General features: G+C 38.5%; 1 protein-coding gene and 1 pseudogene across 1 annotated transcript; one reads left to right on the plus strand and one right to left on the minus strand.

Annotated features, from left to right (window-relative positions):
- The first annotated feature begins 39,462 nt into the window (after nt 1–39,462).
- Nucleotides 39,463–41,976, plus strand: LOC121443665 (annotated as a pseudogene).
- Nucleotides 41,977–52,998: 11,022 nt separating this feature from the next.
- Nucleotides 52,999–53,685, minus strand: LOC121443666 (BCL2/adenovirus E1B 19 kDa protein-interacting protein 3-like). Its single transcript, XM_041645477.1, has one exon. It carries the CDS (start codon nt 53,683–53,685, stop codon nt 52,999–53,001), a length of 687 nt encoding a protein of 228 aa, XP_041501411.1.
- Between the last annotated feature and the right edge of the window lie 18,404 nt (nt 53,686–72,089).

Raw genomic sequence — 72,089 nt, forward strand, 5'->3', positions numbered from 1 at the left:
AGGCCCCAGCTCTTCATCTCCCAGATTTAACTCGTCCTTTCTCTCTCTATGTAACAGAGAAGGAGGGATATGCCCTTGGGGTCCTAATACACCAGCTGGGACCTTCCTTTGCACCTGTAGCATACCTGTCAAAGAATATGGACCTCACCACTCAGAGCTGAGCACCCTGCATATGTGCCTTAGCGGCCACTGAGCTTCTTATTCATGAGTCAAAGAAATTAACTTTTGGGTCACCCACCACAGTCTTCTCCCACCACAATCTGTCTCATCTCTTTACTTACAAAAGCTTACAAACATTACCCCCTTCACAAGTTCTTTCCCTCCAGGTGGCACTAGTAGAAGATGTCACATTCACTTTCCAATGCTGCCCACCCCTTAATATCTCAAATCTCCTACCTCAACCTACTCCCCATCTCACTCCTGCATAGAGATCTTAGAGGATCTACTGCCCCACCCTTCACATATACAGGAGGGCAAACTGTCCCAGGCCACTTATACCTAGTACACAGATGGTAGCTTCTTTTTGTGTGATGGGACCCATAGATGAGGGTATGCCATAGTCTTGGATACTGGGGTAGTGGAGGCACAGACACTCCCTGCCCATACCACTAATCAGCAGGCTGAGTTGATAGCTCTTACCAGTGCCTTCCAGTTAGCAAAGGGACAGTCTTTAAATGTTTACACAGGCTCCAAATATGCCTTTCATATTCTCCTGTCCCACGCAGCTATCTGGAAGGAGCGTGGGCTTTTTACAATGAAAGGAGGCTCCATAACTAACTCAGGTTACATTATGGACCTGTTAAAAAAACCTCCCATCTCCCCAAAGTTATAGGAATTATTCACTGTCAGTCTCATCAGACTGACAGTTCCATTATTTCCAAGGGAAATAACCAGGCTGACCAAGCAGCTAGAACAGCAGCATTCCAGAGCCCAAACCTACCTCAATCACCTCAGGGGGTTCATACAGTACAGCCCACATTCTCACAGAAACCTCCTACAGTGTAGTTCATACATTCCCACAGACATCCCCTGATACCCAGCAAGTTCTGTTCTACCTACATCAGCTCTTTCATCTTAATAGTAAATCTCTGTTTCATTTTGTCAAGGCTCACCTCCAACCCACCCCTGAGGACTAAGAGTTCTTAAAAGCTATCACTGCCTCTTGTCAAATTTGTTAAAAGTCAGATCCCAAGACCAAATACCGTAGCTTCCCTTTCCCCACCCATCATGTCAGGGGCTCCCTTCCAGGAACTAACTGGAAGCTGGATTTTACTCATATGCCCACTGTCAGAAGATCTAAATATCTCCTGGTCATGATGGACACAATGTCTGGGTGGATTGAGGCATTTCCCACCACTAATAAGAGGGCCCAGACAGTTTCCAATGTTCTTCTCTAAGAAATCATCCCCCGGTTTGGAATCACAACCTCTCTTCAGTCGGATAATGGCCCAGAGTTCACTTTCCAGATTTCCCAAAATTTGTCCAAGGCTCTTAACATCCCCTGGCATTTTCACATCCCACACCACCCTCAGTCTTCAGGGAAGGTAGAATGAACTATGCTCTTTAAAAAATGTTCTTGTTACAATGTTACAGGAGCTTCACTTTGACTGGGTAAAACTTTTGCCTCTGGCCCTACTAAGTCTTAGGGCTCTCCACAAAAGTCCCCTTTTCAGCTTGCCCTTTGAACTCATGTATGGGTGACCAATTTTAACCCCTGACCTCTCACCTAAAACCTCTCTCCTTCCTGATCACCTGCTTACTCCACTGTTATCCCATCTACACTCCCTATTATGGGATTTCATGGGCCACTCATTACCTCAACCATGTGTTAATTCATGCCCACTGCCAATTAAAATAGGGGATCAGGTATTATTTTCTCCCCGAGACCAATGTCCCTCACTCCTTTCTCCTAAATGGCGGGGCCCCTTTAAAGTGATTCTTGTAACTCCCACAGATGCCAAGCTCGAGGGACTTCCTCATTGGATTCACCTGTCACATCTTAAACCTTTTACTCTTCCAGCTCAAGACACTCCCCCATATACAGTAACTCAAACAGGTCTCTGTTCCCTTAAGTTCCAGAGGACACCAAGATCAGCCACTCTCTCTCCACTTCCAGTAAAATAAAAGCCTCATCCTTACTCAACTCTTCTGTGCCAAAACTGAATATACTCTACCTCTTCCTCTTTCTCCTATCTGCTTCACCAACTTCTCCATATCTTCAATATCATGCTTAAATTTCCAGTTAACCACTCAGCTGTTATTACAGGGACCATCATTAAACATAGAGCCAGAGGTACAAGGACTGTCAAAAGCCCAGGTGGTAAGAAACAATAATGAGTTTGTAGCCGCAAACTCCAAAAACTTACCAAACAGACTTTAACATAACAGCTTTATCACTGACTGCAGCAGTTTTTCCTGGATGTTAAGGTAATACCATGATGCAAAAGGAAAACCAGTGGCTTAGGATTTACTACAGGTAAAACATTAAAGGGTCTAATCATTATCCTTTTCAATAATTTCCTCCTTCTCCCCCCTCCCACAATCTTCCATTCTATTGTCGTAATCATAAATTTTTAATACGTCTAAACTTTATTTCTTTTCAAACATTTTTAAAATAAGCTCCAGGGAGTCAACTGGACCTACCTAAACAGACCAGACTCACCCAGAATAAGTATCATTTAATTATTCCCTTATCTTTCCTGGTCTCAGGAACCCCTGGGAAATTCCCTCACCCACCCCCAAAAAAGACACCAAGATCAGTCACTCTATCTTACATCTTGGGACTCTCCTCTCTTAATCACTAGGATCTAAATTTTTTTCCAGACATAATTTTCTGCCTTTCCAGCATCTTGCGAGGTCCAAGCTGTCAGCCAGCCAGTTCCTCAGAACCCGGAAAATACAACAGCAATCAGCCACCCCAAGACATGGTCAAGCATCTCAACTCCTCAACGCCTACAAAGTCAGCGTGAAGCAATCATGAGGGACCTTATGACGCCCCATTTCCATCCATTAAGAACCCCCAAACCTCCAAAATCTTTATTATAAACAAAAGGGTGGAATGTAATTATTCAGCTACAGCTAAGACTGCACTTCTGTGTTCTAAAGGCAGACAGACATGTGCAGTCAGGCCCTCAGGCACAAAAGGCCCTGTGTGACCCACGTGCGTGCATGCATGGTTACATCCACATATGACTCAGCTGAACCCTTGTGAGTTGCCCGTCATTCGGGCCCCAAGTGATGCCACGTGTGCACATGTGTGGTTACATCCATGTATGTCTCAGCTAAACCCTTGCATGCATGCTTGAATCACCCATCATCTATGTCACCAGTGTGACATAATCACGCCAACTCCCTGTGCACATGTGTGGGGCAGCCTTTAAAAGCTGGACGCACCATCTTTTGCTCTCTCTCTCTCTCTCTCTCTCTCTCTCTCTCTCTCTCTCTCTCTCCACCTCGATCTTCAGGCCTATATGTAGCCCCCTCTAATAAACTCCTAAGTGGGTTTGTTGGTGTTCCATGTCTCCTTCTCACTCGCGCCAGGTAATTTCACTCAAGCGTCCATGGTGACCTAAGCCCTCACATTTACGTGCCATCTATCCTGGCCAGTGGGATACAAATGGGGGTCCCTGATAAACCTGGAGGAGAGGAATGGAAGGGCAAGAAACACAAGAAATGACAGCAGGATAGGATTTCTGAGCAAGCCGTGTTTTATTATTTCTCAGAAGCTGTTATATATAGCAAAATGGGCAAGTGGGAGGGGAAGGTGTCAGGTCCACTGGAATTCAGGTCCTGAGACATCCCTAGCTGATAAGGAGATACTGAGGGTCTGTGATTGTTGACTAACAAAGGAAAGGAGATAAGATACCAGGTTGATTTCCTAGGCCCGGATTTTACCCTTCAGAGGGGATAGAGGTGAATATTTTACTTAACTTGTGAGCTTAAGATGGCTGTAAACAAAATATAGATCTCAAAATACAGGTCTTTGCTCCCAGCAAGAAACCATGAGAAAACGATCAGGAACCACAAATGCAAACATAAAGAGCTGAATATGAGAGATGGAAGACAGAATCTCAAACACAGGAGATACAATAGAGGAAATAAATTCATCACTCAATGAAAACATTAAATCTAACAAAAGCTCAACACAAAATATCCAGGAAGTATGGGACACCAAGAAAAGACCAAACCTAAGAAAAATAGGTATAGAAGAAGGAGAAGGAGTTCAACTTAAAAGCACAGAAAATATATTTAACAAAATGACAGAAGAACACTTTCCCAACCTAAAGAAAGACAAGCCTATGAAGATAAAAGAAGCTTACAGAACACCAAACCGACTGGATTAAAAAAAAGCCTTTTTTGCCACATAATAATCAAAGTGCTAAACATACAGAATAAAGACAGAATATTAAAAGCTGCAAAGGAAAAAGGCCAAGTAACATATAAAGGTAGACCTATTAGAATTACATCTGACTTCTCATTGAGGACAATGAAAGCCAGAAGGTCGTGGTCATATGTTATGCAGACATTAAGAGACCATGGATGCCAGCCTAGACTATTATACCCAGTAAAACTTTCAGTCACCATAGAAGGACAAAACAAGATATTCCATGACAAAACCAGATTTAACCAAGCCTATTGACAAACCCAGCCCTACACAAAGTACTAGAAGGAAAACTCCAACCCAAGGAAGTTGGTTACATCAACAAAAACACTGTCAATTGATGATCGCACAGCAGCAAATACCAAAGAAGGGGAAAACACACAAATTAACATCACCAGCAATGAAAACGAAATTAATAGGCAATAGCAATCACTGGTCATTAATATCCCTTAATATAAATGGACTCAACTCACCTATAAAAGAAACAGACTAACAGATTGGGTATAAAAACAGAATCCATTCTTTTTCTGCATACAAGAAACACACCTCAACCTCAAAGACAGACATCTCATCAGAAGAAAGGGTTGGGAAAAAAATTCCAATCAAATGAACCTAAGAAACAAGCTTGTGTAGCTATCCTAATATCTAACAAAATAGACTTCTGACTAATATCAACCAAAAGGACAAAGAACTAAGAAAGATATTTCATATTAGTCACAGGAAAGATCCATCAAATGGAAATCTCAATACTGAACATATTTATGCCCCAAATACAAGTGCAACCTTATATGTTAAAAAAAAACACTTCTAAAGCTTAAATCACACATTAAACCCTACACACTAACAGTGGGAGACTTCAACATTCAACACTCCATTGTCACCATTGGACAGGACAGGCAGACAAAAAATGAACAGAGAAATAAGGGAACTAAGAGATGTTATGACTCAAATGGACTTAACAGATATTTATAGAATATTCTGTCCAAACAGAAAAGAATATACCTTTTTCTCAGCTCCTCATGGAACCTTCTCAAAAACTGACCACATACTCAGTAACAAAACAAACCGCAGCAGATACAAAAAAAAATTGGAATAACCCTATGTATCTTATCAGTTCACCACGGCTTAAAACTAGAGCTCAACATCAACACTAATTCCAGAAAGCCCACAAACACTTGGAAATTAAACAATGCTCACCTGAATCATCAATGGGTCAAGGAAGAAATATAGGGAGAAATTAAAGACTTCCTAAAATTCAATGAAATGAAAATGCCAACACAACATACCCAAATTTATGGGACACAATGAAAGCAGTGTTAAGAGGAAAGTTCATAGCACTAAATGCCTACATAAAGAAGCTGGAAATATCCCACAGTAGTGAATTTACAGAACATTTGAAAACTTTTGAACAAAAAGAAGCAAGCTCACCCAAGAGAACTAGATGGTAGGAAATGATCAAATTGAGAGCTGAAATTAACAAAATAGAAACAAAGAAAACTACAAAGAATCAATGAGACAAAGAGTTGGTTCTTCAAGAAAAATCAACAAAATAAACCTTTATCTAAACTAACCAAAAGGCAGAGAGAGAATATCCAAATTAACAACATCAGAAATGAAAAAGGGGATATAAGAATAGACATGAAGAAAATGCAGAGAATTATTAGGTCATATTTCAAAAAACTGTACTCCACAAAATTGAAATACTTAAAGGAAATGGATAACTTTCTGAATAAATATTACTTACCAAAATTAAATCAAGACCAGAGAAGCAAATTAAACAGACCTAAAACTGTTGAAGATATTAGACAGTCATCAAAAGTCTCCCAATCAAAATAAGCCAGGACCAGATGGTTTGAGCACAGAATTCTACACTATTTTTAAAGAACTAATACCAACACTCCTCAAATTGTTCCACACAATAGAAACAGAAGGAAAATCGCCAAACTCTTTTTATGAGGCTACAATTACCCTGATACCCAAACAACATAAAGACATTACTAAGAAAGAAAACTACAGAGCAATCTCACTCATGAACACTGATGCAAAAATACTAAATAAAATACTGGCAAATTGAATACAAGAACACATCAGAACCCCCCATGATCAAGTCAGATTCGTTTTAGAGATTCAAGGATGGTTCAACATATAAAAATAAGACAATGTAATCCACCATACAAATAAACTGAAAAATAAAAACCACAGCATCATCTCATTAGATGCTGAAAAAGCTTTTAACAAAATACCACATCCCCTCATGATAAAGGTCTTGGAGAGAGCAGGATACTAGGAACATACCTAAATATAATAAAGGCAATATACAGCAAGCCAACAGTCAACATCAAACTAAATGGAGAGAAACTCACAGTGATCCCACTGAAATAAGGAACAAGACAAGGTTGTCCACTCTTTCCATATCTATTCAATATAGTTCTTGAGGTCCTATCTGGAGCAATAAGACAACAAAAGGAGATAGAGGGGATATAAATATCAGAAAAGAAGAAGTCAAACTTTCACTATTTGTTGATGAAATGATAGTTTACATAAGCAATCCCCAAAATTCTACCAAGGAACTTCTACAACTCACAAGCACTTTCAGTAATGTAGCAGGATAGAAGATTAACTCAAAAGAATCAGTAGCTCTCCTATATGCGGATAATAAATGGGCTGAGAAAGATACCCAAGAAATATCACCCTTCAAAACAGCCACAAATACCATAAAATATCTTGGAGTAACTCTAACCAAACAAGTGAAAGATTTGTATGACAAGAACTTCAAATCTTTGAAGAAAGAAATTGAAGAAGACATCAGAAAGTAGAAAGATCTCCCATTCTCTTGGGTAGGTATTATTAACATAGTAAAAATGGCAATCTTACCAAAAGCAATATACGGTTTTCATGCAATGTCCATCAAAATCCCAGTAAAATTCTTCACAGACCATGAAAGAATAGTATTGAACTTCATATAGAAAAGCAAAAAAAAAACAAACAAACAAAAAACAAAACAACATCAACAACAACAGGATAGCCAAAACAATCCTATACAATAAAAGAACTTCAGGAGGCATCCCTTACTTCAAACTCTACTACAGAGCTATAGTACTGAAAGTAGTCTGTTATTTGCATAAAAACAGAGAGAAGAACCAAGGGAACAAAATTGAAGACCCAGATATTAATCCACACACCTTCAAACACCTGATTTTTGACAGAAAAGCAAATAGTATCAAATAGAAAAAGAAAGCATATTTAACAAATGGTTCTGGTATTTGTAGATATCAACATGTAGAAGAATGAAAATAGATCCATATCTATTACCAAGCACAAAATTCAAGTCCAAATGGATCAAAGACCTCAACATAACGTCAGCCATACTGAACCTCATAGAAGAGAAAGTGGGAAGTATACTTGAATGTATTGGCACAGATCACTTTCTAAATATAACACCAGCAGCACAGACACTGAGAGAAATAATTAATAAATGGGACCTCCTGAAACTGAAAAGCTTCTGTAAAGCAAAGGACATGGTCAACAAGACAAAACAACAGCCTACAACATGGAAAAGATCTTCATTAACCCCACATCAGACAGAGGTCTGATCTCCAAAATATACAAAGAACTCAAGAAACTAGTCATTAAAAATACAAATAATCCAATAAAAATGGAGTACAGACCTAAACAGAGAACTTTCAACAGAGGAATCTAAAATGACTGAAAGACACTTAAGGAAATGCTTTACATCCTTAATCATCAGAAAAATGCAAATCAAAATGGCTCAGAAATTCCATCTTATACCTCTAAGAATGGCCAAGATCAAAAACATTGATGACAAAATTCAAGAAGTCCTTGTTTTTTACTGCTGAGTAATACTCTAATATGTATATATTCCATACTTTCTTCATCCATTCTTCCGTTGAAGGGCATCTAGGTTGTTTCCAGGTTCTGGCTATTACAAACAATGCTGCTATGAACATAGTTGAGCATATACTTTTGTTGTATGATAGGGCCTCTCTTGGGTATATTTTGCATACAAATGGATGGAAATAGAAAACACTATCCTGAGTGAGGTAAGCCAGACCCAAAAAGAGGAACATGGGATGTACTCACTCATATTTGGTTTCTAGCCATAAATAAAGGACATTGAGCTTTTAATTCATGTTCCTAGAGAAGCTAAATAAGAAGGTGAATCCAAAGACAAACACATAGGCATCCTCCTGAATATTAACCTTCATCAGGCGATGAAAGGAGACAAAGACAGAGACCCACATTGGAGCACTGGACAGAAATCTCAAGGTCCAAATCAGGAGCATAAAGAGAGGGAGCACGAGCAAGGAACTCAGGACCATGAGGGGTGCACCCACAAACTGAGACAATGGGGATGTTCTATCTGGAACTCACCAAGGCCAGCTGACCTGGGTCTGAAAAAGCATGGGATAAATTCGGACTAGCTGAACATAGCGGATAATGAGGAATACTGAGAACTCAAGAACAATGGCAGTGGGTTTTTGATCCTACTGCACATACTGGCTTCGTGGGAGCCTAGGCAGTTTGGATGCTCACCTTACTAGACCTGGATAGAGGTGGGTGGTCATTGGACTTCCCACAGATCAGGGAACCCTGATTGCTCTTTGAGCAGATGAGGGAGGGGGACTTGATCGGCGGAGGGAGAGGGAAATGGGAGGCGGTGGTGGGGAGGAGGCAGAAATCCTTAATAAATAAATAAATTAAAAAAAAACATTGATGACAACTTATGCTGTAGAGGTTGTGGGGAAAAGAGAACACTCCTACATTGCTGGTGAGAATGTAAGCTGGTACAACCCCTATGGATGTCAGTGTGGCGATTTCTCAGAAAATTAGGAAACAACCTTTCTCAAGACCCAGTAATACCACTTTTGGATATATATTCAAAGGATGCTCAATTGTGCCATAAGGACATGCGCTCAACTATGTTCATAGCAGCATTGTTTGTCGTAGCCAGAACCTGTAAACAACATAAATGCCCCCCGATCGAAGAATGAATAAGAAAAATGTGGTACATTTACACAATGGAGTACTACACAACAGAAAAAAATAATGGCATCTTGAATTTTGCAGGAAAATGGATGGAACTAGAAAACATCATTTTGAGTGATTTAATCCAGAAAGACAATTATTATACGTACTCACTCATAAGTTGTTAAATATAAAGCAAAGAAATCCAACTTACAAACGACAATCCCAGAGAACTTTGACAACAATAGGGACACTAAGAGAGACTAACATAGATCTAATCTACATGGGAGGAGAAAATGACAAGATCTCCTGAGTAAAATGGGAACATGGGGACCTTGGGAGAGGGTTGAAGGTGGGGGGAGATACAGTGCAGGGTACAAAGAAAAATGTAGAGCTCAATAAAAGTCAATAAAATAAAAAACAAAACTCTAAATTCCTTTGTGGTTTGTGTAATCTTCTCTTTTACGTGAAATAAGACTGCCTTTTTGTTTTTGTTTTGTTTTGTTTTAAATCAAATAACCTTCCAGCTATCATTGAAGGAAAAATCATGATATATTATTCTCTCAAGTCTTCTGTTTTATAAATAAGTTTCTGACCTTTTACTGATTCAGTATTTACAGACTAATTATTGTATCATTTTTACCTCCCAGAATCCAATATATAACACTGCAAAAATAGGCCTGTAGTAGGAAAGCAAAAATCTACTTAACCATAAAATAAGATTCTAAACAGAAAATTCATTCTTTTATTTTATGGGAAAATACTTTTGAAAATGTTGTTATAAAACCAAATAATACAGATCTAAAATATAGCAATAAAATAACTCATAGTGACATCCTACAATATTCATAAAACAGCCTTGTTCAGCCATCATCAGAGAAGCTTCCTCCTGCAGCAAATGGGAAAGGATACAGAGACCCACAGCTAGACAATTGTGGAGAGAAAGAGACCTTGAAACAATCAGCTCTGAAAGGAAAGTCTCCAGGGAATCTCTCCCCTCAGGGCTCTAGGAATCCTGTGGAAGGGGAGATGGAAAAAGTATAAGAGCTAGAGGGGACTGAGGACACTAGGAGAACATGACAGTCTAAATCAACATTATCAAAGCTCATATGAACTCATAGACACTGAGGCACCAGCACAGGGCCTACACAGGTCTGCACCAGGTCATTTGCATGTTATGGCCTCCAGTATAGTATTTTTACGGGTTTCCCAAGTGTCCAAATAAAGGGGTCTCTGATTCTTGTGCCTTCTCTCATGCTTTTTTTTTTTACCCCATCTCTTTGTCTTGTTTAATTCTGATGTGGTAGTTTTTGTTTGATCTTATCTTATTTTATTTTTATTTTTATACCATAGAATCATGTTTTTTTTTTTCTAATGAGAGAGAGGTAAAGCAAAACAAAACAAAAAACTGTCATGAGTCCCACATTGAGGCCATCTGTCGTGGTCCAGCCTCAATGGGTTCATACATTCCAGGGTAGGGGCATGTGGATTAGAAATGTTAGGCAGAAACAAAGCAGAGATACAAAAGAAAAGACAGAGACACAGGATAGAGTTGGGAGGGCAACCCAGTGAATACTGAATCTGTCCCTGTTTATTTCTCATGATCTTTAAATACTTGAATCAAAAAGAAGGAAGAAGGCAAGACTTCTTTACCATGATACAAAGAACAAAGTAATTAACATCTTAATACCCAAAACACCAAGTAAGGGCACTGTGGGTAGCCTCACCTTATGTCACACTTCCACCTTATGTCAAACCTCACCTTATCTCAAACAAAACAAAACAAAAACAGATCTGTATTGGAGAGGATATGGGGAGAAAACTAGGAGGAGTAGGGGGAAGGAAAATCATAATCAGGATACATTATGTGACAGAAAAAATATTAATTTTCAATAAAAAGGAAATATTAATAATTATAAGAAAGTATAGCTATATTTTAAGAGGAAAATTCAATAAATTTAAAACTAATTTTATCATTGCTAACATCATGTGAAAGATAATTCTCAGATTTCCTGGGATCTCTGCTTGACTTTCAAAATGATAAACTTTATTATTGTCTAATTGTATTCCTGTATATCTTTCTGTGCATGTAAATAAAAATGATACTTCAAAAACAAGCTTGATATTTAGAATCAGAAGAAATAACAAAGGGGAGGTTTCTTTAAGAGTATTCTAGTGATAGTTGGTAGAGAAAATAGTTAATCTTGTCAACTTGACTATAGTTATAGTAATTAGAGAAAGAAACAGATGAGTTTGTCGATGAGGGTATTTCCAGAAAGATTTAATTGAGGTAGGGAGACCCATTCTGCTTGTGGATTTTGTCATCTCATAGACTGGGACCTTGAGCTGAGTAAAAAACAGAAAGGGATCTGAGTCCCGGCATTACTCTCTCTGTTTCATAATTGTGATACAATTTGATCAGTTGCTTTTAGCTCTTGCTATTATGCCTTCCTTAGCACAAGGTGTACTCTCAAACTATCACCCTAAATAAATCTTTTCTTAAAAACAACAGAATTATAATTTCAAAGGTGATATTCCTTTAAGGTGACATGCATTTTGTTATTATAATAATTATGATGGATATTTTCCTCAGAAAAAAATGGACATATTATCATAATACATATGTTAGCTCATGAGTACAGTATGGTAACAATCTATTAAAACTGGAATCTTTGAGTTGATACACTGATTTATACTCTTTTGTTTGTTTTATATATTTTAAATTTAAAATATAATTACATCGTTTCCCCCTTCACCTTTCTTCTTCCAAACATTTGTTCCTGAATATAAAAATGAAACCTGCTCAGTCCCTACAATTATAATGTTTATTTGTATCTCTGTGTGTGTGTGTGTGTGTGTGTGTGTGTGTGTGTGTGTGTGTGAGAGAGAGAGAGAGAGAGAGAGAGAGAGAGAGAGAGAGAGAGAGAGAGAGATCAGAGATGATCACTTGGTATTCGATAACCAGTAATTGTCTTAAGGATATTTCAAACTACTTTTCAAGTATGCTAATTTGATATAATATTTTAGGCAGACCAGTAATATTATAAACAGCTGAGATTAATGAAGCAAGTATTAAATGTGGGGTCAAGAACATGACAAAAACCCACAGAGACAACTGACCTGAGCTCCTAAAACCTCATGGACTCTGGACCAATAGCTGAGGAGCCTATATGCGACCCACCTGGGCCCTCTGAATGTGAGTGACAGTTGTGTGGCTTTTGGTTGGGAGGATGGCAGTGAGAACAAGATTTTTCCATGGTATATGAACTGGCTTTTTGGAGTCCATTCCCTATGGTAGGATATAGACAGTGTTTCTGTCCACCAGGTCCCACAGCTGTTCAGTACCAAATAAACACACAGAGGCTTATATTAAGTATAAATTCTTTGGCCTTTTTCTCAGACTTATTCTTAACTAGCTCTTACAACTTAAATTAACCCATAATTCTTATCTATGTTTAGCCACATGGCTTGGTAACTTTTCTCAGTAAGGTATCCTCACCTTGCTTTCCCTGCATCTCACTGGCAACTACATCTCTTCCTTTTCTCTTCCCAGAATTCTCCTAGTCTTGTAATCCTGCCTATACTACCTGCCTGACCATTCAGTTTTATTAAACCAATACAAGTGACAAATATTTACAGTGTACACAAGCATTCCTCCATAGCATTTTTACTTTTTTTGTTTTTATAACAAAAACCTAAAACTAATCTCCTTTGTTTAGGTTTTTTACTAACCACTATTCATAGCAACTTGTAAACAACATTCTAAACAAAGACAAACATCCATAATCCAATTTTAGGGAAGATGGGTGTAGTTTTCTAGACTGATTTCTGTAGATTGGGAGTGCTTTTGGAGACTTTGTAGATTGGTAATCTTTTGGAGACACTGAGAAAATTTGGAATTATGGTCAAGTCTTGACTGGAGTGTTCTGTAAGACTGGATTACCTCAACCAGTGGCCCTGAAGATGTTTTGGATGTAGAACTCAGAGGAAACTGCAACAGAGGCATTCTAAGACATTGGATCATCTGGGCCATACAGTCCTATTGGAGATTTTTTTCAGGGGTTATTCATCAGTCAAACCTCTTTTTTCTTAATCCACAATAAATCCACAGCCTCTCATTCCTGTGGAAATAAATGCAGAAACTCTTTCTAAAAGTAATATGCCTTTTGACTTAAATTTTTAAGTCAAGATATTTTTAAAATATATAGGTTGGTTTAATCTAGCAGCATTTATAATCAAATGTCTTTTAGTAGCTGTTACTCTGTCCTCAGTAGTCAAACAATTCCAAAACAATACAATAACATACAGTATCCAGATTCTCTGGAATTTTCCATGTTTACATGCTTTTTTATTACTCTATTTTTAAAGAACTATATCCTTTTTCATTTATCTCCCATGCCTACATACATTTTTAACACACTATAAGCCATTTAGAGGTTTTTCTATATGAATCTCTCTTTACTGTATATTTTTATCATTTTTCGGTTCACATGAGTCTTCAATCTGCTAAGGAGCATTGCTAGGATTAAAGTGGTGGCTTCAGTGACTGGCTTCACCCCATTTCTTGACATCCCGAAATTCTAGCTTCATGGCTGATGTACTGGCAGGATCCACATTTATTGCCACAACTCTGCAGTTTCTAGGTCCATGCCATCACCAAGAGGCATACTACCAGCTGCTCATGAATGTCATTTAAGTGTTTGGTAGCAGGGCCTCTTAAAAGAGCTGTGAGGTTTTGGCTGTTAATGCTGAGTCAGGAAGTCTCTCTTAAAAGGGCCTTACCTCTTCCTGCCTCTAGCAAGCAGAGCCCACCCATGAAAATGCCACTACCAAGAAGCTGCACTTAACTCTGTTCTTTTGTGTCTAGAATCCCTTCCCAAGCATTCTCAGGTTTAATGTGTATGTAGTTGCCTCACGTTGGGTACCACATGTTGCACGAGATCTAATTGAGCTTAATATAAAAACCTGGAACCAGATATCAGGGAAAATGCTGAAAGATCTGAGAAAGGAGCAAGCCACAGACAACTCTTACCTTAACTCTTAAGTCAAAAAGGGCCGAGCTACTGTCTCCTCCTACCATAATTGTATTCCTCTTTCTGCACAGCCATATCACGTTCTGTCTGTCTGTACAGATCTCCAGACCTTTATGGTTAATCTGTGGCTATCTCTGACCTCTGATCTTGAGGCAATCCTTATTTATTAGAGTACAAACAAAATATTACCACAGTGGATGCCTTGCTCAGTCTTGATGCAGAGGAAGGGACTTGGTCCTGCCTCAACCTAATGTTGCTTGCTTTCCTGATTCCCTCTAGCAAGTCTTACCCTTCCTGAAGTGTGGATAGGGGTAGGGTTGGAGGTTCTGAAGAGAGTGGGAAGAGGTGAGGAAAGGAAATTGTGGTTGGTCTATAAAATTAAAAAAATAAAAAGGAAAAATGACAAAAATTCAAGTATTAAATGTATACTTTCTCCATTATTTTATTTTGTTTACTAGTTATCTTTACCAAGTAATTCTCATATTAGTTATAAATTTACTACACACCACTATAAGCCTTTAAGACATAAGAGTATAGTCACATATTACATAACAATAAAGTAGAAAGTGTTTCTTATCTCAAGATAAAGGTGGCTCATGTGATTTCTCTCATTAGATTTAGAAAGCAAAGGAGTAGAAAATTCAGGCATAGATACATAGCAACTTTTAGTGAGCTTTTTTTACTTTATAGAAAAAAATATTTTTATCTGGGAGTATGTAACCATTGGCAATATCATCAAATCAAGGTCTTTCTAAAATATACACCATTAAACCTAGAATACACGAAACATAAATTATTTTAGTTTATTTGTCCTTAAATTGGGAAAATTTCAATATATAACCAAGTAGGTAAATAACTCATATAGGAAAAAGTGATAATGAAAATTACTTTCTATCTCAGTTTTACTATCTAAAGTCATATTTCTGTAATTTCTTAAGAAATTCTCTGAGTATTATAGCTTTGAAACTAATGCACTTCTCTGGATTATTAAGGTCACATATTTGTGCAATGTACTGTTGAAACTGAGATTTATGCCTAATTTTGTCAATCACAATTTACAGATATATACTTATATACAAAAATGTGTGTGTGTCAGATCTAGAATACTAAAAGAAAACCACCAAAATGAGAAAATAATGCAATGGAATTCATTAAATTTTTGTTTATGATTGGTCCAGATATACCATTTCAAAAATGATTGTCATTTCAAGATCATTTGTTCATCTGACCAGTAATAGTAAATGACCCTTTAATATTCACCAAACACATATGTATTTCTAAAATTTCAACAATATTACTATTGCCTAATGTATCATTTTTCATGATTTTTTTTCATTTTCATTTCCAAAGAAGGAAAAGCAAAATAGGAAGGAGAAAATATTAGAAAAAAACAGTTTTGATAAGATAAGGCAATAATTTATTTTTTCAATCTTCGTACACCCAACTTCACATATGCTCTACATTCTAATGTACTATAGTCCATTCTGAATGTTATCATATAGGTTTACATGTTATTATGTAGGTTTACTTTACCAAAATAGTTCTGGTACTCTAAATGATGCTGAGGGAAATGGAGGTGTGGGAACTTACCAACGTATAATGCTGGTAGAAATTCACTTGGTTTTCATATCCCACTCGACCTTTTTAAGCAAAGTATTAATACTGTCTCATACAATGAAGGTTCTACATATTTACAGAGTTCTGTGGACAGGTACATATCTTTGCTTATACCTGTCTAGATCAGCTGGAAGTAAAAACTAAATATATAATGTTGAAAGATGATATTTGCTTTTGATGTGATTATTCAGTCTTTTTCTGAAATTTCTCTGTAGTAAGTGGTGGATCATGATCTGCTTGGCATATACCCAAAGGACACTCTATCCTACCACAATGATACTCATAGCATCTTTATTTGTGATAGCTGTAACCTGGAAACAACCTATATGTTACTCAACCAAAAAATTAAGAAACTGTGTTACATTTACACAATGGAATATTACATAGATGCTAAAAATAAAATCAGGAAATTTGCAGAAAATTTAACTAGAAAAAAATCATCCTGAGTGAGATGGCACAGACCCAGAAAGACAAACATAGTATGCACTCATTTATAAGCGGATATTAGCTGTAAAGTAAAGGATAACCAGGCTACAATCCACACACCTGGGGAGGCTAGGTAACAAGGAGGGCTCAAAAAGGAATACAAGGACCTTCATGGGAAGGGGAAACAGAATAGTTTTCATGAGTGCATTGGAGGATGCTGGGGATAGGAACAGGAGGGATTAGGTGGAGAGGTGATCAAGGAGAGTCTACTAGGAGAGACAACTGTAATTGGGAACATTTGGGGGATGAGGTAGAAACCTAATGCAATGGATCCTCACAGGAATTTAGAAGGGTGATCCTAGCACAAACTTCTAATAATGGGGAATATAGATTCTAATCTGGCCATTTTTTGTATACAGGTGACTTCCAGTGGAGGAATTGGGATATCACCCAGCCATAAAACCTTTGTTCTACAATTGGTCTTGAATGCAAGATGCGCTGGGATAAAGTTGGCACAGAACTTGTGGGAGTGACCAACCAATGAATATCTCAAATTGAGACCCATACCATGAAAGGGAGTCTACCTCTAAAAATGCCTAGAGGGCCAGGACCCAGAGACTGGTAACTCAGAGACGTAGGATAGAATCTAACATGACTGACCAAAAATAAAATAATAATAATAAAAAAGATTCCTAATGATATTCTGCTATACTCACAGATTGTTGCCTAGCCAAATCGTCATCAGAGAGGCTTCATCTAGCAACTGATGGAAACAGATTAAGAGACCCACAACCAAACATTAGGTGGATCTCGGGAATCCTGAAGAAGATGTGGACAAAGGATTGTAGGGAGCCAGAGGGTTTGAGGACACCACAGAATCAACTAACCTCAGTTCATAGAGACTCACATAGACTGAACAATCGCTGTATTGGTCTAATCTAGGTCCTCTGCATATAAGTCTGTATATCTTGGTGCTTCTGTGGGACTTCTAATAGTGGGGGTGGGGGCTGTCTTTGGTTCTTTTGGAACCCTTTTCCTCTTATTGGGTTGCCTGGTCCAACCTTAATATGAGAGGAGTTGCCTAGTCTTATGGTAACTTGATATGCCTCTGAGGCCTGCCCTTTTCTGAAGGGCAGGGAGGGGGAGTGTCTCTGGAGGAGAGGGTATGTGGAGGCCAGGGACTGGGAGCAGAGGAGGGAGGGAAACCTTCAGTCATGATGTAATGTGTGAGAGAAGAAAGGAATGAAGGACAGAAAACCTATACAGCCATGAATAATTAGTAAGCAGATTTTAGAGAGTAAATTTTATGAAGTTAAGGTCATTTTAAAATCTCTTTAAGAATATTTCCTGAAGTATTCCCTTTACATTGCAGATTCATACTCCAAGATAGGACAAAAAGAGCCAGCTTCTTAATGGGCTTGAAGGAAAGGGTGTTTAAGATAAAAAGTGGAAGGATTTGTAGAAATTATCAAATATTAGTCATTTCTATCAAATATTATAAAACAAGGAATTAAAATAATTTTGTCTCCCATGTCTTATAAGACCTGTAAATATTTTATCCTCCCTACCCAGGAAAATCTTCGTTTACTCAGAGGGCTACTGTTCTATACTGGGAATTTGATGGCCTGGATCGGTTACAATTTTCTTCTTGGAGCACACTTCTTTCCCCACACTTTTTTATTTCTTTTGTCCTAGTTCTTTTTTTTTTTTTTTTTTTTTTTTTTTTTTTGGTTTTTCGAGACAGGGTTTCTCTGTAGCTTTGGTGCCTGTCTTGGAACTAGCTCTTGTAGACCAGGCTGGTCTCGAACTCCCAGAGATCCGCCTGCCTCTGCCTCCCGAGTGCTGGGATTAAAGGCGAGCGCCAACACCGCCCAGCTGTCCTAGTTCTTATTAAGTAATCCAGCTGAATAAGATTGAGAGGTTGGACCCCAGCCAATGTGAACAAGATAGAGTCACAAACATTTTTTAGTATAGAAACCAAATGCAAAAAGCAATTACCTTGATATTCAAAGTATTAATAAAGGAAAACTTTGTCAGAGGTGAGCTTTATATCAGCTTCATTATAATGTAAATTATTCTACTCTTGTTTCTTAAAATAAATGCATTTAATTATCATTTACCTGCAATTTTCTTAAATCATAACTAAAATTTTATAAATATTCCATTTATAATAAATTATGTACTTCTCAATTAATTCTACTTTTTGTATCTTTCAATGAGAAATGAAGAACTTTCTTTTGTATTCCACAATTTTGAAATAATCTAACTATTGCTTATTTGTAATGAATAATACATTTTCATGCAATTTGAGCAGAATGACTGAATTTTTAATTTACTGTTCTCTTAATCTTCAAGTATCACAATTTTAATATTTAGTCTCATAGCTCTTGTTCTATTTAAAGTACAGTAAATTCAAAAGCATTAAGTCTTTATGTATAAGCATACAGATATCATATTATGGTAGATTTTGTTGAAAGTAAAGTAGAAAGAATACTGCGGACATGTAACTCATAAGAGAAAAATTAATGTTGAATGATATACTTCATTTGTCTCCCTAGGTTATTGGCAGATGTTTAGTTTTGTTTTTAAAAAAATTATACTGATCCAGGCAGTGGTGGCACATACCTTTAGTCCAGCAGTGGGGAGGCAGAGATAGGCAGATCTCTTTGAGTTTGGGGCTAGCCTGATCTGCAGAGGAAGTTCCAGGACAACCAGAGTTGCACAAAGAAACCCTGTCTCAAAAACAAGTTTATACTTGAGTATAAGAAATATATATTGTAGAAATGACAGTAATGAAATATTGAGATCAAAAGACCATTTATCAGAGAACAACCATATAAATAGAAGAGTGAAAGACATTTTTATAGCTATTACAGGGAAATACTTTTCATTCAATATAAATAATAAATAATTACAAAATCAATGGAGACGCAGTATTTCTTGATAAACTATTTGATCATATAAAATCATTTTGTTATAATAGTAATATCAAAGAAATAAGGTATATTCAATTGTTATGTCATATATTTTCCTCACTTAGCTGAACATGCATGTGTTTAAAATTAAGATTATCTGGAGCTAGAGAGATGGTTCAGGAGTTAAGAGCCCTGGCTGCTCTTGCAGATGACTTGAGTTCAGTTCCCAGCATTGATATAGTGACTCACAACCAGCTACAGTGTATCTTATGCCCTTTTCTGGTCATTATAAGTACTGCAAGAACATGGGACACAGACATATTCTGACAAAACACTCATACACATAAAATAAATATTTTTTAATTTAGGTTATCATCAAGGTAGGATCTCATTCCTATCCTTAAATAGGCTTGTCAATTATCCATAACTGCAATGGAACTAAATAAGCAACAAAAGAGTGCGAAAATTAATTCAGAACAGACATACTAGCCTGATACTTGTTTTCTTTAATGTTTATGTGCATAAAAATATTAAGTAGGTACAATATGAAATTATATAATGATATGTTTGAATTTGTTCTAGGTTTGTGCCTTGCCTTTAATTTGTAAAATGTCTTCATTAAAAATATTTATTTTTTTCTTGACTAGAGTCAAGCATTTTAATAAAAGCATCATTACCTTGCATAGTCTCCAACTCCCACAGACACTGAAAATATATAATGAAAAAATAAATCCTATGCCTATGAAACAAGTAGCTTAATTGAAATACATTTATTTTGCTCTGCCTTCAGAAGGAAATGTTATTTCAGTTAACAGATGGATAAAATTCTGGAGGTCTTAATCTTAATACTAGCCAATAAACTTAACATAAGGCTCTTATTACTCTAACATAAAGCAACTTAATGCAAATGAGGATACACAGTAAATATTACTTAGCACATTATAAAGCATTAAATCCATCATCACAGTATGTGGGTCAAGACCTAGAATTTTCATCTACTCAAGTAACATAACATGAACGCACGTGTATTCCCTAAGAATCTAAAGTATATTTCACTTATTAAAACTGGTCATTTCTAAGTACTCTGTAACTAGATAAAATTAGTTAAGCTTTCTTTCTTTAAAAATGCATATTTTCTTATGCCTTAGTACTATGACTAAAAGACTAGATTAATATTTTGGCCATCAATAAAAAGGAGAATAAAATATATGAAATACATTTATGTCTCTAATTTTTATCTATCTTCATTCTTTTTTGCTGTCAACCTATTGAACCTTTATATATTCCATTTCAAAATGGAAGATATGTTTATAAATATTTCCAAATATATTTATTGATCAATGATCAAAATCAAGAAATATGATTTTAAAGTTAATTCTTACAAAAACATTTAGGTAATTAATGTTATAATACTGACATTTATTATTTGAAAATTACTTAATTTGATATCAATGTATAAATAAGTAAGAGAGGCAATTAATCATTTGAAACAAGTTTATCTTACTCCAACAAGTATAAAATGACAAAACCAAGCACAAAGTAAAGTATTTCTTTACCTAACCTGTACATCAAAAAGAAACAATTTTAAATGAATTTATTCATATATATCATGCATTGTGTATAAATAAATACACACTCACACACACATATACATACATACATACACCTATGAGTATACACATATATCATCTCCAGAAGCTTAACTTAGTAAGAGTTTTCCTTAGAGTTCAATACAGTTCTTCTTTCCTTGTATAAGAGACATTAGCCATATTTTCATAAAATTTGTGAAAAATGAAATTAGGCCTGCTTCATTTGTAACTTTATAGGAAAGAATGTTGTGATAATGAAAGAGCCAAGTAACATTTCTATCAATCACTCATTACAGTTAGAAGATATTCAAGATAGAAATATTTCTTGAGTTTGATGGACTTCATATCTTTCTGCATTTTTGGGCTATGGACTTGACAATTTTTATGATTCAATTATTGATATATAAGTATATTCCTATAGGGAATCCCATTAGATGTTAAATAGTGCTATGATTCTTCCTAGGCATAAAAATTATGTACCTAAGTTTTGGTTCTTTTTCTTAAGTAAGTCTTTATAAAATAAATTCTAATCACAGTTTCTCCTCCACCATCTCTTCCAGATCATCCCCACCTCCCCACTTATCCAACTTCATGCCTTTCTCTCTCTCTTTAGAAAACAAGCATGCAAATAAAGAACAAACTAAAATAAAAATAAAACAAAAAAGAATAAAAAGCATCAAAAACACACTTAAAAATAACACATGTATATATACACACATATACACACACACAAGCTACAGAAACAAAAAATCAGAAACCATGATGCTTAAGCAAAAGACTAGTAAGGTTTTTAAAAAGCCCTAATAAATCATTTAGAGACAAAACAAAACAAACAAACAAACAAAATACCATTACGTTTGTTTTGCATTGGCAGTCCACTGCTGGGCATGCCATTCATTGTGGTTTTTAGGCTCGGGGAAAATTTATTGCATAAAATTAATTTTTCTTTTGAGAATGGTTGACACTTGGAATAGCTTCTTGTTTTGAGGTAGAACCCTAACCAAGTGAGAACTTGTTTCTACTTCCATTCTCTGTGCTGGAATTACATCTGCCTTAGACCTGTGCAGGCTCTGTATATGCTGCCACATCCTCTTTGAGTTCATATGCATGCCAGTCCTGTTCTGGAAGGCACACTTTCTTTGGTGTTGTTTATTCCTATTGGTTTTTACAATCTTTTTACCTCCTCTTCCACACAGCTTCCAGAACCCAAAGGGGAGGTTTTTTTTTTTTTAATTGTGCAATGGGTTTCTTTTTTTTTTTATTTTATTGATTTTTATTGAGCTCTACAAAATGTAGAGAAAAATGGGAAGGAGTTTTATAAAGACATCCCATTTAGTGAGTCTTCCAAGGTCTCTCAATTTCTGTACATTGTACAGCTGTTGGTCTCTGTATTAGTTCCCATTTCCTGCAGGAGGAAGCTTTGCTAATGCTGGCTGACAAAGACACTGATCTATATATATATAGCAGAATGTCATTAGGAGTCATTTTATTGCTGTGCTCCCTTAGCAGAACAATAGCAATTGGTTTTTCCCTTAGGTCGATGTGCCTGCTAGTCTCAGGAGCTTTTCTTTTCTTTCCTTTTATTTTAATTTTTTAAAACATAATACTTTATTTGTTCTTGGGAAATTTCACATCATGTAACTCAGTCCCACTTCCCAGTCACTCCATATCTGCCCCTCAACCTGTAGCATTCTTCCCAAAAGAACACCCTCAAATTAATTAAAAACAAAACAAAAGAGAACAAAAAACAAACACATAAAAACCATCTTGCCCCTCTGTCTTTCTGATTTCTTCATTTATCCAAGTGGTATTGGGAGCTTTGGTGTGTCAAGTAGTATACCTCTTGTCCAATACACCCAATCCACAAAAAAAAAAAAAAAATCATTTCAGTGAGTCACTGGTCTGGTGCAAGGCCTCTGGTATACAGTCCATATTCAACCCTTACCAAAACTCCTCTCAGATAAGCACCTATTGTCACAATCATGGAGATCTTCTAGTTATCATTCTACAGGACCAGTCCCTTCATGCTCTTCAGCAGGTCATATATGAGTTAGATTTGGGGGTAGGACAATCCAAGGGCCAGGATGTGGGTCTGGGTGGTAGGTAGCTCAGCTGATCAGATCAGAACACTGGGACTGGCGAGCTCAGGCGAGGGCCAGAACTAGCTCTCCTAGGCTGTGGTAAGGGATGCGACCTTCTCTTTTAAGTGCAGAGGCCACCTATATCAGGACCAGTGAAGGGTGTAACTGGCTCAGTACAGTCCTTGGATTTCAACATGTATATTTTCTATGACCTCTTGTGGAAACACAGGCCATGGACATCATCAAAGGCACCCAGCTATAGCAGAATCATGGACCCAAATATAGCCCTCAGCAGCAGCTCAGGCCAGGATGTCAACATTGCCCAGGTGGCAGTACAGGCCTCCCAGATCACTGTGGCCCTGGTGGCAGCCAGGCCTGCAGACACCATCATGGTCTCAGGTGACTATCCAGACCCTGGGCATCTGCACAGCCAGTGGTGGCAACTGGAGCCATGGATATCTGTTGTGGGAGGTCCTTCTGCTCCTCCAGCCAATAGCCGCTGAGATACCAGCCCATTGGGGTGTGGTCTCTCTCCCTCTAAAAAAGCGGCTACTTCCCTTCTTGCTCTCTTTTGCTTCTTGCTCCGGTTCCGGCGACTAGACTTCTTCCTGATTGCACAGAGGGCTGTTGTCTGGGACGGTGATCTGTAAGTTTTTATCCCTTTAAATAAATACCACCCTATTAATCATAATTCCAAACTGGTGTGGGATTGTTTATGACTTACGCCTTCATCTGGTACCCAACGTTTGGTTTTAGGACCACCTCCTTCCCCCGCTAGGCTGCCTGCCCTGAGTTCGGCTTGGCGCGAGCCCTCCGTTCCTCAGCCTTGGCCTGTGCCTTGTGGCCTGTGCCTTGTGCGTGGAGTCAGCAGTTTAATATAAATTACCACGCAGTGGCTTTCCTTGCTGTAGTTCTTTATATTTTCCCTTTAGACACCTCAGATTGACTTCAAGTCCCCACGCACCCTATCGTCTTCCTCCCCACGTGGATTTAAACTCCACAGGCCCACGTAGTCTCTGCCCACGTGGTTTGCTCTTTTCTGAGTCATTTTTAAATCTCCCTTGCAAGCACAGCTCTTAAGTGGCGCAAACCAGAGCACGCGGTTGCCGGTTGCCAAAAGCTGCAAATCCTCAGGGCGACTCTGTCACGTGGAGGCGTAAGCGGCTTCCAGGTTGCTCTTCTCTACTCCTGGATTCTGGGTTTCTGGTTCCATCTATGAAATTGATTTAATTACACTTACTTTGTTGAGAAACTCGCATTTTCCAGTTTTTAACTTCTACTAAGGCAGACACTGAAACAGGACCCTGTTTTCATCAAAACTTGGCAACAGCGCCACCTGCTGGATAATAGGTAATATGGCAGTTTTCATTTCTAACGCAAATTTTACTGCTTTGTATTTACTAATACAATGGATTAGTAAATTTGTATTTACTAATACAATGGATTATGTCATACAAGGTTTATGTGATTATGGGGATATCTTAATTTGCTTGTTACTAGGTTTCAGTTTTCTTTTCCATATTCTATCATTAAGGAAGAATATGGCACTCTTAAGAATGATAGAATCTTTACAAACTAATAATGAACGGAAGAATATGGCACTTCTAAGAACAATAGAATCTTTACAAACTAATAATGAACAGAAGAATATGGCACTCCTAAGAATGATAGAACTTTACGAACTAATAATGAACAACTAATTGACAGGATTAAAATTATTGAAAATCAGAGGTTATCTGAACAAGTGGATACTATGACAGACAAAATTGACTCCATATCCAAGGGTACTAGAAAGTTACCTGAAAGGGTTCAGGCTGTTGAATTTGACGTTCAGACTTTATCACAAAGTTTTGATAAGGTAACAGACAGAATGTACCTCCAAGATGGGAATCTACATGATATACAAGAAAAGTTTAAGGAGGACATGTTATCTTTGAAGGAAAAAAATTAAAGCTTTGGAGTCACAGGTGCAGAATGGGGACCAAAAAATTGATACATCTGTGAAATCACTGGAAACATATACAGGTCAGGAAATTCAGGATTTAAGAGAGACAATGATAAAAAGATTTGAAAAGAATGGAGAAATTATTAGAGCTGGTGAACAGAGTAAGGAGGCACAAGGACAGGATACAATGCCTCCACCAGCTATTAGAACTGGCTTACCCAGTGTTTTAGCGACATACCCTATACTTAATTCTGACAAAATGTCAACTTCTAAAGGCTCAAAGGGAGTCAAAGAAGCTAGATGGATGCCAATAGCAATGAATGATCTAAAAGAAATTAAGCAAGCTATTGTTAATTTTGGCTTGCACTCTGCATATGTAAAGGAAATGATAAGGACTTGGACTTCTAATGCTAGAGCTACCCTCCATGATTTCCATCAGTTAGTGTCTGCAGTTTTAGATAATGGACCTTCCTTGATGTTTGGAATTTATTTCAGAGAAGAATCAAAACATATGGAACAGCAAGGAAGAGCAAAAGGAGTCGAGGTTTCCCAAGATCAAATTCTTGGTGCAGGAGAATATGCTGATCCACAGGTCCAAGCTCTTTATGACGATGAAGTACTGTGTCTATGTCACCAAGCAGCTTTAAATGCTTGGAATAGGATACAAGATCCAGAAAAAAGGGTTGAATCATATACCAGAATTAGGCAGGGACAGAGAGAACCCTTTATTGACTTTTTGCAAAGATTAATTAAGGCTCTGGACATAGGGATAACAGACCCAGAAGCTAGACGAATACTTCTTGAATCTCTAGCTTTTGAGAATGCAAACATATAATGCAAAAAGATAGTTGAGCCTTTAAAGTCTATATCAGCACCTATGGATGAATGGATTCAGCATACGATGAATGTTGAGACGTTTATCTATAATCATGAATCTTGAGTAGGAGAAGCGATTTCCAAAGCAATGAGGAGACATCAAACTGCCAGGTGTTTTAATTGTGGTAAATTAGAACATTTGCAAAGGGATTGCAGGCAAAGAATTTCTAGGAATAATATAACTTCTGGGAATGACAAAAATAGGAGACCTCGGCCTTCAGGTATATGTAGGAGATGCCATAAAGGCCGGCATTGGTCCAACGAATGCAGGTCAACAACAGACAGACGGGGCAACCCGATATCATCAGGAAACTCCTTGGGGGACCTCTTGCAGGCCCCCAAGCCAACAGTGGCCCAGTCATTCCCAGTCACAGTGGAGAATGTGCCTCACCAAGAAAATTGAAAGCTCCAATTTCTGCTGTAAAAAGTAATACTGGTCTAAATGATGAATTACCCATGGAGGATGAGTCAAAAAACCCAGTAGGACAGAGTAAATGTATATTTTGGCAGACTTCTATTAACGATCAAAGACCAAAGCTAAGAGTCTGTGTAAATGGCACTTTTTTTGAAGGCTTATTAGGCACAGGTTTGGATGTAAGTATCATTACTCCAGAATCTTGTCATCCGAATTGGCCTCTTCAAGAGGTAGATGTTCAGTTCCTGGGAATTGGAACCCTATCTCGTGTAAAACAAAGCACAAGATGGGTTGAATGCATAGGGCCTGAAGGGCAAATAGGAAGACTAAGGCCATATATAGCCAATATTGCCATCAATTTATGGGGCCGTGACCTGCTACAGCAATGGAATACCCAGATTAACATTCCTGTAGTTCCAGGAACTCATTATTCAGGGAAGGATATGATGAGGTATTATGGAAAAAGGTCACCAGCCATTCAGGCTGTACAAGAACATATAGCAAATACCAAACCTTTAGAGGTACATCAGCCCCACCTTTAAAATGGCTAACTGAGAAGCCAATATGGATCAAACAGTGGCCTCTAGCTGAAGATAAATTACAGGCATTGGAACAGCTGGTACAAGAGCAACTAGATGCTCACCATATTGAAGAATCAACCAGCCCTTGGAATTCTCCTGTGTTTGTTGTAAAAAAGAAATCTGGGAAATGGAGAATGGTGACAGATTTAAGAGCTGTCAACAAGGTAATTCAACCTATGGGCCCACTACGATCTGGAATTCCTTTGCCTTCTCTGTTACCAAAAGGATGGCGTCTTATAGTTATTGATTTGAAAGATTGTTTTTTCACTATACCATTACAAGGAAAGGATAGAGAAAAATTTGCCTTCACAGTGCCTACTTATAATAATTCTCAGCCTAATAGGAGATATCAATGGACTGTCCTCCCACAGGGTATGCTCAATAGTCCTACATTGTGCCAATATTTTGTAAGTAAACCATTGAAAATAATTCGTAAACAATTCCCCAAGTCCATAATTTATCATTACATGGATGACATCTTGTTATCTGATTCAAATAAAGATACTTTAGAATGGATATTTGAAGAAGTTAAGAAAGTCTTGCCTAGGTGGGGATTTCAAATTGCCCCTGAAAAATTCAAAGAGGAAATTCTATTAATGACCTGGGTTACAGAATAGGGTTAGAGAAAATTAAAACGCAAAAGGCACAAATTAGGAGAGGCCGGTTAAAGACTCTTAATGACTTCCAAAGATTGTTAGGAGAGATTTCCAGTCTACGACCAGCTGTTGGGATTACACCTGATTTAATAGTTCATTTAAACAAAACCTTAGATGGTGATAAAGATGTGAATAGTCCAAGAAAACTTACAGCTAAAGCAGAAAAGGAACTGACAATGATTGAGGAAAACTTACAGGAGGCACATGTGGATAGGGTGAACCCAAATCTTAGCTGCATCCTAGTCATTTTGCCTTCCAGAATGTCTCCTACAGGGATTCTAATGCAGAGGGAAGATATTATTTTAGAGTGGATATTTATACCTAATAAACCAAGTAAAAAATTAAAAACTTATGTGGAAAAAGTCTCTGAATTAATTATAAAAGGTAAGCTGAGACTTCGTCAACTAGCAGGTATAGACCCAGCAGAAATTATAGTGCCTTTTACTACTGAAGAAATAAAAAGGTTATGGAAAGACAATGAACCATGGCAAAGAGCTTGTGCTAATTTTTTGGGAGAAATTAATAGGAACTATCCCAAAACTGGTAGACTTAACCTCATGAAGAGAACTTCTTGGATTCTCCCTAGAATTGTACGTGATGCTCCAATAACTAGAGCCCGTATGTTCTATACTGATGCAAATAAATCAGGGAAAGCAGGTTACAAGTCAGATGAATTGAGTAAGGTGGAACAAAGCCCTTATAATTCTGTCCAGAAGGCAGAATTATATGCCATTCTTATGGTGCTAAGGGATTTTAAAGAACCTCTTAATATAGTTACAGATTCACAATATGCAGAAAGAGCTATCTTGCATATTGAAACCGCTGAATTTATACCAGATGACACAGAGTTGACTTCATTGTTTATCCAGGTACAAGACATAATCAGGAATAGGCTTTGTCCGATGTACATAACACACATCCGGTCACATACAGGTCTGCCTGGTACTCTAGCATAAGGTAATGCTGAGATTGATCAATTATTAATTGGAAGTGTGTTGCAGGCCTCAGAATTTCATAAAAAGCATCATGTCAATAGTAAAGGCCTAAAGAAAGAATTTTCCATTACTTGGCAACAAGCTAAGGACATTATAAAGAGATGTCCTACTTGTTCTTTCTATAATCAAACACCGTTGCCTGCAGGGAGTAACCCAAAGGGTACTAAGAGAAATGAAATCTGGCAGATGGATGTGTTGCACTTATATGGAATTTGGTAAATTAAAATATGTACACCACACCATAGACATGTATTTAGGTTTTCAATGGGCTACTGCCCTGAGCTCAAAAAAGGCTGATTCAGTAATCACACATTTATTGGAATTCATGGCCATCATGGGTATACCTGCACAAATAAAGACAGATAATGGTCCAGCATATGTATCTAAGAAAATGAAATGCTTTTTTTGATTATTATATTATAAATCACATTACAGGTATACCAAATAATCCTACAGGTCAGGCAGTTATAGAAAGATCAAATCGTACTGTAAAGGATATGCTGAACAAACAGAAAGTGACAGAAAATTCCCCCAGAAATAGATTACATAATGCTTTATTAACCTTGAATTTTCTTAACGCTAATGAGAAAGGAACTACAGCAGCAGAAAGACATTGGATAATGGAAAAGTCTGCTGAACTAAATCAACCGATTTACTTCAAAGATGTGCTGACCTCTCAATGGAAGCCAGGAGATGTGCTATGTTGGGGAAGGGGTTTTGCTCTTGTTTCCACAGGAGAATAAAAATTGTGGATACCATCAAAATTAATAAAGTTTCGATTTGAAGAGGAGAAACCACTTGGAAAGGAGAAATGACAACTCATCTACAATGATGATATTCATAGAGGTGGTAAGAAAAACATATAGAATAGGGGCAGGGTTGTGTTCTTATCTCCACAGGAAAACACTCATCTTTGAAAAATTCAAGGGACCCTGGATGTTTGGATACTGACAGATGGAAAAATACCTGCCCAATAGGAAATATCAAGAAAACTGAATCGGTTGTGTAAGTAAAATATATTAAACCATATTTCTAAATTTATAGAGCTGGTTTTGAAGTTGGACTCTGGCTCATTCCCTCTCCAATTCCAAGCCTGTTAGTAAGAGAAAAACCCAGAGTTTCTGGAGTTTCTGTCTCATGTCAAGAGCCATGATATGGGACAGAAAGAAATATGAGTTTAGAAAATATCTTTGCTTTTCTTCATATCTATCATACTTTTCATTGAATATATTTATCATGCCTTTCATTGAATGTATATATATGTATGTATGTGTATATATATATATATATATACATATGATTAATGTTTAAGTTTTTCACAATGAACAATGAGTTTTTCCTGAAGTGACATTTGAAGTTTCCAGGAAGAAGATGGGGCCCCATAACAACAACTCCATCTGGTTGATATAATGTCATGATCCTGATAGCGCTACTACAAGACCTGTTTTGGGTTCCAGCTGCACAGATGATCCCAACTTGGTTAGCTGAAATGGTGAACATCTTATACAACATTCTGGCCAGACCTCCACAAAATACTCAGAGACTATTTGCAATTTTAAAAGACATTGATCTTGAAATTTAACCATCATTTTACTTTCACAGGATCCCCCAGAAAAAAGGTCGCCCCCATGCCAGCTGGAAGTAATTCTAGAGGATGACGTCCCCTCTCCCAGTAAAGTTTGCCCTTGGGCTTAGGGACATCATTTAGGGGTTGGGAGGTTGGGGGAGGAATTTTATAAGCTCAGGGATCATTTTGAAAAAAAAAAGAGGGATGATGTGATAATAGATTTGTAATTGTAAGTTACTGTTTTTAGACAAATATATTGGTATCGATTCTTGTATGTTGATACAAAGTTAAATTATATTGACTATTGTATGCATGCATGTTTCTCCATCTGTTTAAAACATTTTTTATGTATTGACATATATTGTTTTGATATATATTGTATATATTTACCATATTGCAGTGTACATTTCTACCTCTGATTAAGATACTTATATATTGTTTCTGTATTGATATATATTTACCATACTGCAACGTATATTTGTACATTGTTTATATTTGGAGGTCATTGTCCTCATTTGTTTCACAGTCGTTTATTTTTTAGTCTTTAAGTTAGATAGATATTGAGAATTATATAGACTAATAGTCATCTAAGTTTGTCATTTATAATTAGACTAATCAGGTCCTTTAGATACATAGAGATTATACTCAGTATAATCTTCAACCTCTTCAAAGAGCTGTAGAAAATGGCCTTTAATCTAACTCAGAGTTTTGTGGTAGTAAGACACAATTGCTCCTGACAATTCCTGAGAGAATGTTGAGCACCAAAGACACTCTACCTGGAGCCTTTCTTTTTGGCAGAACTGAACTTTGGGCAAAGAAATGCCCATACCTCAACCACTGACAGAGATACAGAGCATGCATCAATGGATAAAACAGGACTCTCATATCCTGCCAAGACAGGGTAAGATAGTTTTGAAAAGTTGCTTGCCTTTGAAAATGGTATGTTAGTTATGTTAGGCCTTTGCCAAAGTTGGTGGCTTCAACGCTGCAAACGTGACTTTGGGTGATTGCCCAGGTAGCCAGTTGTCTCTGTGATTTGTTGCATGTTTTGGGAGTTGTTTTACTGAACTTCCTAATTACCCAGGTAACATTATTTCCCTTCTCAGATCTTCGATGGGGTTGAAGACTATATAAATGTAGTTACTTTTTTCTCATGACTTGGCCAAGTTATTTATTATACAAGACCTAAGCTAGTTAGAATAGAATATTTGTACTTATTGTATATAATTTCATAGTGGGTTTAGAACTCTCTTACTTAAGCAAAAGGGGGAGGTGTTGCGGGAGGTCCTTCCGCTCCTCCAGCCAATAGCTGCTGAGATACCAGCCCATTGGAGCATGGTCTCTCTCCCTTTAAAAAAGTAGCTACTTCCCTTCTCGCTCTCTTTTGCTTACTTCTCCGGTTCTGGTGACTAGACTTCTTCCTGATTGCGCAGAGTGCTGTTGTCTGGGACGGTGATCTGTAAGTTTTTACCCCTTTAAATAAATAGCACCCTATTAATCATAATTCCAAACTGGTGTGGGATTGTTTATGACTTACGCCTTCAGATATCAATCCAGAACCTGACTTCTGTTAGGCCACAGACCCATACAAGGTCAATGGTAGAAGTCTGAATCCAGTCACCAATATGGACCCATGTGGAAACACAGGCCATCATAACTGACATCACCCTGATGTCAGCACAGCCCTTAGACACCAACATGGCCACAGGTCATCAACCCTGAATATGCCTGAGGTAGGACCACAGACCCTGACATGGTTTTTGGTAGCAACCCAGGCTTGAATATAACCATGGCACAAGTGGCAGTGCAGGCCACTTATTGGTATGACCCCCATGGCAAAGTAGCCCTCAGAACCAACGTAGATCCATGTGGATGCCCAGACCCCTGACATCAGCATGCCCTTTGATGGTTTCAGGATCTAAAGACATCAACATAGATCCTAGCTGCAGTAGGACCATGAACCCAGACATAGCCCGTAGCAGAAGTCCTGACCTGGATAACACCACGACCCAAGGTAACACCGCAGGCCACTGAGATACTGTGTAGCTCTAGTGGTGGCATGGCCCTTGGATATCAACATGGCCACAGGTTGCTGCCTAGACTCCTAAGAATTTGTGTGGCTTTTGGTCGCACCACGGGCCACAGACATCAACACAAATCCCAGTTGTGCTAGAACCACAGATCCAGACATGGTCCTCACCAGCAGCCCCTACTCAGATGTCACCTTGGCCCCAGGTAGTAGACAGGCTACCACTGATCAGCATGGCTACAGTGACAGCACAGTCCTTAGACACAAATATGGCCCTAGGTGGTTGTCCAAAGCTCTGGTATCAGCATGGCCTTCAGTGGTGTCAGGAACCACAGACAACAACACAGACCCTGGCTACAATAGGACCACAGAACCAGACATGGCCCCACCCTGCATTCTGAGCTCAGATTTTGCTATGGTCCTGGGTGGCAGCCCAAACCATCCAGATTAGCATGGCCCTGAAGGCAACGTGGTCTTCAGACACCGTGGACTCAGGTGTCTGACCAGACCTCTGTCAATTACATGGTCTTCAGTGGTTACTGAAGCTATAAACATCAACACAGATCCTGGCTGCTGAAATGCTACATATCCAGACACGGCCCTAGGCAACAACTCAGGCCCATATGTAATCATGTCCCCTGGTAGCAGTACAGGTCACTCAGATCAAAATGCCCCCCAGGGGCAGCATGAACTTTGGACACCAAAATTATGGTGGCCTAGACAATGGGCATCCCTGTGGCCTTGGTGGCTACATGGGTTATGGATATCAACAAAGACCCCAGCTGCAGTAGAACCACAGACTCAGACATGGTGAAGGCTCTAGCTAGGCACCAGCATAACTTTTCCATGTTCAATGATAAATGTAAATGTTGTCTTAAGCAATAAGGTCTTACAGTTAGTTTTTGGTAAGCAACCGATAATCTTGGCAATTGCTTGAGTTCTTTAGAGGTTTCCATAGCACCCTAAGAAATCAAACTCCTCATGTGTCTGAGATTGTGTTCTAATTCGACAACATAACATCAGAGGCTGAGTAATTTATAAATATAAAAGTTTTATGCTGATTTCTCCCATTCTCTCTCTCTCTCTCTCTCTCTCTCTCTCTCTCTCTCTCTCTCTCTCTCTCTCTCTCTCTCTCTCTCTTTCTCTGTCATCCTACCTATCTATGTTGTAAGAGAGAGAAGTGGGCCTGCTTTTTGTTCTGGTTGCCCAGCTAGCTTACATATGAAATAATTACATAGAAACTGTATTCATTTAAACACTGGCTGGCCCATTATTTCTAGCCTCTTATTGGCTAACTCTCACATCTTGATTTAACACATTTCTAATTATCTGTGTTCGCCACAAGGTCGTGCCTTACCGGGAAAGATTCAGCATGTCTGACCTGGCACCTTCATGGTGGGTAGCTCTTTGACTCTGCTCTTCCTCCCAGCATCCAGTTCTGTCTTCCCCACCTTTGTTGTAATAGGAGTGGGCTACATTCCTGGCACCCGGCTGCCCGCACGGCTAGCTTTATACCCAAAATAATTACAAGGAAACTGTAATCTTTTAAACACTGCCTGGCCCATTAGTTCCAGCCTCTTATTGGCTAGCTCTTACATATTGATCTAACCCATTTCTAATATTCTGTGTAGCACCACGAGCTGGCTTACCAGGAAAGATCTTAACCTGCGTCTGTCTGGAGTAGGAGAATCATGGCAACTGCTTGCCTCGGCTTCTTTCTCCCAGCATTCTGTTCTATCTACTCCACCCACCTAAGGGCTGGCCTATCAAATCGGCCAAGGCAGTTTCTTTATTAACCAATGAAAGTAACTCCTCTGTCATTTCCCCTTTTTCTGTTTAAACAAAAAAGGAAGGCTTTAACTTTAACATAGCAAAATTACATATAAAACAGTTTACAATATTTATATCTATTTTATCTTTTATCATAACTAAGGAAAACTATAACTATCTATTTATTCTTCAGCTCCATCAAAGACTCCAGAAGGATAAAAAACTACCTAAGTAAACAAGAGGTAAGCAACTTCCAAAACTCTAGAAATGACAGAGAAATCTCGCTGCCTAGACAGTCATCCAAAATTCTTTTGTATCGTTGGGGCATCCATTTTTGGCCTTCAGGCCCATAGTATCCAGCAGACATTTCTATGAAGTAGGAAATTTCAAAGACAGTTCAGTCACTATCTGCTTGTCTTGAAGAATGTCTTGCAGACTCTTTCATGAATCAGGAACCCCAAAGAATCATCTCACCTTTAGGCAAGTTCAGCAGTCCTCTCTCTGTGGGTTCTCTGTGTCCATTTTATGCATCAGTCCAGGCAAAAGCAGTTTCTTGCCCAAATGGCTAACCAACTCCATAAGGAGCCTCTTCGATGCCCATCTTCTTCTTGAAGTAGATTGGTGCTGCCAGGAGCAGACGTGTCTCATTGTCATGAAAAGCCCTAAGTTATTAAAACATTTTAAATGCCATATTCTGCAGTCTTTGAAAGATATGAAGAATGCCTATCTGACATATATCTATGCTCATCTACAAAGCCTAACTAACATGACTACAAACGACAATTATCAATGATTATCCATTAACAACCTATATTTCCTAATTATATATTACATTTAAAAAATGAACTACACAATCACAATACCTTAATCAAGATCAGAAATGCATATACATATAACAAAATTGACCTTTTAATCCATACCAATGCAAATTATTCATATCTATACCATATCCCCCTTTAAATGTAAAAGAACATTTATAAACAATATTTGGGAATATTGGCATAGTTATTTCTCTCCAAACTGCTTCCTTCTGTATAGGGGAGCTGTTAATCATATCCTTCATGGGGTAACCTGTGTGCCAGGTTCATCTCAGTTAGCAATTGAGTGAAGTAATTTTTTTGAAGGTGTTTACAGCAACATTTCAGGAGGACGTGGTCTATCATACCATATTGGGATAGAAGCAATCCATAGGGTCTCATCCTCTGTGAAAACAAAAGAAGACCCTCTCCAAAGCATCACATCCTTAGACCCAAATTTTGAAGGCATACCCTCATGATATCCGTTCTGGTTCCATTTGGCAATAATATAATGAAATGTCTCTCTGTACTTAGCTCCTTCACAGTCAAAACTTTTAAAGAAAACACAGTGTATGCAATCCAGACTCTCTGTGAATTTTCCATTTTTATGTGGCTTATTTTTCTTTATTTCTTTTAATCTATAACTATCTGTACTCTCTGTACTCTGTTTCATGAAAGACTTTACCCCCCCCCTTTTTTTCAAGGGCATTAACTTTATTCTCTCTCTATATATATTTTTCTCTCTCTCAAGCCTACGTACACTCATCCAACATTGTGATCCATTTAGTGATCTGAATCTGTCTTATTGTGAATCTGTAATTTTTTTTTTTTTTTTTTTTTACTATCCAGGAGCAATTCCTAAAATGCTAAGTACTTTTTTTTTATTGCGAAAAGAAGAAAAAAAAACATAAACAAAAAACAAGTTTCCACCTCCTCCCAGCCTCCCATTTCCCTTCCCCTTCTCCCACCCTTCTCCCCCTCCTCCCACCCTTCTCCCCCTCCTCCCACCCTTCTCCCCCTCCCCCCTCTCCTCTCCCCTTCCCTCTCCAGTCCACAGAGCAGTCCGGGTTCCCTGCCCTGTGTTAAGTCCTAGGTCCTCTCCTTCCATATCTAGGAAGGTGAACATCCAAACTGGCTAGGCTCCCACAAAGCCAGCACATTAAGTAGGATCAAAACCCCCTGCCATTGTCCTTGGTGTCTCATCAACCCTCATTGTTCGCCATGTTCAGAGAGTCCGGTTTTATCCCATGCTTTTTCGGTCACAGTCCAGCTGGCCTTGGTGAGCTCCCCGTAGATCAGCTCCTCTGTCTCAGTGGGTGGATGCACGCCTCGTGGTCCCGAATTCTTTGCTCATGTTCTCCCTCCTTCTGCTCCTCCTTGGGACCTTGGGAGCTCAGTCCAGTGCTCCTGTGTGGGTCACTGTCTCAATCTCTATCCATCACCAGATGAAGATTCTATGATGATATGCAAGATATTCGTCAGTATTGCTCTAGGATAGGGTCATTTCAGGTTCCCAATCCTCAGCTGCCCAAGGAACTAATTGGGAACCTCATCTTGGGCACTAGGGAGCCCCTCTAGGGTCAAGTCGCTTGCCCACCCTAAAGTGGCTCCCTTAACTAAGAATTGTGGTTCCGTGCTCCCCTATCCACCTTTCCTTTATCCCAATTCTCCCGTTTCCCAGGTCCCCCCTCCTTCCCTTCTACCTTTTCTTAAAAACTTAAGTTGCACCATGTAGGGGTAATTTGGTACTGCCTGTTTACTGCCAGTCTAAACCTTAACTGGGCTGTTGTTATGGTAATTACGATCCTTCCTGCCTGAGGTCAGCTCAGCACAGTTCAGCGTGGAGCAGCTGCTCCTGCATCAGATCAATTTGGTGCCCCTGAGCTGCGCACAGTTCCAGGCACATAGCAAGTTCACACTGGAGCCATAGTCAGCAGTTTAATTCTGAGACTGAACATGCAGCACAGAAACTCTCATCCAAGTTACAGCCAAATTTGACACGCAGAGCACTGTGCAGTCTGAAAAAAAACCTCTCTGTATGGCAGCGGGAATCCGCCATGCTCTCCTGCCATCCTAAGCCTGATCCCACAGTCTGCCCAGGCTGGGAGCGCAGGCATGGTCTCAGAGTACTCTTTGTGATCCCAAGCTGGAACACAAACATCCAGGCCCACAAATGTACCATAGCCGGATTTCGTATCGGCGATAGGGCCCAGGAAGCCGCGTTTGAAAACCAAACGGGGCTTTTATTTTATTTTATTTAGGCTGCCGAGTCAGGAAATTCTCTCTGTAGCATGCCACCAACAAACAGCAAAACTCTGTGTTAAACTCTCTCTCCCTTATTTTTAAGCCTTCTCAGGTTTTTAAGTGGATTTAGTTACCATGTTGGGTGCCACTCTGTAGTGATAGGAGTGGAGGGTTACGTTTCTGGCACCCGGCTGCCCGCACGGCTAGCTTTATACCCAAAATAATTACAAGGAAACTGTATTCTTTTAAACACTGCCTGGCCCATTAGTTCCAGCCTCTTATTGGCTAGCTCTTACATATTGATCTAACCCATTTCTATTATTCTGTGTAGCACCATAAGCTGGCTTACCAGGAAAGATCTTAACCTGTGTCTGTCTGGAGTGGGAGAATCATGGCAACTGTCTGCCTCGGCTGCTTTCTCCCAGCATTCTGTTCTGTCTACTCCACCCACCTACGGACTGGCCTATCAAATGGGCCAAGGCAGTTTCTGTATTAACCAATGAAAGTATCTCCTCCGTCACACCTTCCTAAGTTTCTGCCCTATCAAAAGACCAAGGCAGTCTCTTTATTCAACCAATAAAAGCAACATATTCTATACTATTTCCCCTTTTCTGTTTAAACAAAAAGGAAGACTTTAACATTGTAAAACTACATATAACAGGTATCAAGCAAGAATTACAATTACAATATTTAGATCTATTTTATCTTTTATCATAACAAAGGAAAACTATAACTATCCATTCTTCAACTCCATCAAAGATTTCAGAAGGATATAATATTACCTAAGTAAACAGGAAGTGCATTATAAGCAACTTCCAAAACTCTAGAAATGACAAAGACATCTAGCTTCCTGGACAGTCACCCAAAGTTTTTCTGTAATGTTGGGTTACATCTTCAGCCTACAGGTCCATAGTATCCAGCAGACATTTCCATGACGCAGGAAATTTCAAAGACAGTTCAGTCACTTTCTTCTGTATCCTGCAGAATGTCTCACATACTCTTTCGTAAATCAGGAACCCCAAAGTATCATATTACCTCTAGGCAAGTTCAACAGTCCTCTTTCTATGGGTTCTTCCTGTCCAGTTTACGCAACAGTCCAAGCAAGAACAGTTTCTTGCCCAAATGGCTAGCAAACTTTATAAGGAGCCTCTTTGATGCCCATCTTCCTCCTGAAGTATATTGGTGCTACCAGGAGCAGACATGTCTCATTGTCATGAAAAGCCCTACATTATTAAAACATTAAATGCCATATTCTGTGGTCTTTGAAAGATATGAAGAATGCCTAACTGAAATATATCTATAGACATCTAGAAAATCTAACTAACATGACTCCAAGCTTGACTATTATCAATGATTATCCATTAACAACCTATATTTCCTAATTATACATTACAATTTTAAATGTACTACACAATCACAATACCTTAAACAAGATTAGAAATATGCATATAACAAAATTGACCTTAAAATAGTAAACCAAGATTCATATCAATGCAAATTATTCATATATATATCATCTCCCCCTTTAAATGTTTAAACAATATTTGGGAATATGGGTGCAGTGTTTTCTCTACAAACTGCTTCCTGCTGTATGGGGGCACTGTTAATCTGTTTTTTTTTTGTGGTGTATCCTGTGTTATAGGTTTATCTCAGTCAGCAGTTGAGCAAAGTAAGTTTTTGAGGGTGTTTACAGCAACCTTTCAGGAGGATGTGGTCTATCATGCCATATCGGTCTAGAAGCAACCCACAGGGTCTCATCTTCTGTGAAAACAAACGAAGAACCTCTTTTCCAAAGCATCATATTCTTAGACCCAAATTTTGAAGTCAAGATACCTTTATAATATATGTCCTGGTTTATCTTAGCAGCCCATACAATGAGATGTACCTCTGTAATTAGCTCTTTTACAGTCAAAAATTTCAATGAAAATACAATAATACACATAATCCAGGCTCTCTATGAATTTTCCATTTTTACATGGCTTATTTTTATTTATTTCTTTTAATCAATAACTATCCGTACTCTGTCTCTTTAAAGACTTTACCCTTTTTTTAAAGCATTAACTTTACTTTATGACTTTTAATACTCTTTTTTTCTCTCCCAATCCTACGTATGTCTATCTAACCCTATGACCCATTTAGACGTCTTTTATGCCTGAATCTATCCTATTACATTGTCATTAATTCTCTACTATCTTGAAGAGCTTTTAAAATGCTAAGCTCTTAAGAATCTAAGCAGTGACAATCAAATACAGGTACTGCCTGCTTGCCCCACCCAGTCCAACATGGTGAAACCCCTTGTGCCTCTAAGCCATGTGCACTGCACTGCTAGCATGGCAGGGCTGCTCTGGATGTTGGCTCCACCTCTCTCCAATTTCAAAATGGTGGATGGACCATTTCTGCTAGCTCTGGGGCCACCAGGTAGGAGCCAAACTCGGCACTTTAACTCTGAGACTAAGCCTGTGGCATATAAACTTTTTTTATTTGAATAACAGCCAAATCTGCCACGCAGAGCACTGTGCAGCCTGGAAACATCTCCTTGTATGGCGGCAGAAATCCACCATGCTCTCCTGTTTGTGCACGCCTGGTAAACCTGATCCTGCTGCCTGCCCAGACAAGGAGCGGTGAGTCACAGGCATGGTCTCAGCCACTTTCCTTCCAATCCTAAGCAGACACACAAACACCGAGGCCCACAAATGCTCCATAGCCAGAGTTTGCAACGGTGGCAGGGCTCAGAAAGCCATGTTTTAAAACTGTGTGGCTTTTTTTGTACAGCTGCTGAGTCAGGAAGTTTTCTCTTAAATGAACTGCCTGGGCCATTATTTCTAGCCTCTTATTGGCTAACTCTCACATCTTGATTTAACCCATTTCTAATAACCTGTGTTCACCACAAGGTCATGGCTTACCAGGAAAGATTCAGCATGTCTGACCTGGCAGCCTCATGGTGGGTGGCTCTCTGAATCTGCTCTTCCTCCCAGTTCTGTCTTCCCCACCTTCCTAAGTTTCTGCCCTATCAAAAGGCCAAGACAGTCTCTTTATTCAACCAATGAAAGCAACACATCCTATACCATACTACCCATCTATCTATCATTCACTGCTCACAATTACCTTCTAAAATAGTTTATAATATTAAGGGACACTAAAAGGTATTTGTATGATTGAATCGGCTTTTGGAACTCACAATGGAACCTCAAATTTACTTCACAGATGAACAAGCTATGAAATACCTCACTCTTGTTTTATTTCAGTTTATCACATGAGCATTTACTTCTTTTCATATATACTTTTTTTCATGTACTACCATGGGTAGCAACTATAGTTGTTATACCCTATATTGTTTTTTATCTTTAAAATACATATTTGTGTGTTTTCAGATTCTCAAATACTATAGTTCTCATGTCTCTTCAATTCCACATGCCAATTTTAATGATTCATCATGGAATTTTATATACAGCTAACTAAATGTTTTGCAATGACTCACAATTTCAATAGTGCTTTTAATGGTTTTTAAACTTCAAAATTAATTTATTACTACTCAGGTATGACTTAATCCTACATGTTTGCTCATAGAATATTTGTCTGTGTTCTCACTACTTTTAAAAACACATTATAAATCGATGTCGGAGTGAGCCTTTAGGCTCAGCTTTCTACCCACATTCCTCAGCACCACAATCTTATACCTTTTGCAGGCAGGTAAGCCCCAGCTGTGGATTCAGAGACCATGGGTGTTCTCCTGTGCTGGGCCCTGGCACTACTCAAAGGGAAAGCCAAAATTCCTTCCATACTGACTATACCATTGGAAAAATAAAGATCACAACTGATAAGTATTATGGTGCAAGACAGTAAGATTTATAATGAACTTTAAGATTGAAGGTGGGACAGACGCCAATTTCAATCATTAAAACTTTTGACACCTTAAAGTGAGCTGATGTTGCTGCTGAAGTAAATCAGGATTATGGTCTTTATCCAAAAATTCTAGTACAGTAATGAAGGCATCACCTGAGGTAGCTGAAGGCAATTTAAAATGATCACTTTACTCTTGTGGTGTGGCACTGTAGATCAAGAACCCAGACAAATATAAATGTAAATTAAGACATTAGCAATAGAAAAATTGAGATCTTAACAGGTCAACTTGGCAACAAGAATCCAGTGCATCCCAATGATCATGCTAATATGAACTAGAACTCCAGTGACACTCTTCCTACAGCCATGCATATTGTTGCTGTGGTGGAAGTTCACAAAGTCCTGTTGCCAGGACTACCAAAGCTGTATGATCCAGAGTTTGTATAAATCATCAAACCTGGGTGAACTCTCATACACAGGATGCTGTTACACTTAGTCTTTGATCAACATTCAGTGTTTTTGTGTAACAATTCCCATATGCAGTGGCAAGAATAAAAACTACCATAGCAATGATATATGAACTTGCAGCTGGAGGCACTGCTGTTGGGACTAGTTAAAACACTAGGATTTACTTCACTGAAAAGGTTGCTAAAGTGGCTACATTAATAGGCTTGTCTTTTTGTCACTGCATTAAGTAAATGTGAGGTTCTGGCTTCTTGTGGCGTTCTGAAAGACTTTAGTAGGGCTAGGAACACTTTTCTGCCTGCAGTCTGATCAAGATAGCAAATGATAATTGTTTTCTGCTTTCTGGTCCTTGGTCATGACTGAGAGAGCTATCTTGGCTGAAAATGAACCAGGGAGGAGCACCATGCCAGTATGGTAAGCTCTACTAAATGATGGCTATGGTTGCACTTTATGTCATTGCTGTTAGTGTTGAAAAAACAATGGACATTTTTATCTGAATGTTTTTAAACCCATAATGGTTAAGAATATGTTATACTAAGAAAAGCTACAAGGAGATGCTTCCTTCACTTTCCTTCACAGAAAACTGTATGGTGGAGAATCCAGTTCAACACAGAACGGATCTACAAGCTAAAAACCAGTCTTTAATGTTGGTGACAACTCTTAGTTCTTGGATAGGGAAATGACTGTGAACTTGGCTGCCTCGTGCCAGAGTAGTTTGAAGACCGGGTAAAACCCAAGGACATACTGAGTCCAAAATTATTTAAGTAAATTTACATAAAAATAAAATTGCATGAAACTTTTAAAAACACAGCATTAAAAAGTAATTACGAAACAAAATCCAGGAAAGTAATGAAAACTGAGTCTGCATAGTAATTATTAGCTATTCCTTAAGAATTCTAATACAACTAGGTAGAAATCAGGTGTATTTAAACCCCCAAATGCTTTCATATGAACACTGAGTTTTCATTAGTCACTTAATTTCTCCAGAACTTGCTTTGTTCTTTACTAGCAAAATTTTCAGTTGTATCATCTGACACCCAATATTCTTTTCACTTTAAGATTCTAAGTTTTCTATTTTATTAGCACTTTAAATATACTTGTCAGAAAAGGAAAACACTGTCTAATAGCATTTTTAACCTGATGTACAGAGGAATTAAAGTGTGCTGCAACCACTGGCATTAACAACATTCTTCAGAGAAATATGTCTTGGGTTTCAGACATAATCAAATCAGCAAACTGAGTTTCACTAACTGTGCCAAAATGTCAAATGGTTATATATATATATATATATATATATATATATATATATATATATATATATATATATATAAAATGTTAGAACAATGTCTGTTAACATTTAAGGCCCTTAAAACTGTGAAACAATTATTTCTTTTTTTTTAGTTTATTTATTTATTAAAGATTTCTGTCTCTTCCCCGCCACCGCCTCCCATTTCCCTCCCCTCCCCCAAGTCCCCCTCCCTCGTCAGCCCAAAGAGCAATCAGGGTTCCCTGTCCTGTGGGAAGTCCAAGGACCACCCACCTCCATCCAGGTCTAGTAAGGTGAACATCCAAACTGCCTAGGCTCCCACAAAGCCAGTATGTGCTGTAGGATCAAAAACCCATTGCCATTGTTCTTGAGTTCTCAGTAGTCCTCATTGTCCGCTATGTTCAGTGAGTCTGGTTTTATCACAGGCTTAAAGGACATTGAACCTATAATTAGTGATCCTAGAGAAGCTAAATAAGGAGAACCCAAAGAAAAACATATAGGCACCCTCCTGAATGTTAACCTTCATCAGGCGATGAAAGGAGACAGAGACAGAGACCCACATTGGAGCACTGGATAGAAATCTCAAGGTCCAAATCAGGAGCAGAAGGAGAGAGAGCACGAGCAAGAAACTCAGGACCGGAGGGGTGCACCCACACACTGAGACAATGGGGATGTTCTATCTGGAACTCACCAAGGCCAGCTGGCCTGGATCTGAAACAATTATTTCTGAAAACAATTCATGTATTCTCTGCTACCTGAAACTACACTACTAGGTAAGGCAAATTTAAGTTTAAATCTTAATGCTGCCACTTGAAAATCATTTTATTTTGGATAAATTTATATTTCCCCATATTCTGCCATGTGAAGATAATGGAACCATTTTCTATAAGCAAAAGAAAATGAAATGCAATTATTTGTCTTTGAACAATGCACTCTGAATTGATGAAGGTCAAGGACTGTCACTTTCTTGTCTCATCCTTTCATCTGAGAATAATGTATGACACTATTATTATTCCAACATTCTTAAACTATGCACTCTGAAAAATGAGTCGTTTAGCAAAGCTTAATGTTTCTTTTTCATGTACTTACAAACAGGAATTTTTAAAATGTAATAAATATGCCTACAAAAGAATAAGTATCCTTTGATACCCAAGTAAGTCATATTTCTGCTTACTTGGAGGATATTGAGTTGAATGATAAGCCATACTCAAACCTCATGTATGTACTGCATCAATAATAAAAGCTGTGAATAAAGAGTAACATTATTCATTAGTGCATTTGACCTTTGTTGTGTGGCTAGTTTGCATCAGAGAATACACCACTCAAGTTCTGGAGCTTCTGTCTGATGTTATAATTGTAGATAAGGCATCTTAGTAGTTAGATATTCTTCAGTTGTATATCTTGCAAGCCTGTGTGAAAAGCCTATAGTTTTCTCCCTCAAACATATATGTTTTGGAAGGTAATAAATGGTTGGTCAGGTACTGCTATTTTAAAGGTAATTTTATCACTGAGACCCATAGCAAAATAAGTGCATTTGCAAAGTTGGAAACAAAAATATAGAGATATTATATTCCTTTCCATTTTTCCATTCTTCTGGCCTAAACGTAAATATAGTGGATTCATTAAACTGCTTCATCTGGAGAGAGAAGATGGAAGAAGGGAGTAGAATGTGCATACATGTTGCAGATATATCCATAATTCAATATGGTATATATGAATACACAGTCATTTTATTCATAACTTAATTATCACAAAATTTCACTTTCAGCAGACATTTGCTAGTCATTAGTTTTACATTTTTTATGTCTACTATGAGAAACTGTGGCAATAAATGCAGACAGAAAACATACTTACATTTATGTCATTAATTTACTGCATCTGATGAGAGATAGAATAGTTCCTTTATAGTTCATTTCTTATAGCACAAATTCTAATAGGTCTTAATAATAAAAGCTCAGAGTTAGATATAAAGGAAAATACTGAGAGATTAGAGAGACTAAGGCCCCAAACCACTGCTACCTTACCTCTCAACTTCCCAGTTGAAAAAGAGACGAAATTCCTGTTTCTTCCTGTCTTGTTACTTCCTCTCTCCATCCAGCCATATCCTGTCTGAACAGACCTCTAGACCTCTATGGTTAGCTACTGGCTAGCTCTGTCCTCTGATCTTCAGGCACGTTTTATTTGTAAAAACAAGATTTCACCATGTTTTTTTTTTTTTTTTGCATTTCCATTGTTTCAAATGTCTGCTAGTCATCATATTTTAATCTGAAAGGGTAAACTTTTTTCCCATTGTGACTTTTTCCCCCACATAATTCTATTGGAATTTTCCTTTGGGGTAATTTACATTAAAGATTTTTTTATTGCCCAGAAGGTATTATTATTTTTTTTTACTTTTATTTGATCACATTGTGGATAGTAATATTTTACAATTTGTTTTTAGCCAAACTATCACATGAGTACCCTGTGCTGATTTGAATGACGATGGCCCCATAGATGCTCAGGTGCTCATGTTTGAATCTTAGTCCCCAGTTATTGGAACTGTTTTGATTACAAGGTATAGCCTTGATAGAGATGTGTCACTGAAAGTAGGCCTTGAGGTTTCAAAAGCTCATGCCAGGCCCAGTCTCTCTCTAGCTGTCTCTCTCTCTCCCTTCTTCTGCACTGTTCCTGTCTCCTTTTGGCTATGATGATCACAGACCAACCCTCTAAAACTGTAAGTAAACCCCAATTAAATGCTTTCTTTTACAAGAGTTGCCTTGGTCATGGTGTCCCTTCACAGCCATGAAGCAGTAACTAAGACAGCCCTTTATTGCAATGTCTTAAAAAGTCATTGTTTTTCTCTAAAATATGATCTGGGCTTCCATTTTCCACATTACTCTCAGCACTTATATCTTCCAGCATACCTACAAAGGAGGCCATTAACCTCTGTGTATTCAACCCCAAAGTTCTAGAGCTTTTTCTCTCCAAAAGCAATATGGTGAGGTCTATCACAATAATGATGCCACTTCTGGCATACATTTCCATTGTAGTTTCATTTCTGTGGCTGTGGTAAAATACCCTAGCAAAAATCACTTTGGGGAAGAAAGGGTTTGTTTGTCTTACAGTTCCAGGCTATGGTCTATTGTTGCAAGGGTGTCAAGATAGGATCTTAAAATATCACATCTGTACCAAGAACACAGAATAAATGCTTAGAACAATGCAGCTTTGTTTACTTAACTGGGTTTATTTGCTTTTATACAGTTCAGGAGAGTCTTGCCCATGAACCAGTGCTTTTCACATTTAAGGTACATCTACTTATCACAATTAACTCAAGACAATCTTCCATAGACATGCTTGTAGTCCTACCCAACATTGCCAATTGAACACTGACGGTCTCTTCCCAAATGATTCTACGTTGTGTCAATTGACCGTTAAAGCTAACCATTGTAATTGACATGTGTAATTCCATTTGAGGCCGCGAGTCAGTGGCTCATCTGGAAGATTTCAAGTTTATCTATCAGCGGCATTCAGGTTTTCACCATGATTATCTCATTCTGAGCTCAAGATAAAGGTATCGACTACTAGGGAATCATTTGGTTCATAGTTTATGCTTTAAGGTCCCTGATGGTCAAGCATAAATCTGTAATGCTCCTTTAGTGCAATACTGAAAATTTACTCTACCACTTCTTCTTATTTTCTATTTTACAAAGCAAGTGATCTAGCTATGCCCTAAATCAATGGGTCAAGAAATGTACTTGTTCTTTGTAAACAGGGGCAAAAGAAGGAATTTATATTAGTTAAAAAGTATTATGATTTGTAAACTTTCAAAACCAATAAGTATGGATCAATTAAACCATGAATTATTTTATATTGCTCTAATTATTTATATTAATTATAATATCTTTAATTATGTAGTGGCAAATATTCATATGATCATAAAGAATTTGAGTGTTATATTGGGTTAAGTTAAATTTTTACAATGTATAATTCATAGTGAAAAATATTCTTAGGGCCTTCAAAAATATCCCACATGATTGATTGCCTTGGAAAACCTTTTCTAAATAAAATAGCGGAAGTCATTTATATTAATATAATAGGATAGCCATATGTATTTTAAAGGGCAAATAAAAATCACAAATATGATTACAATTGGAAATAAAAATAAGAAACTTCTCTTGAAAAGGAGAAACCATTTTTAAGAAACTAATTTAAAAAATAACTTCCTGAAAATTCAACATAATGGCCAATTATAGTCTTTGATGGAAGTGGAAGTTCTTAATTGTACCTTTGAATTGGAGAGTGTTTTGTTGGAATGCAACAAATAGTTTCTTTTCTATATAGGTACCAAATAAATCTATTTTAAGAAGTTGTATTTAGTGCTTTTGAATATATCTTAGTTTTGTCAGAAATGTTCTCTGTAGTCTAAACTTGGCTACTCTGAGATTTCAAAATGCTATCTAGCTAATTAGGAAAAAAGTGATGCTCTATCAGTAACAATAAACACTAAATTTCATGCTCTGAGATCTTATCCAACAATTCTCAGTATATCATAATATTCATGTTTAAAATTTTTATATTGTTGGAGCAGAGACATAACAATTGTATTTAATTATTTATTTTTCTTGTCTTTTATCAAATAATTCCAAAACAAATTACCTTACAAGTATCCTCCATTTTAACTTTACACATGTTATATCAATTTTAATTTTAGTACCATTTAATCAATGTAAAATTAACTATCATCTAATAGATTATATATTCTCATGAATCAGCAGAAAAATAATAGTTTAAAGTCTAGCTCATTTTCCTGCTTTATCTTTAATCCTTTATTATGTAAATTAAGACAAGCTGATTTATAACATGTAGCATATATATAAAAAATAAAGGAATTTACTAAAATATTCACATTATATAGATTTTATAATTTCATACAAATAGCATTCTTTTCTGGGTCTTCATTATAGCATATCCAATACTTTTAGATTTGGTATGTTCTCTGACTTGTTTCATTCACAATGTGGTAACTATACTTTCACACACTTGGCCCCAGCATTGGCATTTGCTCTCCTATGTCCTGCCCCAATGTTCAGGAAAATTCCTGGTGTTTATTTAAGATTTATATAAATAGTTCACTTATTTTTATTTTAGCATCTTTTCTCATTTTTTCTTTTATTGGAAATTTTTTTCTCTTATAATATATCCTCATTATAGTTTCTCCTCCCTCTATACTTCCCTATTCCTTCTCACCTCACCTCTTCTCCCAAACAGATCCATTCCCTTTCTGTCTCTCATTAGAAAAGAATAGGGTTCTAAATGATAACAACCAAACTTGACAAAATAAACTATAATAAGATGAAGCAAAAGCTATTTCATTGAAGTTGGACACAGCAACCAAACTGCAGGAAAATAATCCTAAGAATAGGCATAAGAGTCAGATGTTCATTCACTCTCACGGTCTGGGTCCCATAAAAAATACCAAGCTATCCAGGCAGTGGTAGTGCACACCTTTAATCCCAACACTTAGAGGCAGAGGCAGGAGGATCTCTTTGAGTTCAAGGCCAGCCTAGTCTACAGAGTGTGTTCCAGAACAGTTAGGACTGGCCCACAGAGAAACCCTTTCTCAAAACAAACAAACAAACAAACAACCACTAAGCTAATAGCTATAATATATATGCAGAGGGCCTGATGTTGACCTGTGTAGATTCTTTGCATGCTGCTTCAGGCTCTTTGAGAGCATATGAATGTTTAATTGATTCAGAAGGTTTTCTCATAGTGTGGGCTAATGCTCTTGCACATTGTAATGATTTGTCACTCACATTGGTTTAATAAAATGCTGTATGGCCAGTAGCCAGGCAGGAAGTAGAGATGTAGCAATCAGATTAGGAGAATTCTGGGAAGAGGAAATGCAAAGAGTGAGTCACTAGTCAGAAACAAGGGAAGCAAGATAAGAATGCCTTACTGAGAAAAGGTACCAAGCCATGAGGCTAAATACAGATAAGAATTATGAGTTAATTTAAGTTGTAAGAACTAGTTAGTAATAATTCTGGGCTAACAGGGCAAGCCATTTATAATTAATATAAGCCTTTGTGTGTTTCTTTGGGACCGAACAGCTGGGGGACTTGATGGTATAGAAACTTTTGTCTAAATCCTCCTGGTTTCTTCTAGTTCTTCTAACTCTTATCTACCTCATCTTCCTTTGAATTCTCTAAGTACAAAAGGGAAGGGGTTTGATGCAGATACCCCATTTGTACTCTCTCTGTGTAATATCTGCTGTAGATCTCTGCATCTATTCCAATCTGCTGCTAAAGGAAGCCTCTCTGATGATGGTGTGTTAAGGTACTGATCTATGAAAATAACAAAATTAGGAGTTATTTTATTGAAACGTATTTTTAGATCAGTAGTATTTTGTTTTACCTTTGCTTTCTGGGCTATCTAGTCTCTGGTTCTTGATTACTCAAGTAGTGTCAGGTATAGGTTCCTTCTCATATAGTGGGCCTTAAGTCATATCAGACATTGGTCAGCTAATTCCACAAGTTCTTTGCCACTATGGCATAGCATATTTTACAGTCAGGACAGATTGTAGGTAAAAGGTTTTGTAGTTGTGTTGGTGTCCTCCTTTCTCTTTCAGTAGACTTCAGAGTACTTTCCCATACCAAAGGGACTAGAACATAGGGGTGAGGGTTTCATGAAAGCATCAGCTCAACTTGTTGATGTTCAATGAGTTGTGTGAGTACTGTCCTTGACAATGGAACTCCATTATCAGTTTGTGGAGAGCAATCTTCTGTCTTAGCAACAGCCTGAGTGCTGCGGCCTGCGCAGCCTGGATAGCCGAGACTGGCAGGGGTTGCTCGGATTGAGACCCAGAGGCTTCTTTTCAGGTGGAAGAACAGCAACCTTTATTTTCCTCAGGAACCTTTTATACCTCAACTCCTTCTGTGGAGACCCACCGGCCAGGAAGAACACAAACATCCTTGTCAATTACAGACCACAAGGAAGTTCCCCTGCCAGTCAGAGGGAGTGAGGGCAGCTGGATCACAACAACTCCCCCTCTTTTATTTTATAATACCTTGCCTGTCATGGGGAATAGCCCTCTAATATTCCCTCTCTTAGGTGCCCCCAAAGTATTGCCAGTCAGTTGCTACACAGACACATAGCCCTAGACCAAGTATCCCCAGGATTGACAGTGCCAAGGAGCCAGACCAGTGCTGCAACCATCTAGCATGCACTAACTGGGTGGTAAAATTAACAAAAGCAGTATTCCAAATCCCTCTCATATGATAGTTGAGTTCCATAACATTAGCAGAAGCATGCAATACAGTGCCATGAGTTACTCAAATAACATGATAAACCGTTGAAAAGTCCAAAGACAGTCCACTTGCTCCTGAACCAGAGCCACTTATTGGTTCAAGGACAATATGTCCAAATGAATATGTCCATTAAGATCATTCTGAATGTCCAAAGCATTGCTGACTCTTTCAGCCTGCTGGTTGACAGTTTCAGCCGTCTGCACAGTCTGTGAGAGAGCAAGTCCCGCAGCAGTAGCTGTGGTGGCAAAGCTCTGCTCCAGCTGCCTTCTGGCCCCAGCCGCACTCTCTCTGGATCCAAACTGCTGCATGGAGTGGAGCAGAACTCAGGGAAGCAGGCTCACTGCTCCAGCTCTGGGACCATTGAAGGGCCCCCACATTAACAATCTTTTAGGGAATTTGGGCGTCGTCAACCTGTCTGGCTACTTCCTGCTGAGCGGGGGTGTTGCATTCTTGGGAGTATTTTATATCAACATTTCAGGGGGTCTCAGTGATTCAAACTGCATAAATTTGCAATGAATCCACAGGTTCTCATCCTCTGTGGAGACAAAAGCAGAACCTCTTTTCCAAAGCATCAAATCCTTAGGCCTGTATTTTAAAGTCAAAATACCTTTCTTAGTAATTTCCAGATCAAACGTCTTTCTCCAGTCCAGAACACAAAAGACAACACAATCAACACAATAATATATATCTCTACACATTGTATCTTTTGAGGCCCTCAATTCACCTTCCTGCCTCCTTTTTATTTCTTCCCTACTGGCCAGTCTGCCAGAGGGTGCCCCTCAGAGCATCTCTGGGAATGAATAAACACATACTCCTTTTAATCTGACTTGACTTGTTCCCAATCTGGAACATTTAAACCCCCTCCTGCACAAAATCTTTGGCTGTCTCTTTGTTACTTCCATGCCTTGTTGCTTTAAGAGTTTCAGTTACTTTTTGAGGCCTTTCAATTTACCCTCCTGCCTCTTTATACTTGCTTATCTTTTGGAGGATGTCCCTCAGAGTTATCGCTGGGGATTAAAAATTAGAACACTTTACCTTCCCCAATATGCTCCTCGATTTTGCTGGCGGCTTGAGCCACCCCATTCACGTGTCCCCACTTTCCAGATCTCAGTGGGACCTCCACTTGCTATGGCCTACGCAGCCTGGATAGCCGAGACTGGCGGGGGTTGCCCGGATTGAGACACGGAGGCTTCTTTTCAGGTGGAAGAACAGCAACCTTTATTTTGCTCAGCAACCTTTTATACCTCTACTTCTTCTGTGGAGACCCACCAACCAGGAAGAACACAAACATCCTTGTCAATTACAGACCACAAGGAAGTTCCCCTGCCGGTCAGGGGGAGTGAGGGCAGCTGGATCACAACACCTGAGTTGTTTGAGAATTTCCTTGGGACCCACTTGCCCAGTGACTCAATTGAATGAGACCCATATCCACCTCTGGCTCCCCCATTATTAGCAGTTCTCACTAAGATAATCTTCAGGAAATAATTTGATTGAGCCACTGCTATAGACATTCCCACCATATTTTAAAATGAACCAATACTCATTAATTATTTTCTCTAGCTCTTTTTCAATACGATATCCCTTTATATAGGAAAGAAAGGAGTGATAGAATATGATTCCATTTACTGATTCTAAAATCAGCCCAAACACAGTACTGGGTCCTTAGAGAATATTTATTGAACATGTAAAGGAATAGTTGAATTGGAAATAGTAAAAGGTATTGAGACCCATGATAAAAACTTGTAATTTTAAAATATTCAGCGATTTCCCTTAGGTTGGAAAAATGGAAGCAAAAATATTTGAGATTGAGATCTATGACCTTTTTCCTTCCCTAACTTGTTCCCTTTCACCTTAGCGGTAAAATTGTTCCATAAATCACTTTTTTTAGATAGTATTTCCTGTATCATAATGTTCTGTGTTTGAAATACTGTTTACCCTTCTATTCTTAGACACTTATTTTATTCTTAGTTTATATGTTTTTATTCTTTAAAATAACCCTTATCTTACTAGGATTTATATTCCCTGATATATTATTCAAGAGATTCTCATCTTTGTAATTTTTGTAACATGCTCTAAATTTTAGTTCCTATGAAAATTCATTGCATTTTTTTTATTTGTATACTATTTTCAGGACTCAGGTTCCATAAAGGTAAGGGGCAATATTGGTGTACCATATATACTATTATTGGTAATACTGGCAATATAATATAATAATATTGGCACCACTCTGTTGTTTTAGGAGCAGCGGGCTACTTTTCTGGGACCTGGCCACCCGCACGGCTAGCTTTACCCGAAATAATTACACGGAAACTCTATTCTTTTAAACACTGCCTGACCCATTAGTTTCAGCCTCTTAACCCATTTCTAATAATCTATGTAGCACCACGAGGTGCACTTACCAGGAAAGATCTTAACGTGCATCTGTCTGGAGTGGGAGAACCATGGCGACTCCCTGACTCAGCTTCTTTCTCCCAGCATTTTGTTCTGTTAACTCCACCCACCTAAGGGTTGGCCTATCAAATGGGCCTAGGCAGTTTCTTTATTAATTAACCAATGAAAGCAACAGATTAGAAAGAAATAACTCCCACATCAGTGTACCATATATAACAATAGAGTCACTGTGAAAATATTTTCAAGGCTTCAGTTAGGTGCTTATAGCTAACCATACACTTATATCCAATCCAATTCTTTTTTTTTTTTTTTTGGTTTAAAGTAATTTTTATTGCCTAGGATATTTTTTCCTTATGTCTTGCTTTTTTTTTTTTTTTTTTTTTTTTGGTTTGGTGTTCTTTTGTTTTTAATAACTATAAATTCAAGCTTAGGAAAACTTGTTTTTGTTCTGGAAAACAGAAACTAAACAAAGCTTTTATAGTACTGTTTGCAAACCTGACCTCATTTAGAAAGAGATGTAGTTGCATGGCTAGAATTCAGCTTCTAGCATGAATGATGCAAGTGTTATTCTGGTGGTACTAAGAGGAAATGATGGCATTGTTGACAAGGTTATAATCTGCTGGTGGCATTGCTGAAAAAAGCCCTTGCAAATTTCTAAACGACAGGAAATTCTGTTAGGAATCTCTAAAGTGTCTTACAGGCCAAAAAGGGAAGAAGGTTAGTAAAATGACTCAACAGAGCTTGAGTAAAATACTGGATTTGAAAATGACTGGGATTGGGTATGTAAAAATAGGGTTGTAGGTTGGGGATCATGTAGGTCTCAAATTCAAACTACAATACACCACTTCACAGGCCACGCACATTTCCACGTCCTTTTCGTTTCCCACAGTAGGTGCTGGCAGAAGGTGTGCTCAGTCGTTTTCCAATATAGACGCCCAGCCCCAAAGCCAACACGTGAGAAAGGAAGAGAGACGGGATGAAGACCTTCAGGAACTCTGCAGAGAAAATGCCCCCTTTCTTCATAGCTCCACTGTTCCTCATGCTTAGAGAGACAGCACGTTTAGGGTGTCTGAAATGGAACTCTTTGGGTGGGATGTTTTTGGGTATACTGGACCAGTCTGATACCCAGTCTGCACTTTTCTTCAAAGCCTCAACTTCTTTCTCTCCTTCTACAACTTCTTCTGACTGAGAGCTATGGTCCCTGCTGGTGTGCATCTCAACATCAAACATGATCTGTCCATCTTCTTGTGGTAAAGGGCTGTCACAGTGAGAGCTGCCTCTTGAGCGGCTCTGTCCTGACTCATGCTGTGCGTCCAGAAGGATCTTCTCCATGTCTCCATTGTGGATTGAGGAAGAGGAAGGGACGTGCTCCAGCCCCCCATTCTTCCCGTTGCCATTATCATTGCCATTGCTGCTGTTCATAGGTAGCTCCACCCAGGAACTCTTGAGGCCGGCGGGAGGCGGCAGGGGCTGCTCCCCTTCCTCGCAGTTGTTGTTGTACAGGGGTGGCGGTGGCTCAACTAAGTGAGACATGGTCGGGAGACTGGGAGCACCGCGGCCACAGCACTACAGTATCCGGCTCTCGGGCAGCAACACAATAAGTCGAGTCCCCCCACCCCCTTTTCTGCCTTATATCCAATTCTTTCCTTCATTTTGAACAGATATAAGTGATGAATTACCTCTAATTGTACTTGCTTGTCTAATCATGTCAATATACTTCTGAAGTAGATTGCCTATTTCATATAAACAATAAAGTTGGCTGAAGAGCAAGGACAATCAAATGAGCATTTTTATTTGTGGAATTAATGGTATGTAAAATGGAATATTCACAAAATTCTAAAAGGTTGTTAACTAAAGAGCAAATTTTAGATGTCCTGTAAATATGGCATAGCCATTGTATTCATGAATTCATGAAACTATGTTTTTCTGAACAAGAGAAGTTTAAGATTTGGCCCCTCAAAATTTCATTACAACTCTCCTTAAGAGAATATCTTGAGTTAATAGTTGGTGGAGGAGAGATGTCACTTTCTCCAGTGTTTGGGTAAAAATTCCTAGTTACATTCAGTAAACCACACACAAAAGAGACATGAAGGTAAGATAGTACTTGTTTAGAAAAAGAGCTACAAAAGGAAAGTAAGGGGGATGGTTGGCATAAGCATGAATACAGTTTATTATATAAGCATGTGAAATTATCTACTAATGGAAAAATTTGTAACAAGCAATTTTATCACAATTCACTTGCACAGAAATGGGCAACTAATCTTGATTGCTTCAGAAAAATAATATTTCATATCTTTTTTGTTGCATACCTAAGGGAATGACTTTTCTGGGAATGACTTATACTTTCTGACTCTTGCAAGCTTAACTTCAAACACTGAATGTTGTAGCCAAGTTAATCATACTCTTTGAGATCATTTGAAACTTTTCATTCAGTCCATTTTCCTATTGTTTACTCAGCATGTTTAAAATTAACTTGGCTTTAAGAAAACAATATAATCAATCTTGCTATAACTTGGAACACCTGTGCAATAAACTTTTACATGTTAAGCTGAACACATAGTTTTTAATCTTAAACCATGTTCCATATTTTTCCTTTGTGTCCCTTCCATGATCCTGACTCAGAATTATATTTCTGTGTTGTGGAAATTGAGGCTAACATCATCTGCTGAAAGCAGAGGTTTGAAAGCAGCCTTGAATATAGCAGATACCCATAATAAAGTTGAAAAAAAGGTTTTAGTAGAAGTTGGTAACATGCATTGGTGAATCTGTATGCTGTTTAGAGTCAATAGGAGCCAGGGAGCATCTTCTTCCCTCATAAAATTCTTCTGAAAGATTCTTTAAGATAGAAAATTCCTAATTCATTTCTCAGATAACATTTGATATGTTCTTCAATAAATAGAATGACCTCTACGTGAGGAAGAACAATTTTTTCTTTTTTTTTCTTATTTTTTTTAATTTATTTATTTATTAAAGATTTCTGTCTCTTCTCCGCCACCGCCTCCCATTTCCCTACCCCTCCCCCAATTAAGCCCCCCCCCCTCAGCCCGAAAAGCAATCAGGGTTCCCTGTCCTGTGGGAAGTCCAAGGAACCCCCACCTCCATCCAGGTCTAGTAATTTGAGCATCCAAACTGCCTAGGCTCCCACAAAGCCAGTGCGTGCAGTAGGATCAGAAACCCATTGCCATTGTTCTTGAGTTCTCAGTAGTCCTCATTGTCCGCTATGTTCAGAGAGTCCGGTTTTATCCCAGGCTTTTCCAGACACAGGCCAGCTGGTCTTGGTGAGTTCCCAGTAGAACATCCCCATTGTCTCAGTGTGTGGGTGCACCCCTCGGGGACCTGAGTTCCTTGCTCGTGCTCTCTTTCCTTCTGCTCCTGATTTGGACCTTGAGATTTCAGTCCTGTGCTCCAATGTGGATCTCTGTCTCTGTCTCCTTTCATCGCTTGCTGAAGGTTAATATTCAGGAGGATGCCTATAAGGAGGAAGAACATTTTAAAGTAAGGTTGAGACTATTCTTGTTTTAAAGTACCCCAAGAGTTTTTTTAATGTGACATCACCACCCTTAAAGTATTCTTTGAATCATTAGCATAGCTTGCTATTGGATAAGAACTATTAATAGTATGAGTCTAATTTAACAATGAAACCATTTTGGCTATTATAAAATGCTCCACCTGAAAGAGGAGCTATAGATGGGACTATTATCATGTCATATTAAACAAAGTATCTACTTCAAGGGCCTAATTATAAAATAATATAAAAGAGTGATAGGGTTGAAAATTTTTCTGCAATATATATGGCAGGCAGGAAAAATAAAAGATAAAAGTTCTTGAAAAAGAGAAGAATTTGCATCTATGGAACAGTAATATTAAAAAGAGATGTGCAAAATCATCAGTTTGTCTGTAGATAGAGAAGTGAGAAGGGATATGTTGTATACATTCTTAGGGAATGATTTAATATCACTTCGAGAATCACCAATAAAGACAAGACAAGATGGCTAATCCTAGTGGCATTTCCCTGAGGTATAAATTACTTATTTAACTCCCACAGTAGTAGGAAATGTCAGCTTTTAATTTTCCTTTGTTCCACGTTGGAAGATTTAGTATAATAATCTGAGTACAGAACAAAAGTAAATTGAAATGGTGAAGGAACAAAAGATAAAAACGGAGTGTTTCAATTTTGTTATTGGCTAATTAAAATGGAAAAAGTAGCAATCCATTTTTTTTACAAAAATATATTTTGCATTCTTACTAATTTTATCAGATTGAGAAGATATTGTTATGCAGTTCTTTTCTCTGTTCCCTGCATAGAAAGCTACTAAACATCCTTTCTAAACTTTTAACCAAAGGGGTAGTACAAATGAAACCACACATGTATGAAATTGTCAAATAATAAATTAGTAAATAATAAAATAGTGCATATTAAAATTATTTATAATCCAGATTTAGTTTTCATTTATGCTATTTATACTATGAGTGCAAATTTAGCAAATTGAGATAAATTATTCTCAGAATGTATTTTGACATTTTGTGGCTTTGTCATAGACTATGAACATAAAGAACCAAATTCTGATAGTTCTGACCACTGTTACCTAGAAGTAGATTTTAAAGTTGAATAATGTTAGGAAAACATCTCCCCTTTTCCTTTCTCTCCATATATATATTCATGGATATATGATTCCTTAGTTTTGTTTTTTTCTTTACTTTTGTCCTTTAAATATTATAAAGTAGCAAAAATATGAAATAATTACAATGTTTCTCCCTTCCCTTTCCTCCCTGCAAGCTCTCCGATATAACAATTCTTGTTCTTTTTCAAATTTGTGACATCTTTTTTTTTCATTAGTTGTTCTTACATACACACATGCACGCATACATATAAAGTAAAATGTCATCCACATATTGTATGAGTTTAGACTTAGGGAGAGACAGTAAGAGAAGGTCAGAAACTGAAGCCTAGCCAAACACATGTGGGCTGTCCAGGAATCCCTGAGGAAGGACAGGCCAGGTGAGCTCTGTGGAGAGGTGAGTGTCAGGATCAGTCTAGGTGAAGGCAAAGATGTTTTGAGATTGAGAGCTAAGGAGAATAGAGAAAAAACACATCCTTAGGGTCTAGAACTGAGAAGTGGGGAGTTCCTGGAGGAATAGTGGAAATAAGTGTGTAAGGGTTAGGCACTACATGGTGCAGAGGGACTACTGAGGAGTTAATGAGCTGGAGGTCTTGAACCAGGTGATAGGTTTCCTTAGTTTTTTGTAGGGATAAGTCCCGCCCCTTGGGGGGCGTGTTCGCCTCGGGCTAATGTCTGCCTATAAATTTGGCGAGTGAGCTCCCAGCTGTTGCTTCTGCTTTCCTGGTCTCCGCTGGAACGGTGGTTCTGTAAGTCTATTTCGACATTAAAGCTATATATATTGTTACAATTTGTCTGCATTCGTTTACACCGCTACATTTTGGAGTCCAACGTGGGCTATTTTTGCCCCCGACTCAAGCGGGTAGCCCGCTAGCTAACACAGGACCCTTCCGGGTGCTGTTTTTTAGTTCGTGACTTCGGCCCCAGTGCCGAGTCTGAGACATACTGGGCCACACTGGCCCATTCTGCCTGCCTTGGCTAAGTTTTGCAGCGGAACCCGACTGCCTGAATTAGCAGAAGCTCAAGTACCTGCGGTTTTGCAACAAAAGCTGCCACAGCGGCAGATTTGGTCTGATACAAAGTGACTTGGCTGGGCAGTGGTGGCACACGCTTTTGATACCAGCACTTGGGAAGCAGAGGCAGGCAGATCTCTGTGAGTTTGAGGCCGGCCAGGCAGTGGTAGCACATGCCTTTAATCCCAGCACTTGGGAAGCAGAGGCAGGCAGATCTCTGTGAGTTTGAGGCCGGCCAGGCAGTGGTAGCACATGCCTTTAATCCCAGCACTTGGGAAGCAGAGGCAGGCGGATCTCTATGAGTTTGAGGCCTGCCAGGTGGTGGTAGTGCACGCCTTTAATCCCAGCACTTGGGAGGCAGAGGCAGGAGGATCTCTGTGAGTTTGAGGCCAGCCTGGTCTACAAGAGCTAGTTCCAGGACAGGCTCCGAAAACACAGAGACCACCACTGGCAGTAACCTATCATTGCAGGTAAAAAATTTTCTTTTATAAATAAAATGTCTGAACACGTTTGTATTCAAGAATTTAACAGTTTTTTTTTTAATTGTACCATGTGGGAGATTTTACAAGAGGTGTCCATCACCCCACATCTATGGATCCTTCTGGGATTCGTAGTTTTCATTGGCACCAAATGGTTTGATAATAGAAATATGATAAAGTCTTTACGAGACGAATCCAGGATTCTTAAGGCAGAGATTGAATGCTTAAAAACAATTGAGAATGACAACAATCTTCTCAAGAATCAGTTTGAAGTTCTCCAGGCTGAAAACAATCTTCTCAAGAATCAGTTTGAAGTTCTCCAGGCTGATGTTAAGGAGAAATTCATTACTATGGAAGAGGGAACAGCTGATCTGGATCGTAAGCTTCAGTCCCTTTCTGTAGGAAATGAAACATTAGTGGCTGATGTTAAGGAGAAATTCATTACTATGGAAGAGGGAACAGCTGATCTGGATCGTAAGCTTCAGTCCCTTTCTGTAGGAAATGAAACATTAACTGAGAGAATCAAAACTGCTGAATGTGACAATCGGATTTTGTCTAAAGCTTATGACAGATTGACGGAAAGATTGTCAATACAAGAAGGCACGGTTTATGCCATAAAAATTATGTCCAAAGATGAGATGCTATCTCTAACGGACAAACTTCATACTTTAGAATCCTCAATGAAGGCTTTGGAACATAATTCTGGACAGGAGATTCAGACATTGCAGAAGGCAATGGTGAATAGAATTGAAAAGATTGAGGAATTTCTAAATTCTGATGAAGAAGAGCAAAGGGTAGAAAGGCAAATTTTAACTACATCTATGGGTAAATATCTCCGGGACAATTTCCACAAAGCTCTACCTACAGCTCTACCTGCCTTTCCAGTAATAACAACAGAGAAGGTGATTGGTTCCAGAAACCCTAGGGTCATCAAGGAGGATACATGGGAGCCTGTCCGTATGAATGATCTCAAGGAAATAAAACAGGCTGTCATGAATTTGGGATGCAAGCCTCTTTTGCTAAAGAGATGTTAAGATCTTGGGCCATGACAAGCAGAGCAACCCCCTTGGACTTGCTCCAGCTGAGCTCTGCTGTACTTGAGAGTGCACCGCAATTGAAATGGAAATGCTTATTCAGGCAAGAGGCTAGACTTTTAGAACAGTAGGAAAAAGCAAAGGTAATTGACATTTCCCTAGATAAAATTCTAGGTGAAGGGCTCTTTTCCGACCCTCAGGAACAAGCTAATTTGGATGAAAACACACTCTTCATGTGTACTCCAGCAGCCTTAAGGGCTTGGGACAGGGTACAAGACCCAGGACAGAGAATGGAATCATTTGTCAGAGTTAAACAGGGTCATAGAGAACCCTTTAGTGACTTTTTACAAAGATTAACTAAGGCTGTACAAATAGGGATATCTGACCCAGAAGCAAGACGTATAATGATTGAGTCTTTGGCTTATGAAAATGCAAATGTGGAATGCAAAAGGATTTGGGGCCCTTTAAAGCTCAGATCAGTGCCCTTGGAAGAATGGGTGTTGCATACACATAATGTTGATACATTTGATTATGACACTGAAGCATGGGTAGAAGAAGCAATTTCCAATGGTAAAAGGAGACACCAGAATACCAAATGTTTTAATTGTGGCAAAATGGGTCATATGAAAAGGAACTGTAGACAACGGATTTTCAGAAATAATAATAATAATAATAATAATAATAATAATAATAATAATAATGCATCTTTCAGAAATAATAATAATAATGCATCTTCTAGAAATAATAGAAATAGGAGGACTCAGCCTCCAGGTTTATGTAGAAGATGTGGAGAAGGCAGACATTGGACGAATGAATGCAGGTCTACAAGAGATAGACAAGGCAACCTGATACAGTTGGGAAACGTGAGAGGGGGGCCTCACAGGCCCCCATGGCAAACATGGTTCAGTCATTTCCAGTTTCTGCAAGGAATGTGCCTCATCAGGACAATTAGGAAACCCCATGCCTACTGTTACAAGCAATAATGATCAGAAAGATAAGATATGTGTGTTTTGGCAAACTTCTATAAATGATCAAAGACCTAAACTGAGAGTGTGTGTAAATGGCATTTGTATTACTGGCCTGATGGACACAGGTGCTGATGTAAGTATCATTACCCCAGAATCTTGGCATCCGTGCTGGCCTCTTCAGAATGTAAATGTTCAACTCCTGGGAATTGGAACCCTATCTCGAGTAAGGCAGAGCACGAGATGGGTTGGATGTATAGGGCCAGAGGGACAAATAGGAAAATTAAGGCCATATGTAGCCAATATCGCAATGAATTTATGGGGCCATGACCTATTACAACAATGGAATACCAAAATTAACATTCCTGCTACTTCTAGAGCCTATATTTCTGAGAATAATATTAAAAGATATTACAAATGGAGAAAACCGGCCATCCGGGCTGTACAAGAACAAGCAATTGATGTCCCTTCAGAGATACCAACAGCCTTGCCTCTAAAATGGTTGACTGAGAAACCAATATGGACAAAGCAATGGCCTTTAGCTGAGGAAAAGTTACAGGCTTTAGAACAGCTGGTACAAGAACAATTAGATGCTGGACATATAGAAGAATCTACCAGCCTTTGGAATTCTCCTGTATTTGTGGTTAAGAAAAAATCAGGTACATGGAGAATGGTGACAGATCTCAGGGCCATCAACAAGGTTATTCAACCTATGGGCCCTCTGAAATCTGGAATTCCTTTGCCCTCTTTATTACCAAAAGGATGGCCTCTCATAGTTATTGACTTAAAGGATTGTTTTTTCACTATACATTTGCAAAAAGAAGATAGAGAAAAATTTGCCTTCACAGTGCCTACTTATAACAATTCTCAACCTTCGAGGAGGTACCACTGGACCGTCCTCCCCCAGGGTATGTTAAATAGCCCCTCCCTGTGCCAATATTTTGTGAACCAACCATTGCAAATAACACGCAAGAAATTTCCCAAATCTATAGTATACCATTACATGGACGACATTTTGTTATCCGATTCAAACATGGATACCTTGAACAGACTGTTTGAAGAAATAAAGATACTTTTACCTAAATGGGGATTGCAAATCGCTCCTGAAAAGATTCAGAAGGGAGATTTTGTTAATTATTTAGGTTATAAAATAGGTTTGCAAAAAATTAAGACACAAAAAGCACAAATTAGGAGAGATCGCCTACGGACTCTTAATGACTTCCAAAGACTGTTAGGAGATATTTCCAGTCTACGACCAGATATTGGAATAACACCTGATCTAATAATTCATTTGAACAACACCTTGGATGGTGATAAAGATTTAAACAGTCCCAGAGTATTAACAGCTGAAGCAGAAAAGAACTGACAATGATTGAGGAAAAATTACAACGGGCACATGTGGACAGGGTGAATCCAGAGCTCGATTGTATTCTTGTCATACTACCATCAAAAATTTCTCCTACAGGAATTTTAATGCAGAGAGATGATATTATCTTGGAATGGATCTTTCTACCACATAAACCAAGTAAGAAACTGAAAACTTATGTGGAAAAAGTCTCTGAGTTAATTATAAAAGGCAAGCTGAGACTTTGTCAACTAGCAGGCATAGACCCAGCAGAAATTATAGTGCCTTTCACTGCTGATGAACTAAAGAAATTATGGGAAGATAATGAACCATGGCAAAGAGCTTGTGCTAATTTTTTGGGAGACATTAATAACAGCTATCCAAAAAGCAAGATGCTTAACTTCATAAAGAGAACTTCTTGGATTCTTCCTCGAATCGTCCATGATGCTCCAATAACTGGATCCCGTACATTCTATGCTGATGCCAATAAATCAGGGAAGGCAGGTTACAAATCAGAAGACTTGGGTGAGGTGGAACAAAGTCCGTATAATTCTGTCCAGAAGGCGGAATTATATGCCATTCTTATGGTGCTAAGGGATTTTAAAGAACCTATTAACATAGTCACTGATTCACTATATGCAGAAAGAGTTATTTTACATATTGAAACTGCTGAATTTATACCTGATGATACAGAACTAACCTCATTGTTTCTCCAGGTTCAAGATTTGATCAGGAACAGGCTTTGCCCTATGTACATAACACACATCCGATCCCATACGGGTCTGCCAGGACCTCTAGCACAAGGTAATGCAGAAATTGATCAATTATTGATTGGTAGTGTGCTACAAGCCTCTGAATTTCATAAAAAAACATCATGTTAATAGCAAAGGTTTGAAGAAAGAGTTTTCAATTACATGGCAACAAGCTAAGGAGATTGTAAAGAAATGCCCTACTTGCTCTTTCTATAACCAAACGCCACTGCCTGCAGGGGCTAATCAAAAGGGCACACAAAGGAATGAAATCTGGCAGATGGATGTGTTCCACTTTGCAGAATTTGGCAAATTAAAGTATGTTCATCATACCATTGACACTTATTCAGGCTTTCAGTGGGCAACTGCTTTAAGTTCAGAAAAAGCTGATTCAGTAATCACTCATTTATTAGAAGTCATGGCTATCATAGGTATTCTTACACAAATAAAGACGGATAATGGTCCTGCTTATGTTTCTAGGAAAATGAAGCGGTTTTTTGATTATTACAATATCAAACATGTTACAGGTATACCATACAATCCTACGGTCAAGCAGTCATAGAAAGATCAAATCGAACTATAAAGGATATGTTGAACAAACAGAAAGGGGTGGAAAATACCCCCAGAAATAGGTTACATAATGCTTTGTTAACCTTGAATTTTCTCAATGCTAATGAGAAGGGAACAACAGCTGCAGAAAGACATTGGATAATGGAAAAGTCTACTGAACTAAATCATCCTGTTTATTTCAAGGATGTGCTGACCTCACAATGGCAGCCAGGAGATGTGCTACGTTGGGGAAGGGGTTTTGCTCTTTTCTCCACAGGTGAGGAAAAATTGTGGATACCATCAAAATTAATAAAGGTTCGATTTGAAGAAGAGGAGCCACTTGGAAAAGATAAATAACAATTCTTTCATAAGGATGGCGAACATACTGATGGTAAGAAATACAGATAGGTTGGAGGCAGGGTTCTTTTCTTATCTCCACAGGAAAATACTCATCTTCAAAGAAATTGAGGTACCCTGAATATTTAATTACTGATGGATGGACACATTTTGTAAGTATTAATTTATATATATATATATATATATATATATATATATGTCTTATTAAACATTTCTTTATAAGTATATAGAGCTGGTTTTGAAGTTGGACTCTGGCTCAGTCCCTCTCCAATTCCAAGCCTGTTAGTAAGAGAAAAACCCAGAGTTTCTGGAGTTTCTGTCTCATGTCAAGGGCCATGATATGGGACAGAAAGAAATATGAGTTTAGAAAACATCTTTGCTTTTCTCCATATCTATCATACCTTTCATTGAATATATCTATCATGCCTTTCATTGAATATATATATGTATGTCTATATGATTAATGTTTAAGTTTTTCATAATGAACAATGAGTTTTTCCTGAAGTGACATCTGAAGTTTCCAGGAAGAAGATGGGGCTCCACAACAACAACTCTACCTGGTTGATATGATGTCATGATACTGATAGCACTACTACAAGACCTGTTTTGGATACCAGCTGCACAAGAAGATCCCAACTTGGTTAGCTGAAATGGTGAACATCTTGTACAACATTCTGGCCAGACCTCCACAAAATACTCAGAGACTATTTGCAATTTTAAAAGACATTGATCTTGAAATTCAACCATCATTTTACTTTCACAGGATCCCCCAGAAAGAACGTCGCCCCCATGACAGCTGGAAGTAATTCTAGAGGACAACGTCCCCTCTCCCAGTAAAATTTACCCCTGGATTTAGAGACATCATTTAGGGGTTGGGAGGTTGAGGGAGGAATTTTATAAGCTCAGGGATCATTTTGAAAAAAAAAAGAGGGAATGATGGGATAATAGATTTAAAATTGTGAGTTACTGCTTTTAGACAAATATATTGGTATAGATTCTTGTATATTGATACAAAGTTAAATTATATTGACTATTGTATGCATGTATGTTTCTATCTCTGTTTAAAACATTTTTTATGTATTGACATATATTGTATTGATAAATTTATATCGTATATATTTATCATATTGCAGTGTACATTTCTACCTCTGATTAAGATACTTATATAATGTTTGTGTATTGATATATATTTACCATATTGCAATGTATATTTGTACAGTGTTTATATTTGGAGGTCATTATCCTCATTCGTTACACAGTTGTTTATTGTCTTAGTCTTTAAGTTCGATAGATATTGAGAATAATATAGATAAATAGTCATCTAAGTTTGTCATTTATAATTAGACTAATCAGGTTCTCTAGATATATAGAGATTATACTCAGTATAGATAGATAATCTTCGACCTCTTCAAAGAGCTGTAGAAAATCGCCTTTAATCTAACTCAGAGTTTCGTGATAGTGAGACACAATTGCTCCTGGCAACACTGCTCTATTCCCAAGAGAATTTTGACCACCAAAGACACTCCACCTGGAGCCTTTCTATTTGGCAGAACTGGCCTTTGGGCAAAGAAATGCCCATACCTCAACCACTGACAGAGATACAGAGCGTGCATCAATGGATAAAAGAGGACTGTCATATCCTGCCAAGACAGGGTAAGATAGTTTTGAAAAGTTCCTTGCCTTTAATAATGGTATGTCAGTTATATTAGGCCTTAGCCAAAATTGTTTGACTCAACATTGCAAACGTGACTTTGGGTGATTGCCCAGGTAGTCAGTTGTCTCTGTCAATTGTTGCACATTTTGGATATATCTCATTTGTTGAGTAAGTGTTTATTCCCTTCTCAGATCTTTGACGGAGTTGAAGATTATATAATTGTAGTTTTTCTCTACATTATTTGGACTCCTTGAGATAGAATATTTAGCAAAGCTTTTGTTCTCAATATTGTTTGTTATATTTATTATTTGTTGTTATTGTATATAGTTGTATTTGGTTTGGTTCTGTCTTATTTAGACAAAAAGGGGAGATGTAGGGATAAGTCCCGCCCCTTGGGGGCGTGTTCGCCTCGGGCTAATGTCTGCCTATATATTTGGCAAGCGAGCTCCCAGCTGTCGCTACTGCTTTCCTGGTCTCTGCTGGAAAGGTGGTTCTGTATGTCTTTTTCGACATGAAAGCTATATATATTGTTACAATCTGTTTGCATTCGTTTACACCGCTAGAGTTTTTTTTTTTTAAACAGCAAGTATAGGGGTGTTAAAGGGAGAAGAGTTGGGGGCAAGTAGCTTTTTCATTAAATGGTCAGAGAGAATAAGCTTAAGTCTGCTAAGGCTCTAGAGAGAGGGGGTACTGAGCGTTGTTTAATGTATTTAGTTGGATCTTGTAATTTTATAACAATGGGGGAATGGTGTTTAGCAACGGAGGGTTTTTGGGTGTCCCAGACTTGGTGGTCCATCTGGGAGGCTGGTAGAGTAAAAGACACATTGGGGTTGGGAGGCTAGGAGAAGGAGAAGTAGAGCTGCTGGTGAGTGTGGAGTAAGGTAAATTGGAGGAGCAAATGAAATGGAAACTCCTACTTTTGCTAAAAATTCCCTTCCCCTGACAGGTACTGGACAGTTTGGCATGACTAAAAATGAATGAGTGCGATTAATACCCCCGTAACATGAAGGGACCTGCTAGTTTGTTGGGGTTTTTTGTCCTGCCCAATACCCCACAACTGTTTAGCCCCAAAGAAAATCACACATAGGTCTCCATAAAATATAAACTGATTGGCCCATTAGCTCTAGCCTCTCACTGGCTGACTCTCACATCTTGATTAACCCATTTTTCTGATCTATGTTAGCCATGTGGCTCAGTACCTTTTTCAGTGAGGCAGATCAAATCCTGCTGGTGATCTGGGCAGGAGTGGGAGGAATCAACTTCCTCCTTCCCAGAATTCTCCTGTTCTCATTACATCATTTCTACTTCCTGTCTTGTTTTCCCACCTATATTACCTGCCTGGCCAATCAGTGTTTATTTATAACATGATTGACAACATACAGACAATTCTTCCACACCATTTCCCTCTCTTAAAAAAGAAAAAAAGCCGGGCGGTGGTGGCGCACGCCTTTAATCCCAGCACTCGGGAGGCAGAGGTAGGCGGATCTCTGTGAGTTCGAGACCAGCCTGGTCTACAGAGCTAGTTCCAGGAGAGGCTCCAAAGCCACAGAGAAACCCTGTCTCGAAAAAACAACAACAACAAAAAAAAAAACAAAAAAAAGTAAAAAAAAAAAAAGGATAATATCCATATTCCATTTTTTTGCGGAATGTGGGCATAGTATTTCAGGCTACTTCCAGCTGGTTGGGGGCACTGATAATCTTATGGGGACATAAAGAAAATTTGGAGTTATGATCTCCTGACTGAAGTATTCTGTGAGTCTTGATCATGTCAGGCAGCAGTCTTGAACCTGTTCTGGATGAAGAACTCAGACATCTGGGCCATCTATTCCTGTTGGAGATTTCTCAGGTGGTCTTCCTTGATCAAGGCTGATTTTTCTTAACTCTGAATAAATCCACAGCCTCTCATTTTCTGTGGAAACAAAAGCAAAATCTCTTCTCCAAAGTAACATACTTTTTGACTTCAACTGTGAAGTCAAGGTATTTTCAAAATAGCTATCTTGGATTAATTCTGCAGCATTTATAAGCAAATATCTTTTAGCAGCTGTTGCTCCTTCCTCAGCATTCAAACAATTTAAAGAGAGCATAATAACATACAGTTTCAAGATTCTCTGTGTATTTTCCATCTTTACATGGCTTTATTTTAACCTCTATTTCTTTTATTTTTACTTTTGGCTTTTTGAGACAGGTTCTCTGTATATCTTTGTTCTGGAATTCCCTCTGTAAACCAGGCTATCTTTGAACTCACAGAGATCCATCTGTCTCTTTCTTTCTTTTTTTTTCCCCTAGAACTTCAATCTTTAGCCTGCATATATTCTTAACACATTGTAAACCATTTAGAGGTTTTGTTACTCTTTGAATCTCTCTTTACTGTATGTCTCTCTTTTTCTGCCCACATGGGTCTTTAATTTGCTAAAGAATATGGAGAAGATTTTGCCACAACTCTATGGCGTTTTAAGGTCTTTGCCAGCAAGCAAGATGCAATGCTGTGTCCATAAACAACAGTCAAATTCTCCTATGGCATTTTCTTGCCAGGAAGCAACATGCAACAATGTATCCATAGCTCCATAGTCCAGACTGCCTGTTTGAAAGAGTCAAGAGTTTTCCCTGGCAGACAGCCCAGAAAGCTGGCATTTCAAAACAGCAGCTTTTTTCCTGTTACAGCTGAAAACTGAAATGGTTTACTCTAGTCTTTCCGAAGTTTTTTAGGCTTTCTGTGGATGCAGTTATCCACATGGGCGCCATTCTGTAACATGAGGGGGCTGCTTTGTTGGTATTTTAGTCCTGCCCAATACCCCACAACTGTTTAGCCCCAAAGAAAATCACACATAGGTCTCCATAAATTATAAGCTGATTGGCCCATTAGCTCTAGCCTCTCACTGGTTAACTCTCACATTTGATTAACCCATTTTTCTGATCTATGTTAGCCACGTGGTTCAGTACCTTTTTCAGTGGGGCAGATCACATCCTGCTGCTTCCGTGATCTGGGCAGGAGTGGGAGGAATCATACCCCTAAAAGCACAGTTAAGTGGTGGGGTTTGCTGAGGTAGATAAGGCTGTCCCCCTACCTCAACAATAGGGAAACTAGAAGGAGAGGTAGCCCCCCAGAATTCTCTAAGTACTGATTGAGTATGTGGCTCTGGTGTCCAAAAGAAAGGAGATGGGTCCTCCTGATACCATGATGTTTACCAGTGGCTCTCTTTCACAGATGGTGTTTGTGGTTGGGTCAAAGGAGTCCAGGCAGCCTCACTTGTCCACGGCCAGACCTAGAAGGTCAACTTGGGAATTTTCTGGGTTTCATGTCTCCATGACACTATGTGTATGAAGAAAATCAACTGCCCAATGTATTTCCCTATGGGTTCTAGATCTAAGGTAGTATATTGTAACAAAGCTTTAGTGAGGCATTCCAAAAATGTGGAAGGATTTTCCTTCATAACTTGAATGACCTCTGAGAGTTTAGTATAGTTTACTGGCTTGAGGGCAGCATTACAGAGACCTTCCAGGAGGCAAGTCAAAAACCAGTCCCCAGCTAAAATTCCACCTGAAGTGTTATAGTCCCAGTGAGGTTCCAGCTCAAGAACTGCTTCCCTCCCTGGAGGGTGCATTGCATGAGTTTGGTGAATCTCATCTGCATGTAGTGAATCTCATCTGCATGTAGTCTAGCCTGCTTCCAAACTCACCTGCACCCTTCAGGAAGTAGATTATTAGATAGGATCATATAGATATTATGAAAGATGAGATTATAAGACTGGGTGATATATTGGAATTGTTTTCTGAAAGTAGTAGAAATAGACATATAGGACCCCTGTTTTTGTTCTATATGGGAGAGCTCTGAGAGTGAGAAAGGAACATGCACCCTAATCAATCCATCTAGACTAGCCACCTCTTGCAATGGGAGAACTGCAGTGAGCTTGACTTGGTTAGAATTAGGTTCCATAGCAGCACATGGTCATGAGAGGAGGGGTAAACATGGGTGCCAGTGCTGGGTGACTGTTGCAGCCAGGCACTGGTGAGGAAGAATGATTCAGCAGGGCTGCTGGAGTAGTTAGTGGAAGAAGAGAGAGCTAAAGAGTGAGTGGAGGGAAGTGTCAAGGCAGCACAAAGTAAAGGAAAAGAATTATCTGTCTGTTGAGGTCAGAAGGGGTGGCTTCCTTAGCGGTGTCCAGAGAAGTAGCTGAAGGAACTGGGGTAGGAGCTAGAGGGATGTTGGTAGGGGCAATGGCTGAAGGAATAGCGGTAGGAGCTAAAGGAACAGGAGCAGGGACTAGGGGAATGGGAATAGCTGCCTGCTGAGGTTGAAAAGGCAGGGGTTCATTAGCTGGGTCCAGAGCAGAAGTGGAAGGTTCTTACAGTGCAGATGGCATAGCCAGGAACATGTAAGCAGGCAAACAACTTGCAAGGATAGAGGGCTTAGGCTTAGAGCTTAGATAGTAAAAGACTTAGATGTAAGGAAACTCCTTCCATTTACCTGTGCACTGACACTAGTTAGAAAACTATTAAATATCAGGATCAAAGGTACTGTTAGGCAACCAGTTTAGATTGCCACCTAAATTGTAACGAGGCCATTTTTTTTTTAAACAAAGATGGACAAGTGTGGGAATCTGTAGGTAGCCTGGGTTTTCAGAGCCTTGAAAAGGCATCCCAGTGGGAGGCTGAATTGAAGGGCTTGTATGTCTTGCTACCCTTGGCTGAACCTGTGAAAACTAGTGAAAAACAGGGATACCACAAGGCCTGCAGGAAGACATCTCTCCACTATAGGCAGGGTGTGAATAGGCACACGAACATTGCAGGACCTATGGGAGAGAGTCCTCTGCCCACAGGTGGGATGCTATAACTTGACTGGATCTGGTTGGGGTGACTCGGAAGCCAGAGGCCACTCTGAGCAGCCTTTCATGTGATGGAAAAAAGAAAAGAAAGGGAAAGGAAAGGAAAAAAAGAGAAAGAAGAATCTGAGGGACCCTGGGCATCCAGTCATGGATTAACCGGTACCAGGCAGCTCCAATCACAATTTTAGCTAAGGGAAGCAATCCAGAGATGAATGTCAGTGAAGGGCTCAAGTGTAACTTTGAAGATCGTGGTTGGGGGCAGTCCCCTCGTTTCGAGGAACACCAGAAGATTGCCAGAACACAAGGGTCTCGGGTTTGGAGAAATGGTGAAACTGACCACAATGGGGGAAATTCACCAATTGAAGCTGTTTTTGTGCGGAAAAATCATGCTCAGGCATATGAGACACGTGGTTATTGTGGAGAAAATACCCGGTTCTGGATCCCGATCCTGGGAGAAGAGCTCAGGGAGGGAGAGCCTCCCGAGTCTCATGAGAGCATGTGCACAAGGGGTTGATGTGGCTACATCATATGCAGATGACAGGGCTCACACTTATGCAAGGGCTTGGCTGAGTCATTGGATGTAGCCATGCATGCACATGGGTCACGTGGGGCCCTTTAACATTCAGGTACTTCTTGCAGAGGGCTTGTCTGCTCTTGTATAGCTCTAGAACCCGGAAGTACAGCGTTATTTGTGGCTGAATAATTACATCTAGTATTACTGGAATATAAGCAGGTTTTGCTGCATCATTTTTTATTTGTTAATACTGCTTTCACATTTCTTTTATTTAAGAAGTAGTAGTAATTGTGATGGTTTTAAAAGACATTTGGAGAAGGGAATGTAATATCCCGGGTAATGACAGACCTGTTTGGCTTCTTTCGACCTGGTTGCCTCTGTTATAAACGTTATTGATTATAGTGGTAAATGAAAGTGTCTTACACTTCAAAAGTGCAAAAACGACTTTGAGAAAGACAGCCATGTACTTCTTAAGATCACATTGATTAATCTCTGTCAACATCTATAGATTTTGCCTTAAACTCTGCCAGTTTTCTTGGCTGTTTGGCATTGGGTCTTAAGCAGATAGAACAAAACTAGTGACATTTTGGCATTGTCTTAAATAAGAGTGACTCAGTTTGGAGCTGAAAGACTGTGTAGGTATATAAAAAAGAAGGGATAAAAATAAATGATTGGAGAATAATAGACAATTGTTTGAGGTAAGGTATTTTGATATTGCTGTCTATAATGTAGGAAGTAAGTGACACACTTTCACACAAAAGGAATTAGTGACCTGTTTATAGATTTTTATGTGTTGTACATGAGATTCGCTTTTGAGAAAGCTAAACAATGGATAGGTATTATACTTTGCTTCCTATTGAATTATATCTAGTTTTACCATAGAATTTTTTTCTTCTTACTAGTAAACAAAAATCAGCTCCTGAATAATACTAGAAGCAGTTGATTACCTGATACTTCTAGATACAAAGTTATTGCTGCAAACAAACTGTGCTTCTCTTCTGGCATTCCCTACACATTCCGTACATTAACTTCTGGAACCAGGAGAATTGACTTTCAAATTATGGACATGTTAGATATGTTTGTCAGAGGATTCACATGATCTTTCAGTCTGAGAAGATGTTAAAGAACATTCTTCTTGCCCCAAGGGATAACACAGCATACCTGTGCTTCCTGGGCTCCTCTGGGAATTATTCAACCTCACAGCAATTGTTTTTCTTCAAATTTGCCAACTGCTAGGTAGAGAGATCAACCATTTATGTAAACAGAAATAAATAAATGTCTCCTGATTATGTCCAAAGGGGCTTATTTGTGAAGAAGATAGATTAGAAATATCGTGTGCAAGCTTGGGCAGAGGAAAGATGAATTACAAAGGAAACTGAGAGAAACAGAGTACTAGAGAGAGTCCCAGGAAACATGGAAGACATTTCAAATGACCACAGTTCTTCTTGCTTTCTCTACACATCTGAAATGTCAATAGGCTTATTTCTGTCATGTGAATGGGAAGATGTAATGAGATACTCTGCTACCAATGCTGTAGTCCTCATTATCATTTACAATTTTAATTGACAAAATATTGTCCAACACATAATCACAAACTTTAGCAATTATAGTATTCCTCTGAGAAATTTAGTCATTTAATTTAAATCTGACTTATTCTTGGAAGAAGTAGAGATATGGGTAGCAACATAAGTTAAAGTCCCTTCAGATGCTAATAATAAGAATATAATAAAATCAAAACAATTTCAGAGCTGGAGAGATACTTTCACGGTTAAGAACATAGTCTGGTCTTGCAGGGGATGCAAGTTTCATTCCAAGTACCCAAGTCAGAGTCACATC

Source organism: Microtus oregoni, unplaced genomic scaffold (assembly GCF_018167655.1).
Source record: "Microtus oregoni isolate MIOR12 unplaced genomic scaffold, Mior012 000111F_ref0000342, whole genome shotgun sequence".
Classification (NCBI taxonomy): Eukaryota; Metazoa; Chordata; class Mammalia; order Rodentia; family Cricetidae; genus Microtus; species Microtus oregoni.

Coding starts and splice junctions, on each gene's coding strand:
- LOC121443666 (XM_041645477.1), bottom strand. CDS start 53,685: ATGTCTCACTTAGTTGAGCCACCGCCACCCCTGTACAACAACAACTGC.